Source organism: Meleagris gallopavo, chromosome 1 (assembly GCF_905368555.1).
Source record: "Meleagris gallopavo chromosome 1, MGAL_WU_HG_1.1, whole genome shotgun sequence".
NCBI lineage: Eukaryota > Metazoa > Chordata > Aves > Galliformes > Phasianidae > Meleagris > Meleagris gallopavo.
The window spans coordinates 126,824,769-126,887,856 of record NC_139404.1 but is presented as its reverse complement, the minus strand read 5'-3'; the positions used below and the strand labels follow the sequence as shown (position 1 = coordinate 126,887,856).

The window sequence follows — 63,088 nt, the reverse complement described above, 5'->3', positions numbered from 1 at the left end:
AAATCTTTTCCTTCTCTTACAATCTTTGATTTAATTTATCTTAATTCCTGCAAATTTATTCAACAGACAACTCACAAAGATATTGTCTCTTCTATGGATTTTTATTCACTAATCTTGATTCTCAACCTCCAAAATCAGTGAGAATGTTGTAGCTGCCTTCCCCCAAACCCTGTCCCCTATCAGTGTATATAGTCTCGTTTATTACTTAGTTCTTCCCATGATTTTCATGGAAAGACCTAGAATTAGAAGGTGTGTGAGGATCTCTTATTCTGGTGGCTAATTAAATTTTTGTGCTCCACACTGCTAGCATTACAGTTACCAGCCTGATCTGGCAGTAGCTACAATCAAAGGAGGTTGAGATAGGAAATTAACAAATAGCTGTAATGGAATGAATTTCCCAAATTAACCTGTAATTTAAAAAAGTGTTGCTTAACTGTGAGGTCAGAACTCTCACCAGGAGCTTGATGAAAGTTTTCTAGGTGCAGGCTGCTTGATATGCACTGCAATTTGTCCAAGAACATCTGAGTTCTGAATATCTGCTTCTTTGCAGTAAGTTCAACACCCCAGTTCTTTTGGGAGCTTCCAGTCTCTGGCTGGAAGTTAGTTGCTATTAATTTTGCCCCATATGAGTGTCTACATAACTTAGTAGTTTAATCTGACTAGCAGGGCTTTTGTTTTTCAAATGAAAGCTTCAAAAGTGTCTCTCTATCTACAGATTTATCGGGAGACAGGAGGGAAGTGTGACTTACCCCCACGAGTACCTATAGCATGGCAGCTCATAGTTTTCTAGCACAGAGTCAAGAAAGGAACAGAGGGTGACCAAGCCACTGTGGACTTTTCCTAACAAACTTGTGTGTCTCTACTGGCTACAAATGGAGCTTAAAGTAATCGGTATGTGTAATATAGTTTGCAAACACGTACGCTTGTTCATATGTATAAACTTCTATGTCTTTATATTATGAGCCAGAAACAAACTTCAATAAAACTTTGCCAGAGGTCTGGAACACATGATGATTATTTCATTCTATGAAACTGTTTTAATATGAGTCTTTGTATAAAACCAGTATTTGGTCAAGAAAAATTACTATAAGGTACTTGATAATAGGTACCAAGCCCTTGAAGTTCATTCTGAGATATACTGACAGTCTATCAATGTGGAAAAAAAAAAGCAGTGTTATGAGCAAACCAAATGTGATACAGCTCAGTCATCCTCCCTTTTTTTAGCTCTTCTTATTTCAAAGTCAGATCCCAGAAAATGAGGAAGGATTACCAGGAGCAAAAAAGCAGCAACAACAGTAATGCAGCCCAGCATCCTGTCATTGATTCATCCGACTTTCCTCAACACGTGCACTGGGAAGCAAGGCTGGGGTATAGGCACTGCTGCTGAGACAGAGAATTAATGCTGTAGCCATCTAGACTCATGCAGGATCAATCAAAAATGACTTTGGCCTTTCTGTATTAGGTGATAAACAAGTGTGTAGGGCAGGGTGAATGTATAGAGAGAATGTCATCTGCTTAAGGACACTTCAGAAATTCACGGTTCTACAATTGTGGTAACGTCATTTCATCTAAAAAGATAGATATATTTGGGCTGCATTAGTACTGAACATTATGGTATTTATTCTTCCATTTGCCTAAAGAAAATATATTGCTGAGGAAGGTGACTAATATTAACTGTTTCTCATCATAGGAAATAAAACAACATATCCCATGTGCTTTCCTCTGTTACGTGCTTTAGGGCTTAATTTTGCCTTGTGGATAGAGGCTATTTAGAGCCTGAAAAGAACAATGTAATAACATTTCAACAGTTATACAATCTATTAATTCAAGTCTTCTGTGCTGCTGCCTCCACCTTCAAATACCAGTCATAAACTGATTGCACAATGAATGTCACTGTTTTTCCTTCAGTGTGAGAGTAAACAAAAAGATTTACAGTGTTTAATGACAACAGCAAACAGAAAACACACTGAACATAACTGAGTGTCGTGTATTCTATCTGATTGTACTGATTCTAGAAAGATACATACTAGAAATATTTATGGTCATTAAAGTTTAGGGAGATTTAGATCAGCATGGGAGATATATCATTTTCCAACAGACACTGTTAAATTTTAAACTAAAAAGTTTTTCTTATTCTTTGTTTTTTTGTTTTGTTTTGTTTTTGGGGGTTAGGGTTAGGGTTGGGAGGGGGGGAGGAAGGAAGATAGAAGGAAAGGAAATGGAATTATACTGTTCTGTTGTTTCATTTTATGTAAACACTCACGTAACACATTGCATGCATCACCACAGGTGACCATCAAGGTCAAGAAAACGATGCACTTCAGGAAGAGCAGAATTACACAGATAAGACCATGTATAGCTAACAGAATTCTACCCTCTTTCAAGAAAAGAAGAATGACTATATTAAGACAGGAATACAAAACCCACTATTTGCTGTTTATAACTTTTTTTTTTTTTTTAATGAATACATATATTACATATCTGCAAATAACAAGGGCTCCCTCTAGTGAACTTTTATGGGATTCAAAGTGTTGTAACTACTAAAGATAGGTAAGGAAAAAAGGTTACAGGCAGAAAGACAGTGAGATCATCCACTGTATCGAACAGAAAAAAAAAGCTTTTAGTTACACTGGATATTTTTTAGGATATGTAGCACAATGTATGTCTGTGGTGGTTTCACGTGGGTAGGTAGCTCAGCTCCACCATGCTGCTTCCTCACTCTTGCTCCTCAAAACAACAGGGAGAGAAAATATGAAAAAAAGGATGATGAATTGAGATACGGACAAGTTCACACATAAATTACTATGGCATTGGTGCTTGACTGCCGCTTTCACAAGTAATGCACATTATGGCTACTTCTTCCTGCATGCCTGTTTTCCATTCAAGACAAGGCTGGATGTGGCTCTAGGCAGCCTGGTCTGGTGGTTGGTGACCCTGCACATAGCAGGGGGGTTGAAACTAGATGATCTTTGTGGTCCTTTTCAACCCAGGCCATTCTATGATTCTATGATTATGAAATGTAATCCTTATGACATTTCTTTCAGCTTTCTGTATATCAGAAAAAATGTCTTTGAAAGCTATTATGTTCATGACTGATATTACAGCAGGAATAACATCAGTGCTGGCATTTTGTAACTTTTCAGAGCATCGATTTACACTTTTTTTTTTTTTAATACATAAGATTTATTTCTGGCATAGTCTTGAGAGATAGGGATGTAGTTAAACACCAGATTAAAAATCTTTGTCATATGCCGAGTCTGACTGCACTGCTATTGAAAGTCCCTGGAATGTTACTGTATCTACTTTGTCCACTCTCAAATGAAAGTATGAGGTAAGAAGTATGATGGACTGTGCTGATGCTCTCAAATTATGATACATGAACCATTCTCAAGTGCTAGATAATAGCAGTAGTTCCTGATTCTGTCTTTGCACTAGTACTTGACTAAACCATGGATTTAATACTTCCATGCAAGATATAGAGCAGGACCAGCAGCTACCAGCATACATTATGTGAAATTGCTGTTCTGCACAACAGCTTCAGTCTTGTTGGAACTGTTTGATCGCCGGTGAGTGTTTTCATCTGTGCTTCAAAGTCCTTATTTCCATGCAGTGGTTAACACCAGTCTGCTGCTTGGGGCAAATGTAGTCTCAGTTTCTCACCAGATGGGAGTTTTATCCAAGGTGAGACCTGATGCCTGTTTCAAAATGCTGGAACAAGAGCAGGAAGGTTCTGCAGTGGTTGAGTCACTAGGAAGCACCAGGGGCTGGCAGCAGGAGCAGCTTGTGGGCTGGGGATCTGCAGCAGGAAACTGAGAGCAGGACTTGAGGACAAGCAGTTATGGACCCAATGCTCAAACTGAAGTTCTCTGTGAACATGGGGGCCTCAGTCTGGGGGACGGTAACAGTCTAGGGGAATGGAGGTAGGCTTTCTCCTGTGCATGTGGTGCTTTGTACACAGCTGGAAGCTTCTGCATCCTTTGCTTGCACTGAACACGAGTAAGAGGAATCCATCAATAGCCTATCAAATATTTTTCTGCATTTGTACACTGAGTAGAACAGAAGCAAAAAGCAAACAAACATGAAATGAACATGAAATGAACGACTGCCTCCTGTGTTCACTACTGCAGTACTTTTTTTTCACAACACATACAGAGCGCCAGTGCAGAATGAAAGTACATTCAAGAGATAGAGTATTTCGGCATGTCTTAAATATATAGCATAATTACTGTCAAATATATATGGCAAATTTACTGTTGGATGGTAAGTTGTACATGAGCCAGCAATGTGCCTCTAAAGCCCAGAAAGGCAACAATATCCTGGGCTGCATCAAAAGAAGTATGGTCAGCATGCTGATGGAGGTGATCCTGCCCCCCAACTATGTGCCATTAAGGCCTCACCTTGAGTACTCCAGATTTGGAGTCCTCAGTACAGGAGAGACATGGACCTGTTGGATTGCGTCCAGAGGAGGACCAAGAAAATGGTCCCAGGGATGGAACGCCTCCCCTACAAGGACAGGCTAAGAGAGCTGAGGCTATTCAGCCCAGAGAAAAGAGGGCTCTGGGGAGACCTGAGAGCGGCCTTTCAGTAACTAAAGGGGGGGGTGCAGAAGCAGAACAGAAGGAGGATTCATCTTCTTGGTGTGGGGAACTGAAGCCCACTGAGGTATCCATGTATCTATCAGCTGAGATGCAGTAGGTTCAGCCCAGGACTTGAGAAGCTTCAGTTGAAAGCAAGTATGACCTTGAGCTCACAGCCCCTAAGGCAGCACTGAATTCAGTTGTCCACCTCCTGTGCTTTCTGCTGTTCAGAATACTGCAGATCACCCAGCACAGCCCCCAGCTGACAATATGCAGGCCCTCTGGAGACTGTCCAGCCCTATGTATGTGGCCTGGATATCTCACAGCACCCTGAATAACACTAGATACTTGCGTTTATGCAGCCAAATTCTGTACTGTTGGTTTGTGACGTTTTTTCATAAACATGACTTTGAGTTGATTCTCAGGAAAACCACAAGCTGTCAGATAGGTCAGAAAACAGCAAGTGAGAGGCTGTCTTCCTTCGTAGGTGCTCCCTATGCTTAGAGACATTCAAGGACAAGCACAAACCCCTGACTCAGAGCATTGTGATCAATGGTACAGAGTCTAGTTGTAGGCCTGTAACTAGTGGTGTTCCTCAGAAGTCAGTCCTGAAGCTTGTTCAACAATTGTCAACAATCTGGATGAATGGATGAGCAAGTATGATGATGATACAAAGCTGGGAGGAGTGAATGACACACTAGAAGGCTGTGCTGCCATTCAACAAGACGTGGACAAGCTGCAGAGTTGAGCAGAGAGGAACCTGATGAGGTTCAACATGAGCAAGTGAATAGTCTTGCACCTAGGGAGGAATAACTGCATGCACCAGTACAGGACAGGAGATGATCTGCTGGAAAGGAGCTCTGCAAAGGACCTGGGTGCCGTGGTGGAGAATGGGCTGGCCACAAGCTGGCAGTGTGCGCTTGTGGCCAAGAAGGCCAATGGCATCCTGGGGTGAATTAAAAAAGAGTGCAACTAGCAGGTAGAGGGAGGTGATCCTTACCCTTTACTCTGCCCTGGTGAGGCCACATCTGGAGTGCTGTGTTCAGTTGTGGGCTCCTCAGTTCAAGAAAGACAGGGAGCTATTAGTGAGAGTCACGACAAAGTGAGAGGGCGACAAAGATTATTAAGGGCCTGGAGCATCTCCCATATGAGAAAAGGCTGAGAGACCTGTGGCGTTTCACTCTGGAGAAGGTTCTGAGGGTATCTCATCACTATTTACAGAATCACAGAATGGTCAGGGTTTGAAGGGATCTCCAGGATCATCAAGCTCCAACCCCTCTGCCACAGGCAGGGCCACCAACCTCCCCATTTAATACTAGACCAGGCTGCCCAGGGCTCCATCCAATCTGGCCTTGAACACCTCTAGGGATGGGGCATCCACAACCTCTCTGGGCAGCCTGTTCCAACCCCTCACCACTCTCTCTGTAAAGAACTTCCCCCTGACATCTAACCTAAATCTCCCCTCCCTCAACTTAAAACCATTTCCCCTTGTCCTGCTGTTATCTACCCTTTCAAAGAGTTCATTCCCCTCCTGTTTGTAGGCTCCCTTTAGGTACTGAAAGGCTGCAATGAGGTCACCCCGCAGCCTTCTTTTCTCTAGGCTGAACAAGCCCAGCTCCCTCCGCCTGTCTTCACAGGGGAGGTGATCCAGCTGCCTGATTGTGGCTCTCCTCTGGACCCTCTCCAATAGCTCCCTGTCTTCCTTGTATTGGGGGCTCCAGACCTGGACACAGTACTCCACATGTGGCCTTCTAAGAGCAGATGTAGAGGGGGACAATCACCTCCCTGTCCCTGCTGGCCACCCCTCTTCTGATGGAGACTGTTTATAACTATCTGAAGTGCAGGAATCAAGTCAATGGAGGTGGAGTCTTTTTGGTGGCATGCAGCAATATAACGTGGGGGCAAGGGGCAGAAACTGGAACAGAGGTGGTATCATACAAACATAAGAACTTTACTGTGAGGGTGATGGAACAGGCTGCCCAGAGAAGCTATGGAGTCTCCTCTGGAGATATTCAAGACCTACCCAGATGCCTTCCAAGCTGGGTGTTGGATTTGGTATCTCTAGAGGTCCCTTCTAACCCCTACAATGCTGTGATTCGGTGGCTGGACAGGGCTGTAAACACCCTAATCTAGCTGTAGGTGTCCCTGTGCATTGCAGGGTAACTGAACGATTTGATCTTTAAAGGTCCCTTCCAACTCAAACGATTCTATAACTCTATGCTCCGAGGGAGAACGCAGATATAGCGAACACAACACTTGACGGCACCCACCGCCTTCCACTGCCACCGGCCGCCGCCCGCTGCGCATGCGCCACCGCCCGCTCTGTCTCACTCCGCCGCCGCGGAGGCCGTCATCGCGCCCGGCCAGGAAGCGGAAGTTGCGGCGGCTGCGCGCGGTGGCGGCGGCGCACGCGGGGTTGGCGGCCGTTTCCTGCGGGGCCCACCCGGCACCCGGCCTGGCCCGGCGACTACGGGTGAAGCGGGGAGGGGGCGGGGAGCCGCGCCTCCGCCGGCGTCTGGTCGGGGTGTCGCCGGCGTCGGGGACGCCGTCGTGGTTCGTAGTGGTGAGGCTGCCGAGGGCCGGTGGCGGGGCTGCGGGCCTTTATATAAAGGGGTGTTTTTGTGTCGTTGCAGGCAGCTCGCGAGGAGCCTTCCTGCTGGCGAACGGGGCAGCCTTCGCAGCGCTCCCCGCTGGGGTGCGTTTGTTGTTCGGAGCGGGCTGACGTCGCTCCCGTTCCTTCCTCCCTGCAGCGGGGGTAACCGAGCCGCTTTCCGAGCCGCCGCCGCACGCCGGCTTCGTGTGTGCCCCGAGATTGCCGTCGGCTCCTTTTCTTCTGAGGCCTTGCTGAGTTTTAATTATTTGTAGGTTCTGGTGGTTGTAAAGTAATTTAAGATGTTTGTACCGCTCGGTTTTAACTCGGTAATTGACTCTTGTGTTAGGAGACGTTGGTTGGGAATGGTTAAATGTCCAAAGAATTGGATTGTTTATGGATAAGGGCTGTTTTATTTGACTACTGTGGGCCTGCAACTTTAAACTTGCATCTTTATTTTATTTATTTTTTCTCATCCTGTGCTTTTTCTGTGTTATGGCTGCTGCAACGATAGTTCATGATACATCAGAAGCTGTAGAGCTCTGTGCACCCTGTGGGTTATACCTTAAACCCATTACAAAAATGACCATCAGTGTGGCACTTCCTCAGCTGAAACAACCCGGAAAGTCCATTTCGAACTGGGAAGTGATGGAAAGACTGAAAGGGATGGTGCAAACCCATCAGTTTTCCACTCTGCGGATTTCCAAAAGCACGATGGATTTCATCCGGTTCGAAGGAGAAGTTGAAAACAAAAGTTTAGTCAAGTCTTTCCTTGCGTGCCTCGATGGCAAAACAATCAAGCTGAGTGGCTTCTCTGACATTTTAAAAGTTCGTGCCGCAGAATACAAGATTGACTTTCCTACCAGGCATGACTGGGATTCGTTTTTCCGTGATGCAAAAGATATGAATGAAACTTTGCCAGGGGAAAGGCCGGATACCATTCATCTAGAAGGCTTACCTTGTAAGTGGTTTGCAGCAAAGGACTCTGGCTCAGAAAAGCCAAGTGAAGAAGTCCTTACGAAAGTTTTCCAGAAATTTGGAGAAATACGTAATGTGGACATACCCATGCTGGACCCTTACAGAGAAGAAATGACTGGCAGAAATTTTCACACGTTCAGCTTCGGAGGCCATTTAAATTTTGAAGCTTATGTTCAGTATCGGGAGTATGCAGGTTTCATTAAAGCCATGAATGCCCTGCGAGGGATGAAGCTGATGTTTAAAGGCGATGATGGCAAGGCTGTGGCTTGCAATATAAAGGTGAGAAGATGTTGGCACAGATAAATGTTAATTCCACAGTGCTTAAAGCCTACAGTTGTTTACTGTAGTGGTGAGAACAGCTGGCATTACTGTACGGTTTGGGGAACCAGTCCTAATGCAGTTCTAAAAGGGAAGTGATGGAATAAACATGCTGTTAGACTGTAAACAAAGCAGGATGAGGCTTTGCTCTCCTTTTTTTTTTTTTTTTTCCCCTAAACAAAACATTTACTGATACGAAAACAGCTAAGCAACTACCAAATATTGTGAACATTACTTGTTAGATGAATTTTATAAAGTAATATATATTTGCAAATCTTGTGATTTAATTTAAAAAATAATTTGTAGCAAATTCAGACTTGCTAAGGCTGACTTAAAAGTACATTTTCTTCTGTATGCACTAACAATTAGAAATCCTGGGAAGAGTGACAGCCTTTATACCTGTGTTGATAAGGAGGTCTGTCTGTCAAGTGTAAGAATTGTGAAGTAATGCTGCGTGGCTTCTGTGGCCCATGGAATACAGAGTTAATTGTGATTAGCATACTTCATGAACAGAAAGGCCATTCAAACACTGAAACAATATGTTAGCCTATTCCACAAATTCTCTGTGAATCCAGTGTATTGAATTCATAATATTTACATACCAAGTTCTCCAGATCTTTTTCTCTGTGACCTCATTGTCTTAGAAGTAAAATTATTGGCAGGAGATTATCTAGAGCATGTCAGTCTCTTCACATTATATCTGTGCAAGTATGGCCTAAGGAAAGGTTGTAATATGTTCGGAGTATTTATATATTGGCTGAATTGCTTATTTATTTCAGTATGTTTGATTTTCATTCATCAAATGAGCAAGCAGATTTCAGGAAAAAGCTCAAACTCGTTTATGTAATTTGGGAGCATGCAAATATTTATTAAGTTTTAATTTAGGCAGTTATTATCTTGTTAACAAAGTTGCTCAGCTGAAGCATAGACACTGTTGTACCTATACCCTCCCATTCTCAAGGGGATGTGAAATTCAAACTGTCACTTGTGTGCAGTGGATTGAGGTTCCCAAATTTAGTTTCTCTGTGCAAGAGTATGCATGCCTTCCTGGCAGCTGCCCTGGAATTGATAGCAGAGAGAGAAGGCTGTGTCTGTGCTGTCAAGACAGATCACTTTCATACAAGGTCAGAAGACTGTCCAGCTCTGTTTCTACAGGACTTTTATTGAAACATTGTTTTTATGTTGTTTGAACAATTTAAACTGCACGGTATGTATTCCTTCTTCTGTGTTCCATGGTTCATATCTTCCACAATACAGCAAGCTGTGCTACAGATCCCTGATTGTACGTGGGTGGAATTGCGGAGTTATAAAATCAACGCAGTGGTTTGGGTTGGAAGCGACCTTGAGGATCATCTATTTCCAAATGCTCTGCTGTGGACAGAGATGCTGCCCACTAGCCCAGGTTGTGGTATTGCACATGGGACTTGACACCACGAATGTGATGTGTGTTCTTGAGTGCAGCTGGACATGGCCACGCTGTGTCCGTGCATCCTAGAAGATGAGCATTTCCCCAGGTCTCACTGTTCAGTTGTATGCAGCATCATTGTGTTGTTGTTTTCCTGTGTTAAACCTATAGCTATAAGAAACAGCCTAATATATCTCAATTTGGGAAACTTTGGGCTAGGGTAGGTGAGCAGGCACTTGCTTAAACCAGATGCTAAATGTTTTAGGACTGTTTATTTTCTCCAGATGAACTTAAGGATCGCAGGGTTGCACAGAAAGAGAAGCCTCTGTTAAGGCCCATTTCTGCTTAGAGCTGTGGCATACATGAGTTGAAATCTGAATTTGCTATTCTGGAAAACATTGGACAGCCAGGGCCTGAACCTCATGCAGTTTACAGCTGGCTGTCAAAACACAGAAAAGTGTAAATTGGTACCCCGTTGTTCTAGCATGTAGGAAGTGACATTAAGAGATGTTTCCCAGTCATCATCTTATGGTTCTCTGGTGCTCGTTTGTTTTGAAAAACTCTTTGTTTCTGACTGTACTTACACTGTCTTTTGTTCTTAGTCAGAATTTGGTTGTTGGGGCTTTTTTTTTCTTTTTTTTCTTCTTTTTTTTTTTTTTGGTCTGTTTACTTACATCTGTTTTAACTTATATTCTGTAAAGGTTTCTTTTGACTCAACAAAACACCTCAGTGATGCATCAATTAAGAAGCGTCAGCTTGAAAGGCAGAAGCTTCAAGAGCTTGAAAAGCAGAGAGAAGAACAGAAACGCCGGGAGAAGGAAGCTGAGGAAAAACAAAGAGAGGAAGAAAGGTAGTTATTGCTTATGGCTCTGTTATATCCTTAACAGTAAAGTATGGCTAAACTGCAGTTACTCATTCCTGTTTGCATGAATAGAAAACAACTAAGTACTTACAAGGTTTACTTACTCCTGCAGCTGAAGCAAAGCACTTAAAAATGAGTGAGAGTATTGTAGTCCTTTCAGGGTAGTAAGGTTCAGGGATCACAGGACCTAGAGATGAGGAAGAATAGTTTGAACTTTTTTTCTGCAATATTTAATTCTAAGGTCTTGAAACATTTCTTCTACTAGTAAAGTAACAAATATTGTGAAACTTGTTTGTTTGTAGCATTGGTATTTTTCTAGAAAAGAATGAGATGAAAGCATATTGTACAGTGATATTTTAAGAAAATGGGTATAAATCCAGATGTCACATGACAGTTATTCAGAATATAAATGTTAATGCAGATTTTTTGATGCCCATTTGTTTTGATGGGTATCGTTTCTCACTGCTTAATTTTTAGATATTTAACGTTTCTAGAAGTGTGATGTAAACCACCTTATTGAAGCAGAACTGTTAATTCACTCAGTAAGTTATTTAGATTGTCATATATACTTATGTTCGGTTCAACATATTAAACCTGCAAAACAGTCAGTTTCTTTAAAATAATGGCATTATAAGTCTGACCTCAGAAACCTTTAGCATAAGCTACTGTTTTTCCTTAGTGTCTGCAATAAAAAGTACCAACCCACGCACACATTAATTGGTTTGGAAATTTTCATCTTGCTGTGATGATTGATGCCCAGCTGCCCAGTAATGTATCATTATTGTCTCTATAGAATTGTTTTTTTTTTTTTAATCTCTTACAACCGTGTTTTATGTTTGAATATTAGCGTATTTTAAAATATTGATAAGCTGATGATGTAAGGGCTAAAAAATGCACTGTTTTTTACTAAACAGTGTTTTTTACACTGTTCAGTTATTCAGTGATCAACAAATGTATATTAAGAAAAAGAATTAATTCAGAGTACAAAATATATTTTTATATACAGCCAGAGTCTAAAATTGCACCTGTCCTAGACAAGGTAAAAATGTAATCTTGTTTTAGGAAGCAGAGAGAACTTGAAGAATATGAGAGAGAGAGAAAAAGAGAAGAAAAATTGCGCAAGAGAGAACAGAAGCAGAAAGATCGTGAAGTTCGACGAAACAAAAAGCAGCTTGAGAAACTTCAAGCTGAAGAACAGAAGAAACTTCAAGAGAAGATAAAGTTAGAAGAAAGGAAGCTCCTGTTGGCACAGAGAAATCTTCAGTCCATTAGGCTAATAGCAGAACTGCTAAGCAGGGCAAAGGTAACTATTATTTATTGCAAAAGCTAATGAGAAACCCGGCAGAACAACTGACGTAGGTGGGAGTGGGGGCTGCTGCTTCTCAAGGAGTGTACTAAACCTGTTGTTTAGTTCAAAAATTCAAAAAATTTCAATGAACTCTTGGTAAAATGTGTGCATAAAGGTAAATGAAAAAGTGAACTTGAATCTGTAGTCCTTCCAAAACCAATTGGCAGTCTTCTCAAGGCTAGGAAAAGAATGTAAACATGATAACGTTAATTAAACAGACACTAAGATATGACTCCTCATTTCTAATTTGAGTTTTGGTACTCTTTCCATTGTAGCCTTCAGCAGTTCACTAACTATTTCCAGTTTCAGAGAAAGGGGTTTCATTATTTGATGTTTAAAAAGCATGTAGAATGATTTATATTCAGGAGCAAGTACTGTCGATTAAAGTTTTGAATGTTAGATTCTGTCTCTAATGGTGATGGTTTTATTTTTTCACTAGCGTTTGATTAAAGTTTGGATAAAGTTTTGTTAAGGTATTATGTAATACACTTGAAATTTTTTTTTTGCAGCAATGAAAAGCAGTGTGGCAAAGCACACTTATGTTCTTTGGTGCTGGTCTATCTCAGTAGTGTTTTTTGAATTAGAGCTCATACAGGGCTAAATGATCAATTGTATGCTGGGAGAAAAGAGGAGTATTTCTTGTGGGCTTTGTGGCAATCAAGTAGACTGATAAAAAGGAGTTTTATTTTCTGACTATAATATTGAGGACTGCACCAAGCCGTTTGGGGCGGAATTAAAAAAGAAAGTTTGAATCTCTCTTTAGTGTCATGTGTTACTGAAGTGATAGACAATGTGGGAATCAGTTTCTACATGATTGCTTTTTTTTTTTTTTTTTTAATAGACCTATTGTAAAGTAGTTTATGAATCATAGGTCACAAAACTGCAGGAGAAATTAAGTTTTAAATTTGTCTGAAACCTTCAAGTGTTGAGCTTGAGAATTATCAAATATTTCAAATTGCACATGTTGCTCTTGCTTGTGTGTTACATTTCTCGTAATAAGGATGCATAAAGATGAAGCTTTTCTTTGCATTGTGAAACTGCTGAAACTGAATCCACAAAAATCTTGTCAATGTTATATTGATATTTCACCTTGCAACAACTGCATGTTACAGCATTCCTTATTTATTTATTTATTTATTTTATTTTTCGCTCCTGTAGCAGAGGAAGTAATCCTTTTAAGACCTACAATGTCTGTTCATAAGACATTTTATTTTCTTACCAGTTTGCTACTTATGTGTTACGATGTGACTTGGAAGCATGAACAGATCGACAAGTATTTTCTTTACTGTTACTTTCCCTTTGATTGTCTTTCAGACAGTAAAGCTTTTGGAACAAGAACAAAATGAAGAAAAGATCCGTCTTCAGCAACTAGAGGAGAAACGAAAGCTTCAGGAGGCTGAGCTCAGACGTGTGGAAGAAGAAAAAGAAAGAGCACTGGGGTTGCAAAGAAAAGAAAAAGAACTGAGAGAGAAACTACTGAACAATCTTCTTAGCAAGAAAATGGATGCAGTTCACCAAAGCAGAGAAGAAACGGAAGCATCTCAGTCTGGCACTGTGAAAACTGCTAGTGATGTTCCACACACTGTGTCATCCAGCTGCATCACTTCTACCTCAGGACAGGCTGTTACAGACAAACTGGCATCAGTCTCTCAAAGAGAACTACCATCTCCTGAGAATGTAAATGCTCAATGCAAGTATTTGAATGGCAATATTCATGACAGAGTTGACGTCAAAGAAGGTCAGAAACTTCATACCACAGACTCAGAGAGGTGTTCAGAGAAAAGAAGTTCAACACTGTCATGTGTTCCTGCCAATAGCCAGAAGCAGAATACCTGCAGGAAGGACTCGCGCTGTGAGCAAAGCAAACATAGCACAGAGCCAAGGAGAAGAAAGAGCCGTTCGTGTAGCAGCATAAACACTGATGAGAGTAAGGGTAAGCGAGAGAGAAGCAGGCACAGAAGAGATGCAAGTTACCAGGATGAAAGAAGGAGGAGGGAAAGGAGGTATTATAGACACTCTAGCAGAAGCTACAGTCCTCGACGAAGTCATAGTCCTCGTCGAAGAAGTGTAAGCCCCAGACGTTCACATTATAGAAGAACTCACAGTAGTGAACGTAAACGAGACAGAAGAGAAAAAAGTCGTAGTCGCAGAAGCTCAAGCAGGAAACGAAGGTACCGGAGGAGATCACTGAGTAAGCAGAGGAGTACTTGGAGTGGGTAGTGGAGGCCCTGACTGTTTGAAAAGGCCGTGGTTGGACACAAGGGCCAGAAAGTTGTAAATGAGACCTCGCTGGTGTGACTGCTATAAGAAAACACTTCTGATTCAACAAATGCATAACTTGCATCTAGTCCCTAAAATAGATGCCTGTTTTTTTTTTTTTTGAAGTTCTGTTGTGCTTTGTTGTCTCTTTCTAGGATTCTACCACAATGTAGTTGTACTGCTCGTATTTGAATTCCTACCGTGCTAAAAGCCAACCTGTTTCCTCGATTTTCAGTTTTCTAAGTTGTAATTTCAGCTGATTTACTTTTTCCTCTCTTATGTATGTGCCAGTTACAGGAACTCAAGTTGTTACTAGCTTTGACCTACAAATTTATCTAAAAGGCTTTCTGGTGTACTTAATGAAATCATGTTTAACAAAGTAGAATTTTTCCTGATTGAGACAGATAACAAGACTTTCATATGATTCTTAAAACTGACTATTAAGATATGCAGGAAATCTTTTAAACTGCTGTGATTCCTTCATACATCTGTATAGTGCCAGGCTTTGTTGCCCAAATTATTCTGGTATGTAATGCCCTTTGTGTAGTAATACTTCCATGTAAGAAAGGCACACTGGTGTAGGAAGTAAAAATCAGTGGTAAAAAGGTTGAAAAGTTGTGTTGTTGCCTTGTTGACATACTTAGCTTTTAATTACTTTGGGTGGTGTAGAGCCACTTGAAGCATTTTTTCAGGTACGTACAGAGCTAGCCATTGTCTTTTGAAAAAGGGGCCTTCTTGCTAAATTATTTTTACTTGTGGTGTTGGAAAGTAAGGCTGCAGTGTCTCTTGTTAAATGCATTTAAGAATACATTTGCTTCTAAAATGGAGCTCAGGAATATGAAAAGCTATAACATTACAGTGAAAGAATTTATTTTGCCTTTTTATGGTAAAATTAAAGAGAAAACTGTTTCCAGTGAACTGAAGTTGCTGTTTTCATGTGTCAGTATGTTAATATCTGCAGAATTGTTATATGGAAATCATTTTGTTTAAAAACAAACAAACATTTGAATAATGAGGCTTAGCTGCTTGTCTTGCCAGTCCTGTGATGTACAGCTGCATCCACTGTTAATTCAGCAGGATGTGTGCTTTTGGGGTGCAGTTTTTCCTACATTGATGTGGGCAGTGCCTCTTTGTTTCTCTCCTTGAATCCACAGACTGATTTATCTAGTCATCTCAAGACTCCCAATACCACCGGTCTCCTGAATTCTGAGCAGCTGCTTTTGTTGATGAGTTAATTTTCTACAGTCTTTGCTAAAGTGTTAGAAATCTATCTACTTGAAGATAAACTTATATTTTGTAACAGTTTGGCTGAAACCCACTATAATGTTGATTGCAAGTTTTGATGGAATGCCTGTTTGTAAATTTCTGTGATTCTCTTTAGCCTGCTATCAAATAACTGACATGCTATCCATGGTAACATCATATTTGAGGGAAGGGAAAAAAAAACAAACAACTGTGATTCCACCTACAGTTCTGTAAGAGGTTCCCCAAAGGCTGTCAGTACCAATGTCTTTGAGCTCAGGGTTAGAGTTCTTACTAGTTTAGTATTTCCACTGGGATTTACGTCAGGGTCTTGGCGATTAATATGTGTAATTGGGGAAATGCTAGTTTGTAATGCTACTTTCAGGAGGTCTTCAGACTGTTAATGCACTGTGTTATTGCCAAATGTGAAAGCACTTAAGGCAGTGGCAGTCATCAAAAAGTGTTCATATTAGGAAAATCCAAGAGATATGCTTTCTTGATACAAAAGAAAGCAGTGCTGGATAGGTGGTTTGGCTTTTTTTCACCCTAAAGAAGGCTCCAAGAGTAGACTTGATATCCCAGCCTGAAGTGATTAAATTCTGTAAGTTCCCCGATGTCCAATGCAGTGTCTGAGGTCAGAGAAAATAATTAGGGGCTGACAGAGGCAAGGGGAGGGATGTTCATCTGTCAGGCTTTGATTGTTTAGCCTGACACACCATATTGAGCACAGTCTTCATATGACATCCAGAAAGTACAGTAACATGAAGTATCAGTTGATTAAAAGCCTAAAAATGCTTTGAAGCTACTTGCAAATGCTTACTTCTTGAAATGTCAAGAGAGAATATGAATTTGTCTTCTTTCAGCCAGCCAGCTCGACCCAATCACAACCTCTTAGAACTACTGCTTAAAGTTACCCAATAAATGCTCACTGCAGAATTTCATCTAGTTCTAACACTTTACAGTACTGTTTCAGATGCATGTTTTGCTTCAGAGCTCTCCAAAGTCTTTTCAGTGCAGAATCCACTGAAATGAATATTCCTTGTAACCTGGGTCTGGCTGGGCTAGCGTTAACTTCATTCATAGCAGTGAGCAGGTTGGTGGTGCTTGGTTGTTGTTATTCAGTTACATAGTGAGATGCAAAGTGACATGGGCTCCAGGACAAAAAATAATAATAATAATAATAATAATGCCATCCTATGGTACCTGGGACTACAAGATAATTTTTTGTCAGCTGAATGACTGGCAAGGTACTGTGGTACTTCTTTATAGACCAACTTCTTTGTCTACTTGATCTGTTCTATCTGTTGGTAACCCAGGACTCAGCATGTTCTAGTCTATTTCACTCTATATGGCCTTGATAGTGATGCCTGTAGCTGAATGCTTTTATACTGCAAATAGCCAACAGCACCCACAAGGCAGTCAGTTTAAAACCTGTTCAGATATTTTTCTACTCTGTGATAAGTGTGGATGTACTGTGGAACTGTAGTGGGCGCCACTATGTTTCTGTTATTGGTTCCCAAATTCAGCATTGATGGTGTCTTTGAAGTGCAGAGAAACTTGTCGAGACTGTAATCTTTTGATACGAATGCAGCTATAATTATGTTCTGCTCTGCCCAGTACCATTTATTAAAATTTTTTTCTTATTGCTGAGGTATGTGCTTGTAATACTTCAAAAACCTCGGTGGTGCGATAACATGAAGAACACTTTTTGATAGTAATCACTTGTTCTGTATTGATTGTATGTCATTATATCTCTACCAAGTGTATTCTAGAGGTCTTTGTGTTTCAAATGAAAGAATCTGGAATACCGGCAGGCTTTATAATGGCTTCTAGAAAATTAAATATTACAATCACTGATATTTTACCCTCTTCTGGAAGAATATTGTGATGCTGATTTCTTAAAGCTTATCTGACTGCTTATATTTGCAGGACTGACTTTGAGGAGCTGATAAAATTAGTTGGTCTTCATCTTCTTTAACATTCATTAAGAGTTAACAACTAATAATTATCAATGACATCCCAAAATGCTCCTGAAGTACTGAATTTATACTGATATGGTGAATATTGGACAGATACTGACTAACATGTAAGGCTACTCTGTCGACTTCACTCTCACGCATTTAGCTGCTAGAAATCCAACTGTGAGAATTTCTGCAAAGGTATCTGTCTGCACGTTTTAACTCCTGAAACTGGACTATGAGATTTATGTACCAGTGGTTTCCTGACTCACACTCCTTGCATTAACTTGTCGTGAGATATGCGTTACTTTTGCTGCGTTGCATCAAAGTTATATATGTATTATTCCATTTGTTAGTGTTCTTATTTATTTCCCTTGCGAAGTGACTGGAAATAGAGATTTATATCAGCATTTTTATCAGAAACGTGGCTGGAAGACTAGCTTATTCAACTACTTCCTATACACAAGAATGCTCCAAGCAAGCCCTTCAGTCTCTTGTTGTGAGACTTTTCATCTGCTTACTTCTTGCCATGGTAATTTTGATAACGGGCAAGTCGTATTGCCAGAAGTAATCAGGATGAGTGAGAAGTGGTTATCACTTTTATATGGATATAGCCAGGATTATATCCGTATTTTTTTTCTAATTGAGTCTTCCTTTGTAGAGTAGGCTATTCAGTGACATAAAATAAAGGGATATGAGTGATTAGGTTGTGCTAATAAAACACCTCAAATAACAGTTTTCAAGACACTATTTTCACATGATAAGAGTAAATGGTAATTTTAACACTGGCTTCCAACATAGCAAACATGGGATTGTGTAGTTGATGACTGATCAGTGCAATCTGGACATCACACCAGGTGTCAGCTTTAGGGCAGTTTTGAACACATCATGTAAGAGACTTGCAGCGGCTCATGTTTAAGAGCAGGGGTACAGGTATTAGTTAAGGCAGCAATTAAACTGAGTAGTTTGGTATGTGCCTTAATTTATAAATGGGTAAGGAAAAACAACTGCTGTTATCTTGCATTGTTATACAGGTTAAATGTTTTTTTTTAATTATGATTAAAAGAAAATATATGCATTGCCTATGTCTGATATGCTGCCTTTGAGGTTTGGTTATAATCTGGATGCAACAGTCATTTCATTAAGCTTATGTTGTATTATATTGATATATTGGTCCTTCTCCAGCCTGACGAGGATGTTAATTGCAGAATCTCTTTTGCTGCATCACAATAAATTCACAGAGCTGTCTCTAGGGTGTGTACAAGGCTGCAAACTGGTTGCAGTTCTTCCTTCAGTATGGGGTGTGCGGAAGCTATCCCATTGCTGTCTTATGTTCTTAGGTGTAAGTATCATTTTACTGGTATCAAAAGGAAGTGTACCAGTATTTTTCTGTTGTACCTAATCTGAAGACTGAAGGCCTGTAATGCATGGCTGTTCGTGTTTTTTTGTTTTTTTTTTTTTCTAATCATAATACAGAAAGCACACTGTACCAATTTTCCTCCATACGCTATATGCCCCGACGGCATCTCCTGCTACCTTACAATAAATCTGTAGATTAGTTTTGCCATGGGAGTATGTACAACTTCTGAAAGTATAAAGCTGTTTGGAATGTTCTTCAGTTGATAACTAATCTAGTCACATGTGCACTGTGGCAGCTGTAAAGTGAGTTCCATCTGGTCTGGGTGGGATGCTCAAGAGTGCCGTCCTTGAAACAACTATTTGTAGGAGAAAGCAAAGGGTTGATAGTGTGGGCTTACTCTGGGCAGTCTTCAGCCCAGAAGTCTCAATCTGTCCAGCAGCAAGTACCTGAGCAAGTGTTTATCATCTTGCAGGGATAGATCTTCCCTGCAATTCTGTGCATGACTATGGACATATGCCTGAGCAATCACTAGGAGTGTCTGCTACTGTCTACCTTAACCAGGAAAGGGAAGGGCTGTCAGTGTCTTTCCCTTTTGCTATCTGCCCTGAATGTTGATCACAAAGAGCGTAAGGCTGTAACAAGCATTTGAGATGTGTCAGCAGGTGATAAGAGGGGTGCTTACCCATGCCAAGCCATGAGGAGACTTGTCACTGAAGCTCAGTTTGGAAGTAACATTGCTTATGACTTCAGATACACTCTCAGTCAGAGTTTCTGCTGAGAAAGGAGAGAGAGACTGAGCTGGGTAAACAGGATTTCCTGCCTGCCACAAATGTCTGCCAGTACTGTATGTGATGTAAACAGGAAAAACTAAAACTAGCTGGTTTTGAAACTGGTGGCCAAACATGAGAAGAACAAGAAATGAAAAAGAAGAAAGTGAACGTTTCATTGAAGCTGGATGTTCTGACAAAGAATAAGTATGATACTGTCTTGGCTTGTTAGCACCAGCTATTATCTTAATGAACTTCCAGGCCAACAGACACCTGATAATAAACTCAGTATGTTCAGAGGCTGAATGTTAGTGAGAACAGTTGTTTCCATGGCAGTGTTACAGAAGCTTGGTGGTGGTGTTGTGTCCCCGAGACTTATTGCTCATAAAGTAAGTTGCATGCATGAAAATACTGTCAGCTGTCATTTCTCACCAGCAGGCACATTAATTTCACTTGAAATACGCTTTATTCATTAAGAATTTCTTTTAAGCATTATATATACAAAAATGGTGTTTTGTTTTTGTCATATTTGTCTGTAGTGCAAGGATAAATGTATCACCAGAACAGAAACCTGAAGATAAAGTATCAGCTTTAGCCTGAATGTGATCTAAGTGCTATGACAAAAACCTTGATGGGGTTTTCAGAGGCAGAAAGCCACTGCAAGTTCATCTTCATGAATGCATTTTTAGCTTAAGAGGAGCTTAAGCTTTAAGCCCCAGTAACAGTTTACTTGGAAACAGCAACACACTGCATGTGGCTCTAGATCAATCTGATGTGAGTTATCCGTAACCCTCCTCCCCTATATCTCGCTGCTGGTAGTAATCCCATTAGGTGATTGCATCTGGTGTCCTTGACAGATGGATTTAGTCAATTGAAAAAGAACTCCAGGTGGTTTAATCGACTGTGTGGTTGTTTTATAACCAGAGTCTCTTGTACCTACAACTTTGCCTTAAGTGGAGTGGATCTATGGCTCATTACTAGGCTCTATCAGTTATGTACATAACCATCTTGTTATTTACTTAAAGCATCTCAATTCTTGTAGTTTTAAGTGTTTTCTTTTCCTGTAGAACTGTCTTTAGATTGGGTCTGAGGAACTGGGGAGAATGGTTTTAGATTTGATGAAGTGAATGAATTTTGCAGAATCACAATTACAATATGCATTACCTAAATGATAGCTGTGATTAGTCAATATCTTTTGGGTGTAGGGATAGCTGGAGAAGATGCTCATTTTTTTTTTTTTTTCCTAGTGTAGCTGTGTTATTGGAATCTGTTGTCTAGTTTTCCTTCAGAGAAGTCACCTCTTGTTGTATCCATCAGCTTGCATTTAACAGTCGCTGGCAGGGAGGTATGGTTCGATCTGCAGCATTCACAATACAAAACCAGCAGAATCTAACCTGTACAGACACATCAGGCAAGGCTATAGCACTGCACTTGCAGGCTGTGTTGTCCAGGATGGTGAACTCTGACTGTTTGTACTGTTTAAGTGAGCTGTAGCTTTTTTTATGTTTGGCAGAAGTGTGTTGCTAATGCAGTATGCCTTGTGTTGATAGAATATAGGAAACATAGATAGTTTTTGAGTTGTGTACAGAAGGGAAAAAGGCTGATAACCTACTTCAAGATTTAGTTACAGTTAGCTAGTCATATTTCACTGTTTTATTACTGACTGAAACAAATACAGTATTTTCTGGCTATAATGAAAGGAACATAATAGAAAATAAGGATTGTCAGAAGGATTACATAATGGAAACTTTCAGATATTAAAGTTTTGCTGCATCCTCAAAGTGGCTAAAAGGAAAGCATAGGAAACTCTGAACTGGCCCGTTTCTTCTATAAATGAGGTAGGATCAAAGGAAAAGCACTGAACTGGCCTTCTGCGGTAGCAGATAAGTACAACCCTAATTCCTAGGAAAAGGAGAACATCAAAATTTTGTGTTGGGACAGTGCTATAAGTGCACTTTCTTAAAGATGCACTAAGATAAAGCACACAAAGTGTTGAGCTGCATTGTATTGCTCAGTTTTTGACTGTTAACCTTACTGCTGAAGCTTCAGCATGGAAAAAAAACTACAACTGGAAAAGCATTATTTTGTAACATGTTGCCATGGCCAAATCACCCAAGTCAAGTTCTGATTTAATATTATTGACTGAAGGGTCATTAAATGTGTAATATAAAAACTGTGATTCTTTCCTTTCTAGAAAGGGCCTGCTTTTACAAAACGCTGAGGGCATGATGACCAGCATTTACAAGCTGGTGTAATGAACAGTGAGGCTGATGATGAAGATGACATCTATTTCACATCTGTCATTTGGAGGTCATCTCATTGTCACCCGCAAAATAAAGGAAAACATGAGGAGTAAGTTTAGTGGGTTTTTTGTTTGGTTGGTTTTTTTTTTTTTTGTAGACTTTGCTTGCATGACAACTGTCAGAACAAATTCGTCACTGTGACAAAGCAGGACAGCAGACAGGCTCTTGTAGCTTCTCCTTGGCCTTGCTGTTTCTGTGCCTATGGATAGGGTGTGCTTCATGGCAGTCTGTGGACCTGTGCTCGTCACAGCACTTCTCAGGTTCCTTCCTGTGTGCTGTGCAGTAGTTATGCCATTCTTTAACTTGTATGGCTAAGCCTTGATGCCCTAGGCACGCTATTCTAATCTGAACAAGTCCCTGATTCAGTGGGATCAAGGTAAAGGCTGTGTGTGTTCTAGCTCATGATGATTGATAGATGAATGAAACTGGGAAGGTCAGAGATGCTGGGCTTGGCCAGGAGGATGTCCAGACCACTCTGAACTGAGTGGATGCTCCTTTACTCATAACCCATGAGAATGACCCAGTCTCACTTTTGAAGAAGCATGCCACCAAGTTATCTTCTGTCCTCTGGTTCCATTTCATTGGGCTTCCTGCACAAGGAATGTCTCTCAGCATCAAGACATCAGTGTGATGGGATAGAACTGCTTTTGAAGAAGCCTAGGATAAGACTCGGGTTTGGTTTATGAACTGGTGCATTATACTGAGTTCAGGTTCCTCATATTTGCTCTGTAGTGAGATCTTCAGAGCTCATTTTTTTCCTCAGACATGTTCAACTTTCAGTTGTTTCTGAAGTACCATCATGTTAATTGAGCACTGAATCAATGGTACTGCTTTAATCTGCACCACTTCTTAGCCTGGTTCTTCATGATGAAAGATGCAAAGAAATAGTTGGGGCTGCCTAAAAAAAACTGTTGAAGGTAAATAACTTAGCTTATGTGTTTGTTAACCAAAGTGTTTCTCAGAAGCAGTGAGATTAAGTGGATCAGCTGGTGTGTGGTGCCTAGTGGAAAGAAGCTTATTTAAATTAAGAGGAGCAGAGAATCTGTGCCTCAGTACTAAAGGAAGATGGACTCCACAGAAGACCTTGACTATCCTCAAATCATCTTCCAATACAGCAATGGATTTTTAGTCTCAAAGGTAAGAACCATAAATCAGTCTTGGATAGAAATCTTAAAAGCAAAGTGAAAGAAATACTCAAGGATCTCACCTTAGTTCCTTAATCTAAATCTTTGGAAAGAAAATTGTCTCATAGGAAATATCCTGTCTCCTCATCTAGCTGTGAAGGAAATTTGAGAAGACGAAAGTTTGAGAAGTTTGACTCTTCAGGTTATAGCTAATGTTTATTGAGATCCCACTGACCTTTGGAATATTGGATGAGCAGATCTTGTCTCTGGATGAGGCTTTGAAAGCACAGTGCTTTATAGCTGAGAGCTTGTTGTCTGCCTCATATGAGCAGGCTCCTTACATCATGGGATTTCTTCTCATTTTTTTGTGTGTTTGGAGTTTGAGAGCCAGAAGACTGCCTTGCATTTCTGCCTTTTCCCTTTTCATACCCAACAAATGCCAAGATTTTTCAGATATGTTCTGTGAGAGTTTCCTTCCTTCTCACATGATTTTTTTGATTTATATTTTGCAGAAGGCAATTTTTGGTAACTTCCATTTTTTGTCACTTTTTGATTTTAAAAGGATGGTCTTCTTTAAGGCTATTTTTTCCAGACAGCATCTGATTAAGGAACAAGATAAGAATGAATAGTTGTAATTTCCTTAGCACTTGCTGATGTTGTTTGCCTTTGCGCGTGCACGTGGGCAGAAAAATCCTGTCTTCCAATGCAGTGGAGGTTTTTTCTTCATTTACAACTCTAGTTATCTTTCTTACTGTCTTCTGCTGCATATCTAGCCAATATGGTAACAAAAGGAATACACTTCAGAGGTCTGCAAATGCATCCAAAGGCTCCAGAAGTGCAGAACACTTAGTGAAGAGAGGAAAAAATAGATGATGAGAGACCTTTCTGCTTGGTGAGAAATAAGATTGCTCAGCACTTTCAAAATTAAAAGCAATACGATGTTTTTGAGAAACAGTCTCAACTTTGGTTAATCCATGCTGTTCTTACTGAGGGTAAGAGTAGCTTCCTTGGACGTTATCAAATCACTGTAGATATCAGTAGTCCAATGAGCTGATGATGTTATGTTTTGGGGGCTTTTAGGTGGCCAATGAAATAGGTTATCTGTTACTTACAAACTTGACTGTTTACAGCTAGAGAAGGATATTTTTCCTGTTATGTATAGTTGTGTGTGTCTGTCTGTCTGAAGGCTTCTCCCTAAAGCTTATACACACACTTTCATTCTTTTTGAAAAAAGAGTGCATTTCTGTTGGCCTGAGCAAGGCTGCCATTTCAGTTGAGAAAAAACTTCCTTCCCTAGAGACTCTGCTGTAGCCATGGACTTCGGTACCTGAAAATAAATCAGTCATGTATGTGGGCCACAGAAGGTCCACAGAGTGGGATATCCGCCTCTTCCCTACAGCATATGTTCAATAATTAGTTGAAAGGGGAGGAAAAAAAAAAAAGAAAAAAAATGAATGACCCCCTCCTCTGAATGAAACCAAACCAACAAAACGTAAAGCCAGCAAACTCACAGTCTTACCTTTTCTTAAGTTCTCCAGGCAAAAACAACAATACAACAAAAAAAAAAAAAAAACCTCCCAAAACAAAAAACCAAACAAATGAGACATGTAAATATGTTCTGAAACAAAGGTACAATCAAGAACACTCACAACCAAAGAATGGCCCTTAAGCATAAACTTTGTGAGCCTGAAAAATTGTTTGGTTTGGCTAGTAAAGATAAAAATAAAACATAAAAAGGTCACACTGTAAGAAATCTATGGCATTATCAATGCTTAGAGAATATTCAGGTGGACTTATGTATATGAAATAATATTTTTTTTCAGGTAAAAAAATATTTTATTATGTGTATATTTTCTCCAACAAAGCAACTTTGGAAATGCAATTAACTTTGGTGCTTTCACCTGACCCCTTCCTCTCACTTCCAGGTTATGTTCACTGCCTGTGAGTTAGGAGTGTTTGATCTTCTGCTGGAGTCAGGACAACCTCTATCTTTAGATGTCATTGCTGCACGCTTGGGTACAAGCATCATAGGGATGGAAAGACTTCTGGATGCCTGTGTGGGATTGAAGCTTTTGGCAGTAGAGCTGAGACGAGATGGAGGTAAAGAAGGAAGACAAAGGGGAATCACAGAATGGTTGAGATTGGTAGGGACCTCTGGGTTCATCTGGCTCGACTCCTCTCCAGCAGGTCCACCTAGAGCAGGGTGCCCAGATCAATGTCCAGGCAGCTATTGAAGATCTCCAAGGAGGAGATTCTACAGCCTCTGGGCAGCCTGCACTTTTTCACCTGCACAACACAGAAGTGCTCTCTGGAGTTCAGAACTTCCCGTATTCTTGTTTGTGCTCCCACTGCCTCTTGTCCTGGCACTGGGCAGCACAAAAGAGAGCCTGGCTCCATCTTCTTAGCACCCTTTAAAGGGTAGAAAGAAGAAACGAAAACTCTTAGAGTTAATGATTTTGAAACTGAGGTCAAGTGTGAGGAAAGGTGATACCTAGTCTTAGGCTGGTTACCATAGCTTAAAGAAGTGAGCATCTAAAAGAGAAGCAGCAAATGTCAGCATGATTGGAGGCATGCAGAAACTCTCTCCTGGGATTTTCTTTATCTCTAAACTTCTTTGTGCAAGAGCCTTAAATGACCTTGTACAAGATAACTATCACTGCAGAGCTTGTCTCCAGAAGAGTCTGATATGTGGGCATGATTTAAAGTTTTAAAACAAAATGTGAAGGCAACTTAAAAGCACATTTGTTTTCCTTGGAAGTTTTACCACTGTGTGAAGGAACCTGTTAGGTTTCTGGTCTGAACTGAGAAGTGACATGAATTCCACCTTGCCCTGGAATCTTTGAGTCCATGTAATCAGAAAAGGCTGTGCTCATCAGGCAGCTAGCGATGATGAACTTTGAAATGTTTGAGTCCTGCTGTGGTTGTGTTTTCTTGCCCTGTTTCAGGCTGACAGCAAGTGCCCCATGAATTCAGGGAACTTCTGACAGCAGAATCATGTAGATAAATAATGAACCTTATGAAATGTTCCTCTTGCTGTTTCTGAGATGTTTGATTCTGAAGAAAACATAGTTAGGTAGTGTTTACCCACGCTGAATGGGACAGTGCAGGTTTCACCAGCCCTCACCAACTCCAAAATACTGTGCTACACATTACCTTTGGAAGAACTGAGTGTAGAAGCAACGTGTTTCTCTATTGGGATATACAGATATGTTCTGATAATGTATATATATCATGCTGTACAACAGGCTTGGCAAGATGATATCATACATGTTAGTAAATATATTTATTTCACCTCTTAGCCTTCTACAGAAACACAGAAATTTCCAATATCTACCTTACGAAGTCAAGTCCCAAGTCTCAGTACCATATTATGATGTATTACTCCAATACCGTCTACTTGTGCTGGCACTACCTGACTGATGCTGTGAGGTGAGGAGGAGGATGTGGGTGTTGCAGACTACTTTGCTACATTTGTGTGTCTCTTCTCAGTATCCCTAGGAGGGACACAGAAGATGTTGGATGGTTCTGAGAAAATAATAACAATAAAAAAAATCTACTGCTGTTGCTACTGCATGTTTGTCCATTTCTCCTCCTATCTCCTCCCTAGAGTAGATCTAGAAAGGACCTCTGTGTGTTTTGGTATTTGGGAAAACACTTGTTCATTGCAGATGCTTTTATTTTTGGAGACATCAAAATAAATGATGAGTAGCAATGCCTAAGGATAATTCTATTGCAAAGGCATAATAGAGTAGCTCAGTATAGGGCATGGAGTCTCACTTATTCTAGTCTGCAACAAATGAACAAACTGGCTATGCATGAAGGTGGTGATTGGTGATCATCACATCAGTTTTGCACCTCTGCCTCAGATGTAGCTCCATGAAGGACAAGACTTTCTTGTTGAAATATTTCACCATCTTTTGGGAGTGGCAGGGATGTCATTACATCCATGGCACAGAGACATATAATCTGTCTACTAACCTCAGCTCCTGTGTGTGTTTGGAGTAAAGAAGGAATCCATGCTAATATGCTTTTTTGTTGTTGTTGTTGTTGTTGCTATTTTAGAGAAGGAAGAAATCAATATGAAAGAGCTTTTGGCATTTCATCTGAAGACCTCTTTAGAGCCATGTACAGGTATTAGTATATTAATATAAATATATTTCTTGTGGTAGGCAAAATTTGTTTTTAATTATGACTGAGTTTTAATATTGTGATGTGAGAATTCAATTCATTAAAAACATCACGCAGTTTTCCCTTCTCAGCAATATCCATTACTGGAACACTTGGATATTTTGAATAGGAATATATAATTTCCTATTATGAAAAACAAATCTCAGGTCTCCCTGAAGTCCAAGAACTAGCAGTAATATACTCATTGACTTTGCTATATTTAATTCCCAATTCAAGTGCATCAGTGCATACCTATTCCTTTTTGCTGCGATAAGTCTCAAACTAGATTTATGTGCAAAAGGAAGATATTGGTTGCAGACAAAATATCAATGCTTAAGCTAAATTTCTTAGTAAGAATTCTATGATAAAGAGTCACTAAGAATACCATGAGTTACATTTCTAAGTTACGTTTCTGTATGTTGTATCTGTGTTACTAGATCAGAAGAAGAAATGCTGAAGTTCTTGGCTGGCCAGAACTCAATCTGGAGTATATGTGGCAGAGATGTACTTACTGCATTTGACCTTTCTCCTTTCACACAGATTTATGACCTGGGAGGTGAGCATCAGTAGATCTTTTCCAAAAAGCCTCTGAATTATTTTTCCAAGCTCGAGGAGGGGAAATAATAAAAAAAAAAGAAACACCAAAAAAAAAACCAGAAGAGCATCTCCTATTTTATATGATGGGCAAAGCAATGGAAAGAAGGGTATATCTCAATCTTGTCAGCAACAGAGGAAGCATTTTCTCATTCTGAATGTGTTTTTAAAAAATATTAGATTGGTGTGAGTATTAGGAGGCTAAAGTTTTTGTCTGTGGATTCTCATCTGTGTGTATAGTGGTTCATCTCGTTGTTTACATGTCAGATTTGCTACTTTCTATTTCCTTGCTTGATATGTTCTTCCAGTGCCAGACTCTTTCCCCTACAGTCAGTGCCATTATGTTGAGACTGCCTGCACTCTCTTCCCCCGTTGCTGCGGAGCACTGCTGAGATTTATGGAACCTGCTAGTCTACCTTACTGCTCCATCCCTCATTTAGCAGCTCTGTTTTTCACTTCCCACCTTTTATGACCCACCACTGGCTGAGGTGCTGTGTAAGGGCTGTAAGAGCTGGAGCTGACCCTGTGGCCACTCCTGTCCTTCCTCTTTTTATGGCACTTGAGGATGAATATACACCATCAAGTGCCATAGAGCTGGATGCACCACTGCTGACATTGCTTTACAGAAGGTGTGCAGAACAAGGTGGTTTTGTTTCAGCACTGATCTACCTTCCTCTCCACAAAGGTGGTGGAGGAGCTTTGGCCCAAGAATGTGTTTTCTTGTATCCAAATTGCACAGTCACAATTTATGACCTGCCCAAAGTTGTACAAGTGGCCAAAGAGCGACTGGTTCCCCCGGAGGAGCGACGAATTGCCTTCCATGAAGGTAGGTGCAGACATCTCTGTGGGCAGGTGCTAGCAGTGGTAGTGTGATGTAGTCCTGCGGGGTTGTGATGGGCAGAGGTTGCCTATGGCTGATTGCTCAATGGGGAGATTGGTGACCAAAAGTGCCCTCGTACAACATTGCCTTGAGTTAGTCACTTATCCAGACAACGTGAAAGTATTGGCAGCCAAAGTTGGCGTGCAGAAGAGCTTAAATATCTTTGAGCACTCCGAAAAGCAAATCTATCAGGGTTGTATTGTCACAGCTTTTTAACAACTGCCATGCTGTGTTGCAAGCTTATTAACATTCCCTTGTCTCCTGTGCAGGCCTCCTAGCAGATGCATGGTACGTCAGATCTGCTCTGAGCAAGGGGTTTTCCCTCCCTGGTTGTGATTGCTAGACTTCTGTCATATTTCAGGCTTTGAATGTGGATGAGCTACCCCATGTTCCTCTTATCCAGTCCTCAGATAGTCTTTGTACAATCTGTAATGAAAATGTGTTTAGGGACATCTTGTATTTAATGTCTTCAGAAATCTTTATTGAAAGGACTTAGTATTGCTTAAAGTTCTGAGAAAGGAAAGAAGCTTTTGAGGAAGGGAAGAAATATGTTAAAGCAAAGATGAAGAAACAGGGGAAAGGCTATATGTATACTGATGTGAAGAACTAGGAGTGCTGATCAGAAAGTAAGATGTGAATAGAAAAATATGAATGCAGTAAAAGCAGTACACCAGATGCTGAATAAAAGGCATGACCGTGTAACTAGTGTTAGGAGGTGCAAACGTGTGTTTTCTCCTGATGGATTTATGGTGTAGCTCCATTTTAATGGGTTAGTCTGTTGAAATCTGATGTGGGTCATGGACCTGGCAAGCCCAGAGTCCTTAGATCTTACAAGAACAAAAGATACTTGCTGAACTTCCTCTTTGTTTCAGGAGTTTTGTGTGGAACACGTGTTTTGCTTTACAGGAGATTTTTTTAAAGATTCAATCCCTGAAGCTGACCTCTACATTTTATCAAAGATACTTCATGATTGGGATGATGAAAAATGCGGGCAGCTGCTGGCAGAAGTTTATAAGGCTTGCAGACCTGGTAGGTGTGAGCTTTGGGGAAAAGAAAGGGAGACTCCCACCCATTAGTTATATGGATCACACAGCTTCAGCAGCGGGGTAGCCAAGAAGTGGCATGCTCCAATGCTTTTGCTCCCTTCTTGTCCTCTGTGATGGAAAAACAAGATTTAACTGAGATGCTGCTGCTTCTGGAAAGAAAAGGATAGGATCTGGTCTAACAACTCAGCAGGGTTTTCGTAACACTCTTTGTTCAACCAGGTGGTGGAGTGCTGCTGGTTGAATCACTCCTGAGTGGAGACAGAAGCGGACCTGTGGAAACCCAGCTGTATTCGCTGAACATGTTGGTGCAGACAGAAGGAAAGGAGCGAACAGCAGCTGAGTACAGCGAGCTCCTTGGGGCAGCTGGCTTCAGGGACATCCGCGTCAGGAGAACTGGAAAACTCTATGATGCTGTTCTAGGGAGGAAATGATGGTGTCTTTTATTCTGTATTACTAAGTACACATGGAGAAATGTGATATTCTTTTCGTAGAAGGCTATTATAGATGTAGCTTTTATTGAAGGAAGTCAACTTTTCTGTTAGCTGATACGTTGTCAGGAGAAGCATTAATAATATACTTTCAGTGTGGATAGGTTGTGAATTCAGCAGCCTGACTAGGGCTTGCCTTTGGATCTGAATAGCAGAGAGAGAAATCGACACCTGTTCCACAATAAATTACCCATGAAAGAAATGCGCAGTGTTGCTGCTAACCACTTTACATATATTTCTTCTTCTTTTTTATTTTTATTTTAAGTTTAACAGAGTACCTGACAAAAGCAAAGATGAATTTTCATTTGTGGATTCCTGCATAATAAAACTGACCACTGTACTGAGCTCTGTTATATGCTTTTTTTATTCCTTGGAACCAAAGTAGTATAAGACAACTATATTATATCCTTCTGGTTTATCTTGTCTGAGTTTCAAGAGAAAATCTCTTTGAGGTTTGGTGATTTTTAGCATGTAAAATGATATATTTTTAAATTTCTTCTGGATTTGTGTTGAAGTTGAGAGAGAGAATTTTGTAGTCTAGCCTGATGATTTGCTGAAACCTGGTGACGTTACTGAGGGAGTGCTGAGGTACTGAAGCAGGTTGCCTTAGAGGTTGTATTTGCTCTGGTCCTGGAGGTATTCAAGGCTAGACTGGATGCTTCTCCATTTCTGTGATTTTTTTAAATTTATTTATTTATTTTTACCTCCTGGACAATAACCACATCATCGGATTCCCTGAATGTTATTGCCATTATTTTTACCATCTTACTCACCCATTTCTTTCAGCATGGTTTTCAACAGTCCATTGTATTGTTTGATTTTGTGAGAAGCCCTGGGCAATCTGATCTAGTACTTGAGATACCAACTGGCAGCTCTGCCTGTGGCGGGGGGGGGGAGGGGAGTGATATAGGATCTTTATGATCCTTGAGGTCCCTTCCAACTCAAGCCATTCTATGGCAGCTGGGAGGGAGAATGGTGCAGCCTTAGCGTTTAGCTGCATACTTGGTAAGTCTTCAAGAATTAGCAGGAGACATTCAGTAAAATCATTTGGTCAAGCACTATCTGCAATAACCCACTTAATTTTTGGAAGCAGAAATACAGATTGCTGGAGTGCGAATCATTTGGAAAAGGCAGGTCATTCTGTTGATGCAACATGAGCACTTGTTTGTTGCATATTTAACTGGAGACTGAGATGGTCTACTTAGTAGCCCCCTGCAGAGCACTCACACTCCCTTGGTTGTAGGTGGAGTGTGGAGAGGTTTCCCTCCGTGGAGAAAAGCTAGCCTGGTAATGTACAAAATCAAATCACAAGGTCATAATGGGGTCCTTATCATTCTTAAGAAAACAAAACAAAAACAACAGGGCACAGTTCATGAACCCCTATGTAAGAAGTGTATTTAACCCAAGTAGGTAGATACATACAGGTTCCTGGAGGAGATGGGGTGGAAGGCTGTGGAGAATTCCCTCACAAGCTGCATTCCCCACCTGAGAGATCTGCAGCAGGAAGGTGACTTTGCCAGGAGCTGCTGCCTGTGAGTAATTTGTTGTGAGTGCTCTCTGGCTAGACAGAGCGAGGTGCTGTGTCCTGCAGCAAGCAGGCACACATGCAAAGTAGTGAAACGAGGCTGACTGAGCAGCCAGTGGGTGGAGTGTGGGGCTGATTCAGGTCTTTGCTGATATCCCCATCCCCACCTTAAAAGTAAAACAGTTCAGAGAGATGTTTTTGCTTATTGGACCACTTTGGTAAGGGTGGCAGTTTCATGCTAGAAAGCAACCTGAAGGATATGGTGGTATCTGTGAATTAATTGCCTTTGTAAGTGAATGAATTAAGTGGCTACGAAAGAACCATCTACAGTTTTTACCAAGGAGACGTTAATGTTAATATTCTTGAATGAGGAGCACAGCAAAAATGGCCAGTGATATACGCTGGAGAGTCAGAAAGTCCTGCATATGCTTTCTTTCATATGTTTTATCCCCAATAAAGTCCCTGCTCACATGTTCCCTTTTGCTCACATGGCCGCACTGTTACCAGCATCAGTAGATAGGACAATCATGGTTGATGTGCTGCTGCATGTAAAATGGTGCATCCTACAACTTTGATGAGTTAGAATTCCTCACGGCTAATGTCAATGGTAATCCTGCCTTTCACCTGAGGGGGAAAAAAGAAGCAAGGGCAGGCTGTTTCAATTTCTCAAAACAAATTCTGTAGACTGAGTACTTCTGTAATGAGCTTATTCACAACAAGTTCTACATATCAGGAACTTACTGCTTAGAAGCTTGAAGGCAACATAAATAGGCAAGATGCACACCTGCTTCTAAAGTACTTTTTAGCTCTATCAAGGTTTAAGCATGCTGGGTCTTTACAGAACAGGGTTGACTTATTGTTACTTTGAATGCATATGAGAATGAGTATTGATAACGACAATGGCAGTATCTTGAAGTTGTTAAATGAAAATCTACATTCATCTTTAGAGATGTGGATCTTTAAAACTACAAAGTAATGTAATTATAAGACTTGCTGTTTCCTTTGTGCTATATCTACTCAGTTTTGATTTTCCTACTCTGTTTCTGACCCCTGTCCTTTCCACTATGATTTGTTCAACTTCCTCTTCCTTCCGAGTCTCTCTTCTCTTCTGTGTGCTTTTGTCCTTTGTTCATCTACTCTTTCCTTCCAGAATCAAGAATAGAGAGTTGCCTTATTCATATTGAATGAATCAATGCCAGAGAAGGGCGGCCCAGCTTAAGACCTGCCTTGACCAAAGCTATACCTTTGGTCTCACCAGAGCCACTTCCTTTTATTTTTTTCTCCTTTTACTAACTGACAGACTGTGGAGACAACCCTCTTTCCACATGAGGAACGCATGCTCAGAAGGACCAAGTTGCTTCCTTTGCTCATGAGGAGGTTGCTTTTGTGACGAGCAGCCAATCTAGGCAGGGCTCCTGCTCATCTCGATGGCAGATACCATCGGTTGGTATCAGTACGTTTTGAGAAACCACAGTGTGAAAAAAGCTTGATAGGATGTCTCTTGCTGCCTATTATTCCACATCATAACGAAGACCCTGAAAGCATTAAGTTGATTGAAGACAGATGCCCCTGGTTTGTAAAGGATTTGCTGGTAGCCAAGGGTCTTTGGGAAGCACGGCTGGGTCTGTCCACCAGGTGTCCTGGACTGCTCATGCTGCTAGAAGCACGTGTGTACAGATAATGTATGTTTATGCACTCTAATTTCACCCTTCAAAAACACCTTATTGTAAATCATCCATGTTTGGAACAATCTCTCAGTGATTATCAGTGATGTGGTAAAAGCTTCCATACAGCAATATGAAAATGGTACAGGTTTTAGGAGAGCACCGAGGTGAATTATTGCTATGTGTTAAAGGCCTATGAATGTCAAACTTTGTACAAAAGGGAAGATGCTGACTAGAATGTTATCTCTTTCATGTCACATGCTGATATGCAGATTTTATTATTTCCAAGAAAAAGAGGCTGATCCATTAAGGATGAAATATCCTCTGTGATAACATGTAAATGGGAAGATCATGTGCCATAAAGCATACCATAACAGCATTGTGGCTGAGAAAGCCATAGCATTCGTTCTCTAGTGGGTGTTTTAAAAGAACAATTGATAAAACAATGTTCTTGAGAAGACAGGAAATACCAGCTGGTGGAAACAGCTGGTTCCCCAGCTATAAGCATATATAATAAGCAAAACATTGTGTAAGCCAGTTTGTTAGAGAAGCTCATTTGTTATTATAGAGCAAATTGATTAGTTTTAAAAGCATGTGATCACAGTGTTTCTCTTTTAAAAAAATTCTGCAGCTACCCGTGCCTCTGAAGAACAACTCTGATACAAAAGTTGCACCTATTGTTGTGCAAAATGAATGTATTTAGTGTAATGTATCTGTGTACATTAGTGTATTCAGTGTAATTAAATCTGTGGTTTGATCATACAGTCACACTGAAGTGAAAGCCACGCTTTACAAGAGGTTTGGTGTTCTGCACACCTCTGTGTCGTGTTCCACTCCCCTAACCTGGCATTTGGAAAGCTGCAGCCTCCATTTGTCCTGAATGCAGGCTTGGCAGCCCTGAGGATACAGCACAGGGATAAGAGGAGAACAACCTGAAAATTCAGGAAATCCTCAGAGCAAGTAACTCCTACAGAAATATTAAACTTATCCATGAATCTGAATTCATGCCAAATTCAGGTAACTTAGAAAGCTTCTTTTATTCCAGGTAGCAATACCAAGCCCTCAAACATGAGGTGTGTGGATATCTTCCATCTGGTAGAAAACAGGGACTTTATAAGAAGTTTTAGTGATTTCTTTTCCTGTGGAACTGTCCTTGGAATAGGTCTGAGGAAAGGAAATAGTTGCAGAGGGTTCAGTGTGAATGGGCCCAGATCTGGGCAAATGAATGAGCTTTGCAGGATTATGTTTAGTGTCTATGCAGACCGAAGGTCCTAAATAGAAACTATTAGCATGCATTATACTTGGAATGGGGACGGTATGAGATGATGTCTATTATTAATGTAGTTGTGTTCTTGAAACCTATTGCCCAGCATTTTCCTTTAGAGAGGACATGTCTTGTAAATGCAAGCTGCACGGATGCCAGGGTATGTTGCTGAGGATGTGGAGCTCAAAGCATTTCTATACTTTGGGGTTTGCTGTAGTTTCATTATGTTCAGATCTAGCATTCTGGTAATTCAGGAGACCTCATGATGTTATGACAGGAAGTATATGCTGTTTCTGAATTGTATATATTAGGATATTTTGAGTGTTAAGTATATGTATGAACCTGGAATGTAAGGATACTTGGATTTTAGATAGCTGGTCTATTCAGTCTGAAAGACAAAGGCAAGAAACAAAAATATAAGAAATCACAGTGAGGTACACAAATGCTAGCAAAAAGGCTTTGAATAGGACAGTGCCAAATAATGGCACTCTATGGGGTCCACGGGAGGATGTGTGAAGAGGTTAATCCAGATCTCTGTAATAAAATAAACAGGGGTTTGACAAGAGAGAGGAAACACCATGGGATTGTTTGGTGTTCTGCATATCCAGCCTGTTCATTCTGTTCCCTGCAGGTAATATGGTATTTGAAAATAACACAGCATTCTTTAGTTGACTTGGGGGAATTAATGTGGAAAACTTAATGTGAGGCTCAAGGGTAACACTGTATTTAGGGAAAGGTCCAAAGGCATGAAAAGGAATGAATCAAGGGGACAGGGGAAGAACACGTCTAGGAATATGAAGATGAAGAGGAATGAAATGGCTGTTTTTGTGTTGGTGCAGACAGAAGGAAAGGAGTGAAAAGCAGCAGAGTACAGCGAGCTCCTTGGGACAGATGGCTTCAGGAAGGTTTGAGTTGGGAGAACTGGAAAACTGATTCTGTTCTGGGGAGGAAGATATGGTAAGCTGCCAACTTAGCTTTTACTTAAGGTGGTGAATGTTTCTGTAGGCTGGTACATTGTTAGGAGAATCACTGATATCTGAGCACGTTTGGATTGTGCATCTGAGTATGGGAAAGATAAATTAATACCTATTCCAGAAGGAATTGCCTAGAAAAGGAATGTAGCATAGAGAGCTTATTCTTACTGCTCTGTACACTGGTTTTGCTTCGGGTCATTGTTTCATTCTCTCCAATTTTAACACAGTACCTGACAAAGACAATTCTTAATTTCTGCTCTTTCCTTTCCTGTGGTATAAAACTGATAACTGTACTGAGCTCTGTTGAGCTCATGTTCCCTGGAGACTGATGTAGTGAATTCTAACTCCTTGTTACTGGTCACTTTTGAACTTGTAATTCTGTCCTAAGGGGAACAGACAATGGCACCTGAATTGGGAAGTAAAAAAAGTCCTAGCAAATGAAATATTTATTCTTTCTTTGCTATAGTTTGTAAAGCACATTGGAGCAGTAGTCCTAAATACCTGGACACTTGCAGGGACAACAATGCAATTTGTTATTAGAGGAAAAAATACACTCTTTCCAAATCCTCCTTAGGAGTTAAGCACTGAATTTCTGGATGTGAGTATCCCACAAGTGCCAGAATTCAGAAGGAAACTTGTTTACAAAGATAGTTTCTCTCTATCCAGGAGCTGCACAGAAGCACATATTGGCCTTGGGTTATGTGCCATTTCAACTGTAGCAAATGTGCCTTTTGCAAAAAGAGAGAGTCTGTTGGATGAGGAAGTGGACTTGGAGGAACACAAGACCCACCTGGCTTTTGTTGTGATAGGAACAGTGATTTTGGCATTAAGTGATCAATTCAAGATAAGGCAGGGGCCAGGTCCATGGAGAAGCTAAGATACAAGGGAGGTCTGGGGGAAAATGTTATGAAAAATAGAGTCGTCTTCCCCTTTGAAGGCAGATTAACTTGGGAAAAAGAGAACTTCACAGTCTAGCCTAATGACTGCCAGGAGTACAGCGATGCTTCTAAATGAGTGATAGTTCTTAGACCCCAGGAAACAGCAGCTATGAGGCAGCATGAAGTTGTGGAGCATCAGATTACCTATCAGGGATCTCCATGCTGCTTGCTGTCCGTTATTTGTTTGAATCAATTGATGTTAAGTCCACTCTGATGGGGGTGCAGCTCTCTTAATTGCCACTAGATGTTGCTGTTGCTGTGTCCATCTGCTACAGTAGCATCAGCCATTATCAAGGGGAAACAAACAAACAAAAACCAAACCAAAAGACTGGAAAATTTTATATGGTCGTTTGCGGTGACAGCTAAGGTGCCATGTAAATTATGAAGTTTAGATATAGGGGATCAAGATGACAATGAGTAAGGCATCTCTGTTCAGCTCTCAGTAAATGCAAACCTGTCCTTATCATGTGGTGCTCAGTCTGGAAGCAGAGGTGGAAGAAGCAAACCCCTGACCTTAATGTTCCATTTATTTTATGCCTTGAACACACTATTCCTTTTATAGCCTCTGCTCCTCTCCGATGATCTTCAATACTGTTCCCAAGCTTCCTAAACTGCCTGCCACTCTGTGATCCCCATGGGGTCTGGTCGCCAGCTTGCCTGCAGGCACTCTACAGGTAGCTCTCAATTCTGTACATTTCTCAAGGTCTGCTTGGCCAGTTATGCCCCTAGCCAGGGCCCCATCATCTGCCATAAATGCCTGGCCTAAATGATGCATTTCTGGATCCTGCATTTCAGCAAAAGGATCAAAGCAGGGTGCAGTGGAGAGCTTCACTACTGAACAATTTGTAGCTGTAAACAGGGAAGACAGGCAAAGAGATTTGCTTGGTTTCCCCATGAAGTCTACGGTGAAGCCAAGAGAAGAATCCTCCTTCACCAAGACCATGCCGGCACTTATCCACTAGAGGGACTCAAAGCACAGAGTAACGAGGGCTAGGAGCAAGCCAAGACTGCATACTTTACATCTTCATGTAATTTAGGATACCCCCATGCCATGTGTGGCGTTCCTCACTCTGCTTTATATGGAGGATGAACTTTGGAGTGCCTACAAGTTGTTCTCAAAATGGCACGGGGAAGGAATGGTGCGCTGATTACCTTCCTTTTCTCCAAATTTCTCATTGCTGGAGCAGGGCCCGCTGTTCCAGTCATAGAATCATAGAGTCCTTAGATTTGGAAGAGACCCTCAAAGGCCATCTTCTACTCCAACTCCCCTGCATGATCAGGGACACACCCAGCTAGACTGAGTTGCTCAGAGCCTGGTCCAGCCTGGCATTGAAAGTCTCCAGGGGCAGGGCATCAGCCACATCTCTGGGCAGTCCTTCCATCTCAGAGAGCAGTATTTTCTGTGGATTTGTAGCATACCTGTCAGACGTTTCTATTCTGCACCCTACCTAATGGTATTCTTTTTATCCTTCTAACCATTTATCTATCTACCTATCTACTACTGACATTTTCTTCCCTGGCAGCCTCCATTGGTATTATGCCATTGTCATAGTCTAGCTATAATACGTAAGCCTTTAACTAGGGTACAAATTTTCCTTGGATCCAATCATGCCGGAGTTTCTCTGCTCTTGTGTTAATTCATGTAATGTAGACAGTGATCCATGTGATATAACTGGAATATTTTAGAAGTATTTCTTCAATTTTGTACGCTCGAATTTGCCAGTGAGCAGCAGACAGTGCACACTATTTGTACATCTCTGAATTCATGTTCTGCAGACATCCACATTTTGTGTTGTAGACTTCGTTACTCAAATCTGAGATCACATTCCTGCATTTAACAGCAGTATGTGAACAGATGCAAACCAGAATTTTTTTTACTTTTTGACAATTTCTGATGGCTTTTAGAGGACTAAAAGTATCACTGGAGGTGGGGACCATACATCAACTCTGTTTTTAGCTGCCTCAAAGGGATGCCAATTAGTGTTGGTTTAACCCCACTAGGCAGCCAAGCACTTCATAGCTGCTTATTCACTTGTCTCCACAATTGAATCGGTGATAGAATCTGAGGAGCAAAAGTCAGAAAATTTATAGGTTGAGATAAAGACAGCTTGGTAAGTGAAAAAAAAGAAAAAAAAAGAAAAAAGAAAAAGCAAATAAGTGATTCAAATGCAGTCACTCAATGTCTCCCAGAAGCAAATTAATTCTTGGCCAATCTCCAAGCAATGGCTGCCTTCTACAAACCACCTACCCATCTGTTTTACAGTTGAATATGTCATTGCATGCTGTGGAATACCCTCCTAACCAATTTGGGTCAGCTGTTCAGCCTAGCTGCTTGGTGAGAGGCCCATTGCCTTAAAGTCTGGGCTCAGGCACTCTAATTTTCTGGGCATCTGATATAGAGATCTTCTGGTATTGGCCCTACTCAGCTGGAGCTTAAACCTTGGAGGCTGAACTCACACAAGAAACCATGAAGGAGACACACAAGGAGATCTACTAAAGCTGGGTGTTTTCTTCGGGGTCTATGTACCAGGAGGAGGACCAACAATAGATAGAAAATAATTGACTGTCATGAAGGGAATGAAATATGAAGTTGAGCCTGGACATAATTCAGTTTACTTTCACAGAAAAGTGACTACTTTTACAGAAGTAATACAACCTTTCTGCACAGAAATGGTAGAGTGAAAATGAGACAGGGAGTGGAATAGGAGGGAGTATAGGTTTGAAAGAGGCCAGTCTACCTGATTGTTTTAGGATTTTGGTTATGGTTAGTGTTTAGGTTAAGAGAAAGACACCCGAAACTCCAGGTGAAGTGGACACTGGAAAGAGTTTATCAATAGGAATGGTTGGCTAGAAGAGAACTTGCCTACAATAGGTTTTTTTATCTGGGTTACAACTTTGTGACCCAGCCTAAGCCTTCAGGTAGGGCTCTTAGTGTTCAGATTCAGAAAAAGAGAAAGCCTACAGCTCCAGCCTAGCAAGAAGCTAGAGTGTAGCTGCAGCATGAAAAAACAGTCTGGAAATAAAAAAAACAAACACTTGTCTGGAAGATCTTCTTGGTCTAGGGATTGGATTTGTGACTTCACTTAAACTTTAGCCTCCAGTTAGGCCTATTTTAGTGTTAGGGTAAGGATTAGTGTTAAGAGAAAGAGAAAACTGAGAACTCCAGATATAGTGGGACTGAAAACAGGATGACAGATGAAAGAGCAGCCTAGACAATAGGTTCTCTAAGGCTCAGCCCAAACTTAATTGCTTGTCTTCCAGTTGATGTTAAGACATCAAAGTTGGAGTTACTCCTAGAAATGTTAACGAAGCCTTGTATTTCTTATTTCCCTCCATCAGGTCTGATGATAGAAGTGCCTTGCTACTCCTACTGTCCTATCAGCCTTGCAGGCTTAATCTGAAGACAATGCAGTGTTGTAAACAGACATCTCAAATGTGAACATATTTCTCCTGAATTGTTCATCTTGATTATAAAATTTTGACAAAGGTTTCAGATAATTTTTTTATTTTTATTTTTTAATAATTCCTCATTAAAATTATAAAAAGTGCCTTCCATTTTGTGCCGGAATCTTTTCTTTACAGAGTTGTGTCAACCTTAATATCTCAAACATTAGGAAGGTCTGAAAATCATGAAACTTATTTTTTTAAATAAATTAGACATTTTTAACTTGCTTATACATTTATGAATCTCTAGGACATGATATTCATGTTTATGAACTTTTCTGCACAGATACACAGGGTAGAAGCTTCTCTGTTTTCATTTATTGGAAGCAAGAATTTATCTCGTTGGTAATTCTCTGTCTGTCAGGAAAAATCTCCTACCAAAAAAAAAAAAAAAGGAGAAAAAAAAGCAAAAGAATAAATATCAGAACGAAAATGAAAAGAGAGAAGTGGTACTCATCCTTGTACTCACCTGAACCCATAAGCTCCTTTTGGTGCAAGGGAAGAAATATAGACACTTCAGGGTACCATTTTTCCAGAATATTTTGCATATCCTATTAACCTCCAGAGACTAGAAAGGGAAGTGAGGGCAACTGGATGAGACAGACATCAGATGATTCTATCTGTAGTGCTTTTAATCCAGGAACAGATGCCGTTCTGAAATGAATGTTCAGTTCAATGAGTTCCTGAGCTTAGAAATTGGCATCAAAGGTTGCTTAAGAAATCTTTGCAAAGGTTATTATCTTTGTGGGGCTAATCTCACTGGGCTCTCATTATGATCAGAGGAGACTGAATGAACCAGGTACAGAAGGAGTCTGTCTACAGCCATCTACATGAGCCTCCCTCTTATACTGTAGGAAGAGCTTAGAGAAAAGTTACTTTTTTGCCCCCTCTGTGATATGTACAAAATCAAACCACAAGGCCATAATGGCCTTTCTTATCCTTCAACAAACCAGGGCATGGTTCATGGTTGAGCCACTGTGCAGTTTATGTCTGAGTAGGATCCTTGCCCTGTAGATACCCACAGGTTCCTTGGAGGAGGTGGAATGAGAGGCTGTGGAGAGTTCCCTCACAAGCTGCAGCTGTTGTACAGCATTCCCCACCTGAGAGATCTGCAGCAGGAAGGTGACTTTGCCAGGAGCTGCTGCCTGTGAGTAATTTGTTGTGAGTGCTCTCTGGCTAGACAGAGCGAGGTGCTGTGTCCTGCAGCAAGCAGGCACACATGCAAAGTAATGAAACGAGGCTGACTGAGCAGCCAGTGGGTGGAGTGTGGGGCTGACTCAGGTCTTTGCTGATATCCCCATCCCCACCTTAAAAGTAAAACAGTTCAGAGAGATGTTTTTGCTTATTGGACCACTTTGGTAAGGGTGGCAGTTTCATGCTAGAAAGTAGCCTGAAGGATATGGTGGTATCTGTGAATTAATTGCCTTTGTAAGTGAATGAATTAAGTGGCTACGAATGAACCATCTACAGTTTTTACCAAGGAGAAGTTAATGTACTCCTGAATGAGGAGCATAGGAAAATCAGCCTCTCTTATCTGTTGAAAAAAAATCAAAACAACTCTCACACAGGTTTGCCTGCAAGCTCTTCCAAACACTTATGACTATGGACTCATCAAGCCCATCTCATTATCTTCTGTGCCTCTAAACTCCTTTTCCAGCTTTGCTACTGTCTGTTGTGATCCTGCTATGCAAAGCCCACTGTAATTGTCAGCTCCTCAAAGTATGGAACCCACCTGTAAAGCCCAGGCATGCCCATAGAGTGCCATAATGCGAGAGAATGTAATTGGCCTTAGCCAGTGTGGGCAGATGCAATGTGCCCCAAATCCTGCAATTCCCCAGCCCAGGCTCAGCACACTGGCTTAGTACTGCAGTGGCAACTCCCTGAATCTGCTGGGCAGGTGTCAGTGAAAAGGGCACAGTCCAAGTCCCTAGAACCTTTAGGGCTTGCAGAAAAATGAAACAATATGCCTTTGATTTCTAGCATGAACCTTGAGTTGGGCAAGGAATTAAAAGCAGAAAAAGAGCTAACTCCAGAGCATACCAATGGAATATGCATTGCTCATCTGGATGCTCTGTCCCCTGAGTCAGCAGATAGGCTAGACACAATCAGTATGCTACAGCTGCATGTATAATCTGATGTTTAAGATTGATGAGTCAGAGGACTCCTGTCTCAGTTGGAGTCAGTGATAATCCTGCCCTTAACTTGAGCAAGTGAAAGAATGGGCCATTTGTTAATCAGAATAATTCTCTAAACTCAGTACTTGTGTGAGTACTGTAGTAAGGAAAGAGCAATACAAGGACTTAGAACTACCATGCCTTTTCTAGAAAACCTTTGTGGGGTGAGCTCAGAGTCTCTTCTGTTCCTCTGAAAGTTGTAGCTATTTTGCTGTGCAGGCACTGGCAACTTTACTGGAAAGATATCAGCCTATATATGTAAAAGCAAAAATGAAAACTCAGCCACCTCCCCTTCAAAAAGTTGCTTTCATTTTTTTCCCATTAGTTGCAGTACCGAGAGTCTGACAGAGCCTGAAGCCAAACTGTGCTTGCCAAGTCAGGGAAAGGATAACCCCTGACTGCTCTGAATTGCAGGCCTTGTCGGACTTAGCAGAGTTTCTTACCGTTTTTCTTTCTAAATGATGAACACTGCCGAAAACCTCCTGTACACATGAAGAGCGCACATGTGATCTACAGAATCAAGTTGCTTCTTTTACTCACGAGGACACTGAGGAGCAGACACCCTTGGCCAGGTTTCTGCTAGCACTGGTGATGATTCTCAGTGAGAAGCCTGCCTTTACACAGATCATTCTGTGCAACAGTGTCTTGCAGTGCATGGGCAAATTGAAACCCTATTATCTCTAAGATTCTCAACAGGAATTGATGGTGAAAACTTGTCATGTTTGGTGTCTTTCAGCTATGATTTTGCCTGATGCTGGATGTGTGTTTTAAAGCGTGCATTCCAGAAATAGCTAAGTTGACACCTCTCAGTGACCTTTAACAGTCCTTTAAGCAAACTGCAATCAGCAGATCGAGTTTTAGCATAACTTCAATTGAGAAATTTGATCTGAAAGGCTCTTACACATGGTTGGATAATACAATCTTCAGAGTTTTTGCTATAAACATCTTTGCTAAGAAGCAATTAACTCCCGTCTTCACTTTTCCACCTGGTGAATTTTTAGCTGTGCTGCTCCTTTAATTGTTACACTGAAGAGCAGTGACAGCCCTTGAACAAAAATGGTAGGTTGGGTGTAGAGAGATCTGCTGTGAGATAGACAGACTTGAGTGAAATATCCTTTGTTTAGTCAGGTGAAGAGGGGGCTCGGGGAGACCTCGTTGCACTCTACAACTTCCTGAAGGGAGGTTGTGATGAGGAAGGGTTTGGCCTCTTCTCCCAGGCAACAAACAGGACCCAAGGAAATGGCCGCAAGTTGTGCCAGGGGAGGTTTAGGTGAGATATAAGGAAAAACTTTTTCTCTCAGCGAGTGGTCAGGCACTGGATTGGCCTGCCTAGAGAGGTGGTGGAATCGCCATCCCTGGCAGTGTTCAAGAGGCGTCTGGATGAGGATCTACAAGATATGGTTTAGAGGCTTGTGGTAGCAGTGGTAATGGGAGGACAGTTGGACTAGATGATCTTGTAGGTCCTTTCCAACCTTGTGGTTCTATGATTCTATGATTCTTGAGGGTGTCTTGTTTCCATAAGCAGTGATGGAGACCTGGCACAAGTTGGAAAAGAAAGCACATAATTTTAGCAGTGGCATTGTTGCCCCTCTAGGTCCATCCAGGTGAAAAAAGAGAGGAATGTGTTGGCATGACTTGTGCTCATTCAGTCTTTGTTGTTTGGTTTTCTTGGCAGTCTGGCTGAGTTTCTTCTAAAACTCTGAAATGGGAAAAACAAATTGTGACTTTTTTAGGGTTTATTTTCCCTCTACTGTTGTTGAAAAGTGGTACAATGACAGAGATCAGTGTGTTTTGGGTCAAAACATTTCCCAAGTTTCAAACCTGTGCTGAGGACAGAAGCTTGCCCTAACGGATACAGATGGCTCCTGTGGACAGAGCAGAGTTCCTCTCTACTTTTCATCACTGATCCCCTTATAACTACTCTATATTTTTAAATCCTTTAAATCTTTGCTGCTTGAGAGAAGGATCAACTCTTCTAATGTGTATGGAAGGGACATCACACTCATTTTGAGTGAGTGAATAAATGGAAAATCATGCAAGAGAACTATTCAGGGAAGAAAGCAACTGAAAGCAGTTACCTACTGAGTTTTGTGATGCGTTGTTATATCTACTCTGCAAGTCTATAAGCATGCTGCACACCACTGATCAATTTTCCTCTATATCAGTGGGAAACGCTACTAGAAGACACAGCTATACACTGTAGAAATCCAAGTTCAGGTATCATAAAGAAAAAATGTGGGAATTCTTTCACTTCAATTATTAATTTTTGTAGGATTTTCTCCCAAATTCCCAGTAAGTGTCTAAATGTGAATTGAGATTTTGCTACTTTTTCTGAGATCATAATCTCAGAATATGTGCTAAGCATTCATTTAATTTTGTAACTTTCCAGTGAAGCAAATGTCCACTAAAATTCTGAAATAAGATACTGGGTAAAAAAGTTTTTAAACCCTTCTTTGTTTGTCTGTATAAAAGCTAACATTATATTCTACAGATATGGAGGCAGCTCGTATTGAGCATCAGTCTGGTTTTTGTTGCAAATGCAGAATGTGATACAGCAGTACCTCTTAGGATTCATAGCCTGAAAGCTTCTTTTGTGACCGCAATGAAGTAGAAATATCGAACATAAGAAATCGTAAAGTAGAAGAATAGCTGCCTTGCCAAGGTTCTTTACACTGGTGAAGTGCACTATTTGGAGAAGAAAGAACAACATAACAAACAATAACATTGCTGTGCATTTAAAGATAAATTGCAAGACAGTTTTGAATTGCGAAAGGGAAGGGCTGCTTACTTTGAAACCAGTTAAGAAATTAATTTATCTTCATGAAAAAATAATTGTTAATCCTGTCTGAAGTGTTAAAGCTTGACCTTGATTGTTTGGCCCCTCATAAGACAACAGCAATTTTCTTTATAAAAACAGCAGTTAATGTAGTTGCCATTGGGGGTAGCTATTGTGTTTCTCTCTCCCTAGATGATCCCATAATAAACACAGAACCGGTTATTTCTGCAATATAGCTAGTATAGAAAAAATTCTTTATCCACAACAATTTCAGGTTCAGCAGTATCTTAGAAGTATGACAGAAATCACACTAATTATTAGCATTGCCTACAGCATGGAAAGAAAGATTTTACTGTAAATCCTTATAACTGATGCACATTTTAATCACTGAACTAATAAAAAAATATGTACAGTACATTTTGTGCTGGAGCTTGAAGTTGGCATACTTGAAGAGATGTGCCTTTCCCTAGTTTGAATAAATTTGGTTTTGAAATAACAATGATCTGGAGGAGTGGAAAAAATCCACTTAAAGCTAATGAAACCTCAAGAGTATGCAGAGATGTCTCATAAGCAGATTCTGTGTGCCTAGCAGAACTTGTTGTTCTACTCCCACGTGATTAGTTGTTCTCATGGGAATAAAGGGAGCTAAATAAATGCTTCCCCTCCCTCTCCCTCCTTCTCCAGCATATGGGACATTGAGATGTAAGTGTTTCCCTGCTTTTAAAACATTGGTGGACAAAGTAAGAGAAGCAAGAGGACCTGAGGACATGGTCAGGATAACGCCTGGATCTTTGGGTCTTCTCAGATTATTGAAGAGATCACCAATTCCATACTGGTGTCAATGCACAACTTTACAAAGCTGAATTTATGATACATAGCAAACTTTGAACATATTATATATCTAATATTAAAAATGTTGTTTCCAAGAGAGGGATGTGATCAATGATAAAATACCTTGGATTGGTAGAAATTAGAACTTTTCAGATGACAACGTGAAGGACATTTCTGCTACATGAAGAGCAAGTCTATTCCCTGTACCTCTGCAGCAGTGCAAGGCATATATGGCTTCCCATGGAAAGCAGAGAAGAGTCACATCTTCTCTGGTTTTCTTCTAGTTTATGGAGGAAGAGCAGGAAGAATGAGAAACAGGATGGCAATGTCTGAGAAATATAATATCTGGGAATCTCTTTGTTCTGTGTTATAACTTGAATCCATAGCTTCCTCCAGAAAAGGATATGGTCTCGGTAGTCATATTGAGCGATTCTGGTTTGAGCACCAGCAGCTCACTTTTTCAAACTGCATTTTTTTTTTTTTTATCTAAAGCTGAATTCTGAGCATACTGAAGCTTCAGCAAACACTTATTTTATATTTTTCCTGGAGTGGTATAAAACACCTATAAGATATACAATTGCTTTAAAGATTGTATTGCTTTAATTTGGTGCTCATTAAAAGAGGGAGTTCTAACTCTGACTTGCTTCACAGCACACAGATGTTTTCTGCACCTTTCCATAAGACTTCTGATCTGCAGACACTTCAGTAGTTGTACCTACAGAATGTTGAAGTGTGATCTGTGCCTGGGTGTGGAGAAATGGCAGGGGTCACACTAAGATGACAAGGAAAGAGTACAGATGAAAAATGAATATGGTACTCCTTCAAGGGAGTCAGTGGCAGTCACTAATCTTGATCTCAACCAGAAATATTTCCATGGCCATTCAAATGGGCAGTTATCTGCTTGGCTTTCAGCAAGTTTGTTTATTTGATCCAAGTTATCTAAGACATATTAAATGGCCAGTAATCCAGAATAAACTAATCAACATTTTCAAATACTTTTTAGACAATTAACTAGAATGTCCTTAGGATTCTGAAACTTATCAGCAGAGTATAATCTTAAGAATTCATATTTAACCCGGAGAAATTCTAGGAAATGGGGGTACAGATTCACGAGTTCCAAAGAGTCAAATAAGCATTCTGGGCATTTGAAAATATGAGCCCTGTCCAAGGAATTAATGAAGTATATTACAAGATCTTATGCTGGACGTATGACCGTTTTCCAGTAATGATAACCAGTACACAAAAACCATGGCTTTCTTAAAAGGAAAATTGTATCTAAAATGTAATTTGTGAACTGTAATTTTGACAGTTAAGATTTTGGAAAGACAAGAGCCTCATTTTGGCTCTTGCAGTGGGTCTGCCACCTACTTTAGTCTTTGATCTTTCTACAGTGTTAATTGTGTGAGGCTACATCGTCCTTCTTGTTTCCCAGCAGAAAAGATGGGGAGGGCCTTGCAACTCCTCCTTATTCAACAGCAGCATCAGGATGGCATTGATGAAGGGAGTAGGCCTGATTTATGCTCTTGTGGTATTTTCAGGAGTACAGCCTTGTTATGATTTTTACACTGTATCTGTAGGCAAAGCCTTTTTCCTGGACTCTGGCTGTGATTACTTTTTCAGTTACATTGCATTGGAAAGATGTTACTGAGTTGTGATGCTGAAAGTAACATTGAAGGATAAAGATGAAAGAATAGGAAAACAAAAAAAACAAGTTTATTATTTGTAAGAATAGAGAACAGCCTAAGAAACACATTAAAGATAACAAGAATGAAAGTTTAAAAGAACTACTTGCAGTGCTTAAGACATTCCAATATAAGAAAGGTGATGGAAGAGTAATAAAGACAAGTTTTCCTAAATCCTGTGAAGCCGTTCAACAGTGGTTTCCAAGCAAAGAGAACATGTAGATAGCCCCAGGAGTAAGAAGTATTATGAATGCTTTGAGACACAAAGGGAAATAAAAACATAAAACGAGGCTGAGGTTGGTCTGGGAGGAGAGTGGGGTGAAGGTCTTCCTTCAAGCAGCCCTGGCTCTGCAGCTGGTGAGGCAGTGAGCTGCCCCATGCTTCACCAGAAAAAAAAAAATAATGAGAGAAATGTATCGCACAAACAATATAAGAACTGGAGCATCTCCCCTATGAAGAAAGGCTAAGTGAACTGGGTCTGTTTAGCCTTGAGAAAAGAAGACTGAGAGGGGACCTGATCCAGGTTTATAAATATCTGAGGTGTGGTGGCCATAGCGGTGAGGCCAGTCTCTTTTCAGTGGTACGTGGAGACAGGACGAGGGGAAACGGACATAAGCTGCAGCACAGGAAGTTTCGCACGAATGTGCGTAAGAACTTCTTCACGGTGAGGGTGACGGAGCACTGGAACAGGCTGCCCAGGGAGGTTGTGGAGTCTCCTTCTCTGGAGATATTCAAGTCTCGCCTGGACGCCTACCTGTGCGACCTGGTGTAGGGAACCTGCTTTGGCAGGGGGGTTGGTCTCGATGATCTCTAGAGGTCCCTTCCAACCCCTACAATTCTGTGATTCTGTGATTCTGTGAACTTAGATGAAAATCATATGCTTTGCTATTATTCTTTCACATCTCCCATTAAAACAAATGGACAAGAGTATATATCTTGCAGGATATAATTGTCTTTATTTTGCAGAAGACTGACATTTAGAGTTCTTCAGTACTACATTACAGATATCTATGAAAAGATCATGTTAGCCTTTGGCCAGATCAATAATTGTCAATATTCCAGCAATTTTTTCATTAACAGCTAGAGCTAGCCACAGAAGAAAGGGATGAATATCTAAAAATTAGTAATTGGATCAGTAAACGGGCAGCAAAAAGAGTGTAACTGAGTGTATTTTCTTGACAGTACTGAAAAGCAGGTCGAAATATTGTTGTGATATTGCCATCCAGGGTAAATTGTGTTTCTATAGCATGGCTCTGTGTACTCTGATTTGTAAATAAGCAAGCCATTCCTTACATTAGCCTGGTGGAGAAAATTTGGATCTTTTTTTTTCAAAATGTATATACAGCCTAAGAAGTAACTTCTCTGGTGAACACTTTGCAATAGGTTTTCCACAGAGTCTGTAGAGTCTCCAGTTGTGGAGATACTTAAAACCTGTCTGGACAACCTTTTTTTTGGTGACCCTGTTTAAGCATGGGTATCCCTTCCACAGAATCATAGAATCATCACAGATTCATAGAATGGCCTGGGTTGAAAAGTACCACAATGATCATCTAGTTTCAACCCCCCTGTGATGTGCAGGGTCTACAACCACCAGACCAGGCTGCCCAGAGCCACATCCAACCTGCCCTTCAATGCCTCCAGGGATGGGGCATCCACAGCCTCTTTGGGCAACCTGTTCCAGTGCATCATCAGCCTATGTGTGAAAAACTTCCTCCTAATATCTAACATAAATTTTATTTGCTCTTAGTTAAATCTGGTATTTGCCATTCACGTACAAATATCTAAGTTCATTTTCATATGGCTTTACTGTTGGAGTTTCTCAACAGCAGAGTTCTGCGAACTACTCTTTTTGTTATATAAATCCTTGCTGTAAATAAATTAATGTATGTCTGTCTACTGACATAACTGAACATAACTGACACCAGTCTAAGGACAGCACATTTTCTCACATTCGTTGGAATAAAATATTTCTCTGGCCTTTTTCCCTAAAGGAAAAGTCTCTTTTCCCTCTTTACCATGTGTAATTTCAGTCAAGTATTTACCAGAGAAAGGAATGGTCTGACATGCACACAAGACACGTGATTGTTTATCCTCATTTCTTTGGTAAATACAGCTAAAATTATCATGTTTTCCATTATTTTGAGGCAAAATAAGAAACCCTAGGTTGTTTTTCTTTGTTACCTTGCTTTGAAGATGTGTAAATGTAGTTTAGGTCTGAGTGATTACCACAAAGCTTCTACATTTCAACACTTACAGTAAGGGACAGAAGACAAAGAAAAGGTCTTCAAATCTCAGAAGGATGATATCTTTTGTAAAATTCTTTAGACCAATGCAGGAGAGGCTGCATTAAATCTGAATTGAGAAGATCCAACTAGCTCCTGTACAACATTCTTTGTTTTGTGCTTTGCCCCGCGCATTACTAATGTATCATATTATGTTCCCAATATGGAGAAAAATTAATCATTGCTATAGTAACTTTTTTTCAGCAAAATATAGTTTTTCATATTTCTTATTAGATAAGAACACTAGATTAAAAAAAAAAACAAAGCTGGAATGATCTCATGGAATTATACTGGCTATACTGGCTATAAGTTGGCTATTTCTGGGTTAGTGAAATGACTAACAGCTGAAAAAGGCTGTATACCTGGCTGGATGTGGTTAGGAAAGCTCTAAGTGTATTCAGTAGGGAAGAACACACCAGACAGAAACCTTCAGGTTTCTTCTGCAAACCATATGTTGGTTGCATTTGATGCAAGAAAAGCAATGCTTGGCACATGTGAGAATGCTATGGTGTCCTGAATGATTCTTCCATCTGAATGCATGCCAGAAGGATCAGCTTTGAGATTTTCTTATGGCTCCCAAAATATCAGCAGAATTTAACCTGAACAAAATCACTATTACAGGAGACACAGTCTGACTATTTAGTCCGTATTTTCTTGTCAGTGCCCAAGAAGTATTTCATCAGCTAATGGAAAACATAAATCACATCCTTATTTGATGCATCTGTAATGCGTATCTCAACAATGATATAATTACCAAAAAGAACTCTGAACAGCTGGTTCATCTCTAACATTTTTTTTTCATAAGTCTAAGGATTTTTTAAGAGATAATCTTAAGTAAATAGGTATCAGCTATGATTTACATAGACAGTTAACCTGCTAATATACTCTTTGATTTCAATCTCAATTTTCCACTAGCTCCTTAGCTAGAACACACACAGCACACTTCAGTTTATGCAGATCCATTTTCTTGCCTGTCCTAAAGGCTTTTGTCCATTCTGGGAGTGGTATACCATAGGTACAGTTCTAAATACTTATGCTGCAGGAGCTCAGACGTGATTGACTGTTGTTCAAGGTATCCTGCTTCTGCTACAGGATAGGTTGTAAATGGAAGAAAATAATATGGGAGAATAGCTAGGAACAATCCTGAATGCTCAGAATGGAGTTAGAAAAAGATGTGTCTTAGCAGAAATAAAACCAATGCAGACCTGATTCTCCAGTCTGTCACCTCAATTTTAAATCAATGTAACATCATAGGATTGTGTGCAGTTAAACCAATACACAGCTCTGGCAAGAGAGATGAAAGCTGGACTCCTGTGAGGTTTTGGAAGTATGCTGCAGCACAGCATTCTGCTGTGCTGAATTCAAAATGCAACAGTGAGAACACTCTTTTCAGGCTGGCTTCTCATATACCTTTTTCAGCAATGGACAATATTTTCATCAGACAGTTTGGAAAAGGAGCATTCCACCTGAGGATAAATTGCAGTCAAAAACAGAAGTACCCAGTTTCAAGATGATAAGAGAGACTGAAAAGATTTTTTTTTTTTTAATATGCATTAAAAAATCCTGAGTAAGAAAATCAGCAGACTGGGAGTAATGAAAGCTAGGAAAAGGCAAGAAAAGCAGTCAAACTGGAGAAAAAAAAATAATCTAACACTATCAATAAAAAACTATTATAAAGATTCCTTCCTTAAAAATGAAAGTCCTGGATAGAGAAGAATGGAAAACTAGAAAATGGCCCCATGGACACCAGTCCAGGGAAGGCCTCTGATCTTTGCTCTGATGCAGAATTCAGAGAGTAAAGTGGGGCTCTGCACAGGTCCTGGAGTTTGGTCTTGTAAATCCATTTGCATATCGATATTCACAAAATACTGAATCAATACAATGGCAGTAATCATTATAAAGTTCTCCTGACAGGATCCAGGAGAGCTAGAAGTCCGATGGGCTTCACTCTTGATGCCAGGCCAGTGTAGGGACACAGGATGGGGGAGATGTCTGTTCCTTTTAATTTAGCTTTTTAAAAGACCCATTGTTTCTTAAGTCATATGGGAAGAAGGGGTTTATGGGTAGAAATAATTCAGCATTAGAAGGAAGATCCCAGTGAGAAACTATTTTTATGTGGGCAGATGGATTTGAAACTGCAGTTGGCTCAGTGCTGTTCCTAATCTATAATAAGCAACTGTTGTTCTGTGTGATATCCTGGCCATATGCTAAAGCCAGTGGATATTCTATTATAGAATAGACTAGTTTATATAGAAGAATAGTTTATATTTCTGAATTTGTTCATACACTCTGTGGCTCTTGGTTCCTTGAGGAAAGGAAAGATGGAGAAAAAGGAAAGCTCAGATGGAAACACAGTTCTCCTATTTGTCCCGTGTTTATCATAAGAAGGGAACATTCTGCCTCTTTCCTGAAAATTATGTATTTCAGAACAGACAAGAACAAATTGAACTATTGGGCTCAGAGGTTTTTAATAACTCCAGCTCTCAGACTTTTATGCTATTTTCTGCTGTGTTAGTAAGGGGACACAAGGCACTTTAGTTGTATGGGAAACTCAGGTGACTAGATAGTAAAGAAAAAACACATTTGCTTACGCATCCTCAGTGTGCAAACAAGCCAAAAGGAAATCACAGGCTTGACACGTATTGACAGCATAAGCAAAGCAGGAGATGTCTGTCTGGCCAAGGACACTTGTGGTGAAGCCTGACCAGCACAGAACATGTCAGAGTGCTTCCCTTCCCATGTATTACACCCATTTTCAAGTTTCTGAAGTCTTTAGAATTTTGCAGCACTTTTTTGGAGTTACTTCTAGATGTTTCAGATCCACTTGACAGTGACAGGACAAGGGGGAATGGTTTTAAAAGGGGGAAGTTCAGATTAAATAGTAGGAGGAAGTTTTTTCACTCAGAGGGTGGTGAGGCACTGGGACAGGTTGCCCAAGGAGGTTGTGGATGCCCCATCCCTGAAGGCATTCAAGGCCAGGCTGGATGTGACTCTGGGCAGCCTGGTCTGGTGGCTGGCAACCCTGCACATAGCAAGGGGGTTGATACTAGATGATCACTGTGGTCCTTTTCAACCCAGGCCATTCTATGATTCTATGATCCAATAGTTGGTAGATACGGCTGTTTACATATTAACATAAAATTATTTTGCTTGTTTGGTCCTGTTGTTATTGTGGTAATGAAGGGAATCTGGATCCTTAAGCAGAGTATGGAGTGGTTGGGTGGGCTGTGGGAAATGTAATCTCGGATTTCCTTGGGGATATACCATAAGGCTCTCAGACAAAACACAAAATTTAAGAAAAAGTTTTGAATATTGTCAAGGCCTGCATTGAAGAACGAACAGGAAATACATAGTAGTCAGTGAAGTAGCCCAACAGCCATGCCATTACTTTGTTGTGGAAGATAAATTACAGTAGAAATACTTCCAATGAGGTACGCAACATATATTTTTGTCCTGTGCCTTTCTACTTTAACATCCTTTTTTTTTCTTTTTTTTTTTTTTTTCCAAGTGATACATTTTCTAAAAGCTTTGTTAAAAATCAGGACTCTGTGTAATTTAAAGTGAACCAAGGATCATTGGAGTTGTGGTATCATATTAAAGCTCTGGGAAGAAAGTGAGATGGCTGAAAGTGAAGACTGCTCCAAAAGTATCCTTCCTATGTTCTTATGTAGGCCCACGACTTCAGAGATGGAGGATGGTGGTATGGCAGTAGAGGCTGAACCTCACCACCAACATTCCTTTACGTGTTGCTGTGCAACAGATGGCGGCAGAGGGGCAGTCTGACAAAATGGCATCTGACATGAAAGTGAAGATGAGAAAAAGTGTGTCACTGGAATCCTCCATGTGGAAAAAATGGCACCCACTGACATTCATCGATGCTTATTGAATGTTGATGGAGGCCAATCAGTGGATGTGAGCACAGTGAGGCAGCAGGTGGTGTGTATCAGCAGTAGCAACAGTGACAGTGGGTCACCTCAATTCACACAGATTTTTACAAGTGAGGCATGCAGGCGCTGTTCATCGTTGGTGAAAATGCATAGCTAATGGTGGTGACTATGCTGAAAAACTATGCTGTATTTTGTTTCTGAGAATTTTTCTATCAAATAGTGTTATTGTGCTTTTTGCATCTGTTGTAGTTTGAAAAAAACCCACGACATTACTCTCAGAGCAAATTACATATTTATTTCAAAAAGTTAGTAGCTCTAGAGGTAGTTTGGTACATACCTGTCTAGTCCAGAAAAGCACTGGGGTCGTGTTTCCAGGCCCTCTGCAAGCTAAGTAGTGCACCTACACATCTGCACTCCAGAGAACAAGGCTGTGCAGTTGTCAGGATCGGTCCCGAAAGTAAAGGAGTGAGCACAATGCTGACCATGGGCTACAAGGCCCTACTTATCAGGGTGATTTTGGTTTAGGCATTCATTGGCAGCCTAGTTACTTTCTCTCCAAGACAACAGCTAAGTTAGTGAACTCGGCATTCTTCTTCATTTTTGAGGGCAACAGTTTAATTTGAACGTACTGTGTTTTCCTTCTAAATCCCTTCCTACTGTCATATGCCATTTAGTCAAAAAACTTTTCTTCAGAAGAAAAAATATATCATCACAGGATGATAGGTTGATTTTTCCTGACAAAATCTATTCTTGATTTTCTAGGCATAACCATTTCGAGGGAAAATGAAGTAGCTTCACAATAACACCTGCCCTGTCTTTCAGCCCATTTTGAACACGGTATGAGTTTTTCTTATATAACAAAATTAATTTTCATTTAGAAAGTCTCAGGGATAGATACACATTATTATAAATTAAACCATTTATAGGCAAACAAGAATTAACTAATACACTGGATTACAAAGTATGCCTCTTTATTGCCTAAGGTTCAAAGAAAACTCTTAGATGTAGTAAAAAATGTAGAGGAAAATGATTATGGATGTTCTGCTCTTTTATTCCACAGGTCTAGAAAATATTTGCTTATACAGATAAAAATATTCAGTTATGATTTCACAGAGGCTATTTTGTTTTCCACCTTTTTTTTTTTTCCCATTTTCTCCTGTATTTTACTGAAAATATGATGAAAAAAAGTGAGATGAAAAATTCAGTTCTTGTGTTCTTATTTTAATGAAAAACGATGAGATTAAAAAAAGGTTGAAACTTAAATACAAACCTTTCTTAAAGGGATATTTGTTGGAAAACTTCCAACCAGCTTTAGAAAGAGCAAAGAGCTAACTAGTGAAAACTTTGCTTTTCAGTGAATTTTAATGCTGTTGTCTGAGTTTATTCATTGTATGGGTTGTAAGGCGTGAAGGCTGAATGTCACTTCTCATGGTTACAGTTGTGCTAAAGAAGTTGTGCTGAAGAATAACTTTTTTTTTTTTTTCAAATGAGACCTGAGATATTGCTAGGTCTATTGTGTTAATTATATTAAAACAAGTAGAACAGAAACACAATGAAAAGCTTAAAAGGAAGCAGAATTAGATGTTTGCTTCATTAACTTTAATTGAAGAAAAGCTAGAACCAAATTAAAGTCAAGTAGGAATGAACTGCATATAACTCTGAAACAACAGTAGGAATTGTTTGACATGGTGCTGTATTTAATTGGTTTGTTATAATAAATTAAGAGGAGGTTTAATATAATGTAGAGGTAATCCTTCTAAATTTAGGAAAGACAAAAGTGGCTGGTGACTCATGCACTTTGGAGAGATTTAAGTATACGTTTTAAGACAGTGAAGAAATGGAAAAAGCATTTCAAAAAACAAAAATCTGAAAGAGATGAATGAGAAGAGGCTAAATGGGTGAAAAACAAGCAATATGACTGTTGTATAACTGTGTGGGCACAGAAGGCACAATCCCTTCATATCTCTGATCAGACATATAGAGTTCTGCTGTCTTTTGCGAGCTAAGGTGGTGGTCAACAATGTTTGGAGATGGTAACTTTACTGCTTTTGGAAATGGACAAAAGGTAGTAGACTGACAGGAGAGATTATAATTCTGTCAGAATCAAAATCCTGAGTTTAGAGGAGATGAGACTTATGTGTAGAATGGTTTCAGCACTAGCAGTAAAAACATACTATTTATATTCCATAGGGGAAAACATTATTTATGGTAGTCCTAATGGGACAGGAATTCAACTATACAGAAGGCCACTCTAAAGCCAAAAATAAACACAGCAAGGCTTTTAATGCAGGAAAAATTCTCAGAAGATATGCTCTATTCACGTCATCATTTATGAAAGTCATTAATATGATTAATTTTGACATATCTAAATGTGCTTAAGTGTTTCTTCTGCAGGATAGGCTTCCATATACCTGAAAATACCGAATATTTATGTCATTTTCAAAGATGGCAAGGAAATTATACTGTTACAGTAGCTTTAGTATTGCAGTTAGAGAAATTTATGCGTTCATTGACAGAAAAGTAATATGTTTTATGGTACTTACTCAAAATTCTCAAGAAAACAGCAGAAACCAAGATGCTTTCAGGAGGTGGCTATATAAACTTACTAGTCTGATTACAGAGCAGAAGCATTTCCAAATTTATTAGTCTGACCCAGGAAGAGAATAAAGTACTCTAGACCAAGATGGGCTAAGATTTACTTACTAATAAAAGATGGAATCAGCAGAATAAAAGAGTGGGCTCAAAAAAACCCAGCTGAGTCAATAGTGTTCTCCCAACACTTCAAAGGACTGACTGAGATTTGGTTACTCATGCAGTTCCAAATTCTAGCACTGATGGAACAAGGTGACATCACTTTAAGGCAGCTTTCATTACTGTAAATCCTTAGGACCAGATAATGCATTTGCTCTTAATCATGTGCAGTATAGTCTCTCTTTTCTGGTTATACCACTTAAAATTTAGGTCCTCAGCTGAACACAAGCATGTTCACAGTGCAACTTGGGCCCTGAAGTTTTAGGAGAATATTGTCTCAAACTCCTGTAGACATATAATTTAAAATGATGTGGCTAGGACCCAGCAGAGGGTTTTCCTGAGTGTCACTGTACTCCCACCAAGAGGAAAGGGAAGTGCAGGGGAATGAGCTTTAAAAGAAGAGGATGGAAGCGTGTAGAGTAGGTGGAGTCTGGTTCATTATGGGTAGTGTGACAGGGGATGACAAGAGATGAGTGTCTCATACATCCTCAATCTTCCTCAAATAATCGGTAACTGGGTTCATTTTGTGTGAAGAGAAGTGGTTCAGATTTTATTTAACCCAACCATTACTCTCCTCTACTACTAATCACACACTGACACTTCATCTGTCATGTCTTAACAATCTGAAACGCTGGAAGCTGTGACACATTGCTCCAGAATAGTGAAAAATGATTTGTAAGGGTTTATTTTCAGATTCACTGTAGCAGTGTTTTCATTGATTAACATATACATTGACTTCTGTATATTTTGTAGGCTAACATATGTATCATAATTTTCCCCTTACTTGTCTCCATATGTCTTAGGCACACTAGTGGTCTACATAATGATTAGATGTGCCCTTAAATAAATCAAAGGATCTAGAAATAGTTACAATAGTTGTTTTATCACTTCTCTATTAGCTTTTATGAATGGATTTACCTGTCAGACAAGACACCTTCTGTAAACTGTCAAAACCAATGCTTGTAAATACTTCAGTGAAATAACCCTTTTTCCCAGTTGACTGTTTCTAACTTTCCCCATATAAAATACATACAGCAACATCTAAGAAGATAATGGCAATGCAAATATATAAAATCTATCAAACACTCATCATTTATCTGGTCCCTTGCTCAGGCCACATTGCGTACAACTGAGAAGGAAAATCTGGAACGAGACAACCATTACTTTCTTAGCCACCAGTCTGGATGCAGAACAGGAGAGCCATAATGTCACTTCTATATGCTACTGCTGCAGTGTGCTGGAGCTTGCTGGTGATAACAAAAAGCAAGAAGAAATTGCTCTCTTCTCTTTCTCTGCAGGGCCACCTGCTTATTTCAGAGGAGCCCTCACCAAAGCACTTCAAGTCACTCTCGGCTTTCTTCACACTGATCTAAAGAAGATGAAATCAGCAGTAGAACTGCCTTGCAGCAACTAGGAGATTTCATTTTTCTTTACTTCTTTTATATTTTCATTGTTAAATGATGATGAATCAACACAATCAAGCTGAACAGTTCTTCCTTTTGTTTGCTTTGTATTTTTCTCTCCAATGAAAGTGACTGCTCGTTGGTGCAAGGCAAACAATTACAATAATTTACCCCTGAAGGGTTTTCAGACCTTATTCTTCAGAGCTGAAGCTTTTCTTTATGGCTTTAAAGCTGAATTTTTTTTGGTTGTTGATTTTCTTTTTAATTAAAGGTTTAAACCCTTCAATTTTCATCTTGTATTTGAGCCATTGTAGTGCTCTTCAGAAGCTTGCAAACTAAACTTCAAACAGAGGGCCTGTTTCTGCTCCCTTTGAAGTCATGACAAGCCTCCTGTTGATTGCAGAGAGGGAAAGTAGCCAAAAGTACAAAGGAGTTTTATTTCCTTCCGATTTCTTCACTTACCCTGCTATTGTACCATATATCAGAGGTGATGCAGACTTCTGTTGGCAAAACAGACATATCATTAAAACAACTTCCAAAGCAACAGCTTATAAAGCTGTTACTATGAGCACAGCTGAACATTATTCACCAATGACTTCATCTGGTCTCTGCTGAACACTGCAAAGCAAAGCAAGAGAGCCCCAGGTTACAGCAACAAGCTCCCGTGGTCACTGGCTCCAGGTGGAGCTGCCAAGGTGTCTCCAGTGATGGCAAACGTGGTTGTTCAGGCAGAATTTTTCTTCTAGGAACCATCACTGATTCAGTAATTCTCTTTTGCTTTTTCTCAGAACTGCTGTTTTCGTAAGAAAAGGAAGGTGAAGATAGGTGCTTTAGCTTGACTGAGCTCAAAAACTTTTATATTCTTATTTAAATGGCATTCCCTGTAGACCGGCAACTCTTTTTTCCTGCCAGTTCCAATCGGAAAGATGCTTGAAGTTGGCCAATTGGGAGACAATACTTGTCCTAAACTTAGAGAGACCTTAAGACAGTGAAATTTTGTACCCTGTGAAGTTGTTGATGAAAACCACCGGAAAAAAAGCAAAGAGACTATCAAGGAAATGAAAAATGCAGCTTCTCTAGCCAGATTATCAGAAGAGATTTGTCTCCTTTCAATAGGAGATGAAGAAGGAAGACAGTCTTGAGGACTATCACTGTCCAGATGTGTGTGATACATGCTGATAAAGCTGTTGGTGAACACATCTGGAATTGCAGTTCCTCAAAATGCATCCCACTAAAGTTGTACTAGCCATTCTGAAACCTAGTGCCTTCAAGATGGTTCTCATCTCTATATGCTCGTCTTCACTTTTCTGATTCACTCTCTCTCTCTTTTCTTCAAATGAAAGCACAGAGGAATTATCTTGCTGAGAGAGGATAAAAAGGATATGCATTCAGGACTACCATTAGTGGTTGGCATAGGAGGGATGTAAAGATTTCCAAGACCTAGTCTAGCAGTACTTCACCTGAGAGAGCAAAAGGAGCAGCTTCTTACCTTGTGGTAAATACTTTGTGGTATTTGTCAGGAATAAGCTGTATTGGTTATAAATTTTCAGAAAGTTCTCTGCATCCAAACAAGGAAGATCAGGCATTATCATCTTACTGCACCTTCAGTGCAGTCAGGTTGATCCACCATGTTAGCTATGCTCAGGAAATGCCTGAAAATTGCTTATGTGTTTAGAGTCAACAAGCCATTGTTCAAAGCAAATCTCTAATATGAATATTTGCTAGAAGAGAATTTCATGGGACAGGACATCTGAGCCAGTAAGTTCATAGGCAATTTTATGGAAGCTGAACTTCAGAGACATCACTACTGGCTGTGAGCATGAAATAATACCTTTTGTTGTGTAAAACAAATAGGCAATCAGCATCTGATAAATTGCAATGTCATGCTTGGTGTTGCTTTGTGTGGTGATGAAAGGCTGTGAATTTTTGTTTAACCAAATTTTTTTTTTTATTTGTATGTTCCTTCTCCGAAATTATTATAGCACACCTCCATTATTCCTGAATTTACTTATTATAAAGAAAAAAAAATCCTCCTTCAAAAATAAAAATTCTTTAGATATAAATCTATATTATAAATTATGCCATGACTTCAGAGTTGTTTCAGGGTTTCAAGAAAAAATTACACCCACACACGGCCTACTGGGCACACACATCTCTGTAGAATCTTTTGGGTTAACACGTCATCCCTCAGGCAATGTATTTCACTCAAATCTTACTTAGGAAGGATATGACGTCCAGTTATTAAGGAAAGAGATTGTGAGGCAAGTGCCTGGTTGTACTTAAGTTTGCATGCAACACTAAGCAAATCCTACAGCTTCTCTGCAGTTTAGTTTTCCCATCCATAGAATGAGAGCAATAGCGCTTGTTTATTCTTAAGCCTCACAGGGGTGAGTCTTAATTATTGTTTGAATATTAGTGTGAATTCTTTCTTCAGCTGGAGTCAAAGCAGATCATGTTCACTGCAAAAGGATAGAGACTTTTTCCTCAAAGCAAAACCAGAATGACTGAGCTTTCATCCTTGAAGCAGTAACAGAAGAAAGCTTTTGTCCTGTAGCTGGAAACTCCTCTCTGCCATGCACATACACATCTGATGGTATGAATTACCCCACTGATTCAAATTATGAATTTTAACCGTAAAAAGATTTAGAATTACGAACAGTTCTTTTTTTTCCTGTTTTTTATTTTTCCACCATCAGGTTTTACTAGATGGGTTATCCACTCTGATTTTTTTAAGCGTTGAAGAGAATTGGCTTTAAGGAACCACAGGAGATTTGTCAGGAATGAGATATGAAAGCTCCCTTCCTGCTCGTGTAGAGCCTAAGTTATCAACAGCTGCATTCTTTCATCCTTGCCCATCATATATTATTACACAAAAAAGAAATAGGAAATCTGAAATGAGGGAATTCAGTTATCATATCACCTCTCCCTTGAATCCTCCACAAAAAATTGAAGGTGGCAGTGCTGTTAGTCTGCTCCTACTCATATAATATTACTGAGCACAGAATCCTAGCACTTATAGTGGTAATAAAATCATAGTAGTATAAAACATCAGGAAAAGACAAATTTTGAAAAAATATGTCTAAAGACAGATTTTCAGTACTTTTTTTTTACTTCTTAGAATAAAGTATTAACACATAAATATCGAGAACTATCTAGATCAAAAGATGATATCCCAAGCAGTAATGATTTAACAATGATTTTACTACCAAGAAGGCATAAACAACCTCCAGGCAGTAAATAGTAGAAGATCTATTAAAACAAATATGATAGTTTTATTGGAAAGTGAAACAAGAAGAAAAGCTTAAAAATATGGGTTTTTGTTTTTTGCTCTTTTTGCTGGGATTTTAAGTATCTGCATCTCTCTTCATTTTATTAAAGCTTGAATAGCAAGTAAGTCTGTTGCTTCTCAGCATCCTGCCACGTTCCTGCTCTGAGTGAATTCCACACATAGCAGAAGGCAACACTGCCTCCCAAAAGGCCCTGTCAGCATTTTCCCCACTTGTAAGCAGCATTCATTGAACTAACTTTTCATGGAGCAGGGAAAAATACGCATCCTGCATAAAAGGTAAAAGTGAGAAGGCAAAGGTTCTGAATTTCACTTAAAAATTAATATTTTTACTTCCTGGGCAATTTCTGAAGTCCTAGTGAGCTGTGCAATAATGATTCATAACTGGACAAGAAACAAAGAAATAAGAGAACAAGCAAAACTTCCCGTAACGCCTAAAAAAAGCAACAGCTTTTGTAATCAACGTTATGAGGAGGGAAGATAGAGCAAACTCTTTCTCTTCTTGATGACTTATTTATAGAATTTTTTATAGAATCCCCAGTCTTTATATTATAAATATTATACAGAGAAAGCCATTTTTCACCCTGAACTGATGGGAACTTAATCTTTCTATTCATAAGCCCGAAAATAAATTCAAATAAACAGCATCAGACTTGTACACACAGCTGTATAATATGAATGTATTTGCAAAATGATAAGACTAAGAAAAAAATACTTATTTTAACTCAACCAAGTCAGATTTATTCCTCCAAACAGATCTGGTCTAGACCATACATTGATGAAGGGTGCAAAATTTCATCTTCCTTCTGCAAGATCTTCCAGATGCAGTCTGTTCTCTGGAAAAAAAAAAAATAATAATAATAATCATAGAATCATAGAAAGGCTTAGATTGGAGTTGATCACCTAGTTCCAACCCCCTGCCATGGGCAGGGCTGCCCTTCACCTGCTCAGGCTGCCCAGAGCCCCATCCAACCTGGCCTTGAGTGCCTCCAGGGATGGGGCACCACAGCTTCTCTGGGCAGCTTTGCCAGCACCTCACCACATTCTGAGGAAATAATTTATTCCTAGCATATAACATAATTTTCCCCTCTTTTAGTTTAAAGCCATTCCCTCTTCTCCTATCACTATCAGACTGTCTAAAAAGTTGGTCCTCCTCCTGTTGTAAGCTCCCTTCAAGTACTGGAAGGCTGCAATGAGGTCTCCCCAAAGCCTTCCCTTTTCCAAGATGAACAAGCCCGACTCCAGTGTAGATCTGAGTTCAGATATTTTTCTTTCACTATTAAAAAATCCTATTTCCTCCAAATCACCATTTATGTATCTTAAGATGTTTCAAAATATTTCTGCTTTCCATATGGAAAATTAGACAAAAATGCTCATTTCATCATCACCAATTGAATAAATACAAAGAGAAACTCAACAGGCAATGCATTTTATATTTATATTTGGGTGACATTTTCCCACTTGTTACAAAACATGGTCTACTATTTAAAATATCCTACAAATAACAATTCACTTTCAAAGTTTCTCCATCTGAAAGGCAGATCATTGTAAGTGAGAAGCAGTGAGGATTTTGTTAGAGTTAGATCTGAGTATTTTATGGAAACACTGAGATGCAGAAGATAACACCAAAGACATTCAGTTTCTCCTGGAAACAGAATCAGAGCCAAGGTTAATCCAATCTCAGTAACTGTGTGGTTAGCAAGTGACATAAATACATAACAGGCACTAATTCTTTCCTTGTGGGAGAAAATAAGCTGAAATTAATACCTTTTCTAGCATGCTCTTTATTCTGAATATTCACCTTAACCAAGACTCCTGCCTTCCACATTAATAAGACAAGAACTGTCTATTGAGAACTTTATCAGGTGGTACAGTCTTACAAAACCAGAATTTTCTTGTAACAATAATTGCATGAAAATGTAGGAAAGTTTTTAGATTTCT

The 63,088-nt window shown here is 40.0% G+C and overlaps 2 protein-coding genes across 8 annotated transcripts; both read left to right on the top strand.

The window, feature by feature from the left end:
• Positions 1–6,918: 6,918 nt before the first annotated feature.
• AKAP17A (A-kinase anchoring protein 17A) lies at positions 6,919–17,229 on the top strand. 4 transcript variants are annotated; one of them, XM_085213048.1, is made up of 5 exons: positions 6,919–7,050; positions 7,211–8,424; positions 10,570–10,718; positions 11,793–12,033; positions 13,393–17,229. In XM_085213048.1, exons 2-5 carry the CDS (start codon positions 7,663–7,665, stop codon positions 14,296–14,298), a joined length of 2,058 nt encoding a protein of 685 aa, XP_085069174.1. In that variant the 5' UTR covers positions 6,919–7,050; positions 7,211–7,662; the 3' UTR covers positions 14,299–17,229. The 4 variants fall into 4 exon arrangements, with proteins under 4 accessions (XP_085069174.1, XP_085069166.1, XP_003203163.2 ...); XM_085213040.1 differs by having other exon boundaries at positions 6,953–7,130; XM_010727246.4 differs by having other exon boundaries at positions 6,954–7,438; positions 7,682–8,424.
• Positions 17,230–17,377: 148 nt separating this feature from the next.
• On the top strand, positions 17,378–30,610 carry ASMT (acetylserotonin O-methyltransferase). 4 transcript variants are annotated; one of them, XM_085213071.1, is made up of 9 exons: positions 17,378–22,016; positions 22,933–23,104; positions 25,017–25,191; positions 26,391–26,520; positions 27,154–27,222; positions 27,696–27,814; positions 28,538–28,678; positions 29,639–29,761; positions 29,998–30,610. In XM_085213071.1, exons 2-9 carry the CDS (start codon positions 23,033–23,035, stop codon positions 30,207–30,209), a joined length of 1,041 nt encoding a protein of 346 aa, XP_085069197.1. In that variant the 5' UTR covers positions 17,378–22,016; positions 22,933–23,032; the 3' UTR covers positions 30,210–30,610. The 4 variants fall into 4 exon arrangements, with proteins under 4 accessions (XP_085069197.1, XP_031413424.2, XP_085069204.1 ...); XM_031557564.2 differs by having other exon boundaries at positions 22,920–23,104; XM_085213078.1 differs by having other exon boundaries at positions 17,378–23,983.
• Positions 30,611–63,088: the final 32,478 nt, after the last annotated feature.

Excerpts from the sequence above, each read along its gene's own strand:
- AKAP17A (XM_085213048.1), top strand. The coding sequence starts at position 7,663 with ATGGCTGCTGCAACGATAGTTCATGATACATCAGAAGCTGTAGAGCTC. Across the intron at positions 8,425-10,569 it reads CTGTGGCTTGCAATATAAAG|GTTTCTTTTGACTCAACAAA; the intron begins GTGAGAAGATGT and ends TATTCTGTAAAG. Across the intron at positions 12,034-13,392 it reads AACTGCTAAGCAGGGCAAAG|ACAGTAAAGCTTTTGGAACA; the intron begins GTAACTATTATT and ends ATTGTCTTTCAG.
- ASMT (XM_085213071.1), top strand. The coding sequence starts at position 23,033 with ATGGACTCCACAGAAGACCTTGACTATCCTCAAATCATCTTCCAATAC. Across the intron at positions 23,105-25,016 it reads ATGGATTTTTAGTCTCAAAG|GTTATGTTCACTGCCTGTGA; the intron begins GTAAGAACCATA and ends TCTCACTTCCAG. Across the intron at positions 29,762-29,997 it reads TTATAAGGCTTGCAGACCTG|GTGGTGGAGTGCTGCTGGTT; the intron begins GTAGGTGTGAGC and ends TTGTTCAACCAG.